This window comes from Cebidichthys violaceus, unplaced genomic scaffold, assembly GCF_023349555.1.
Source record: "Cebidichthys violaceus isolate CVI_PGR_0920_01 unplaced genomic scaffold, fCebVio1.0.p SCAF_17, whole genome shotgun sequence".
Classification (NCBI taxonomy): domain Eukaryota; kingdom Metazoa; phylum Chordata; class Actinopteri; order Perciformes; family Stichaeidae; genus Cebidichthys; species Cebidichthys violaceus.
Genome location: NW_027176340.1, coordinates 7,324,456 through 7,396,544, shown reverse-complemented (window position 1 = coordinate 7,396,544; position 72,089 = coordinate 7,324,456). Strand labels below are relative to the sequence as shown.

The 72,089-nt window shown below is 39.8% G+C and overlaps 3 protein-coding genes across 4 annotated transcripts in view; 1 reads left to right on the top strand and 2 right to left on the bottom strand.

Annotated features, from left to right (window-relative positions):
• tox2 (TOX high mobility group box family member 2) overlaps nucleotides 1–5,315 on the bottom strand; it is a 47,353-nt gene extending 42,038 nt beyond the window's left edge. Inside the window, exon 1 of the mRNA XM_068712723.1 lies at nucleotides 4,730–5,315. Coding sequence (XP_068568824.1) covers nucleotides 4,730–4,822 — 93 coding nt within the window. The 5' untranslated portion in view covers nucleotides 4,823–5,315. The remainder of the gene's footprint in view (nucleotides 1–4,729) is intronic.
• A 35,338-nt stretch (nucleotides 5,316–40,653) lies between these two features.
• Nucleotides 40,654–55,390, top strand: st7l (suppression of tumorigenicity 7 like). 2 transcript variants are annotated; one of them, XM_068712425.1, is made up of 15 exons: nucleotides 40,654–40,822; nucleotides 41,319–41,401; nucleotides 42,021–42,180; nucleotides 42,266–42,320; nucleotides 42,499–42,614; nucleotides 42,857–42,935; nucleotides 43,116–43,204; nucleotides 43,572–43,672; nucleotides 43,841–43,955; nucleotides 44,090–44,162; nucleotides 44,262–44,364; nucleotides 50,242–50,392; nucleotides 50,859–50,951; nucleotides 51,139–51,278; nucleotides 53,113–55,390. In XM_068712425.1, exons 1-15 carry the CDS (start codon nucleotides 40,654–40,656, stop codon nucleotides 53,206–53,208), a joined length of 1,623 nt encoding a protein of 540 aa, XP_068568526.1. In that variant the 3' UTR covers nucleotides 53,209–55,390. The 2 variants fall into 2 exon arrangements, with proteins under 2 accessions (XP_068568526.1, XP_068568527.1); XM_068712426.1 differs by having other exon boundaries at nucleotides 40,668–40,822; nucleotides 50,242–50,398.
• A 7,018-nt stretch (nucleotides 55,391–62,408) lies between these two features.
• Nucleotides 62,409–71,837, bottom strand: LOC137873917 (protein Wnt-2b-A-like). The gene is made up of 5 exons (XM_068712424.1): nucleotides 71,271–71,837; nucleotides 68,385–68,605; nucleotides 67,245–67,522; nucleotides 66,412–66,676; nucleotides 62,409–63,766 (listed from the first exon to the last, which is right to left on the bottom strand). The coding sequence occupies exons 1-5, from the start codon at nucleotides 71,444–71,446 to the stop codon at nucleotides 63,537–63,539; spliced, it is 1,170 nt and encodes a 389-aa protein (XP_068568525.1). The 5' UTR covers nucleotides 71,447–71,837; the 3' UTR covers nucleotides 62,409–63,536.
• Between the last annotated feature and the right edge of the window lie 252 nt (nucleotides 71,838–72,089).

Genomic DNA, 72,089 nt, shown 5'->3' with positions numbered 1-72,089 from the left:
GAGACAGAAAGACTTGATTATGTGTAGTGCCAGGAAGTGGTTAGACCAAAAAAAAAGTAACTTACTGAAGGTTTTTGTTCTTTTTTAAATACAAAAAAATAATGTTCATTCCATGACTCCTTTATGTAATCTATTATTTGCTCTGAGTTAACTGCCTGGAACTGCATTAGAACAATAAACTCGCCACTTTAAGTATTCCCAGGTCCAGCAGCTGCAGACTGCGTTCTCCCCTCTGGTGTGCATTAGAGCCATGCATGGGTTAACATTTTTCCCAATGAGAACGGTTGGGATATTGCAACTCGGACTGGCCAGTCAGCAGAATGTTATGAATGGGCACAATGAAAAACCCCAAGTCCACGCTGTCGACCCAAGAATGCTTGGCTCCATGTAATTAACTTCTCTCTGTGTACAGAATGAGGTACTGCTGGAATAACTCATTTCTTTTTTTTTCTCTTTTTCTATTACAGTCATGTTTTGAAGAGAGAGCGAGAGAGAGAGAGAGAGAGAGAGAGAGAGAGAGAGAGAGAGAGAGAGAGAGAGAGAGAGAGAGAGAGAGAGAGAGAGAGAGAGAGAAAGAGAGAGAAAGAAGAAAAAAAACACTTTAACATGGAAAATATTTTTGCCTGTCCACACTTTGAAGTATCCCATGACTAATACAGTGATTTGGATAGTGGGGGAAAATGGAACGGAGCACTTGAAAAGGGGCGGTACGTGCTCTGCAAAAAAACTGGCCTCACTGCTCTTTGGGTGGACAAATGTCAGCTGCTTGTTGCACTTATATGAAGATGTACAATGAGGCATGACAAAGTATAACGTGGGAAAGCTTCTATCAATGATTAAATCAGGGTTTTCTTGTAAAACGCGTTACATACGTCCCGCCTGGAGGTGTATTAGCAATTAGATATGCACTGCACTCACACACATGCACGCACATACAGTCAAACGCGGTAATGCTTTTAATGAGATATCACTTCTGTGAGTACCGCACAAACTGTGCATCAATAAAGCGTATGCTCCGCACTGCGGTGAAAAACGACTCGGCAGCATATATAAATAACATACAGTAACTTGGAACAGACTGCAACTTTGTAAAGAATAACATCTGCGAACCATTGGATTATAAACCTACAGAATAACTACAGTATAATTACTTGAGAGCCTCTCTCTTGGGCACCGTGTTGTTAGAGGGAAGAGGGATGAGGAGAAAGTGGAACAGCTACAGTAATCTATCCAACTTCATTTCAACAGAGTGATTCTGCCCGGGGGTATGCACAAGTCATAATGCATTTGACAAATAGTCTCTCGCTAAAACAGGCATTTGCGAAGAAGTGGCCTTCAGCGCTGGTATACGCAGCTGAGTGTACACTGAACAAACAAGCCTCCCACTCAGTGAGGAAAGATACAGAGAGGCTTCAAAAAGATTAGGAGAAATCTTGGGCGAAAAGTAAAGATGACTCACGGTGATTGTGCAAGTGCAGGACAATGCGAGTTGGATGGAGTTGAGAAGAGCAACGGAGCCGTGGGGTTCATAGCAAAAATACAAATCAATGCTCCTCTCATGTGTTGTTCTTTGCGTTGTTCTGAAATGTGGATGCACAGGCTGTTTTATCGAGGAATTTACAATGAAACGGAGAAGAGCACAATGGCATTTTTGTCTGACATAATCCAATCATTCTTTTGTGTTTGAAAAAGGGAATAAAAGCCTTAAGTACATCAGACCTTTGATTCGTACGTTTATGATTGTTACATACTGTATTTTGCTGATGTCTAATGTGTAATTGCAGGCGAACCATTGTCTAAATTTAAAGGTCAAGTGCATTCACAGATTCGAGGTATTGACGTATCCTGTCAGGGTGATCCATAGACTGGCAGGCATCAATCCATCATCAGTCTGAATGTGGCTGATCACTTCGAACCAGTTTCAGCTTACACATTCTTTACGTTCCTCAATTATAAACCCTTTCAGGTAGACAACGGCATGAATACCTACACACACATACACACACAAACACACATAAAGTCAGTCTCACAAAGTCTGTTAGTCAGAAATAGATGTGTTTGAGTTTACACCACGACAGGAAGTGCTGGGCTTTTATATATATGGACTGTCCCACTTAGTAATAATGCTCACTTCCTGGTTAGTGTATCTTATACTGTTCAGTAATGCATAACCACATTAGTGAGTTTATATATATATATATATATATATATATATATATATATATATATATATATATATATATATATATATTTATATATATATATATATATATATTTATATATATATATATATAAACTATATATATAGGGTTGTTTCAAGTGTAAACTACAGTGAATCAACTGCTGCCAGGAGGCCTCGATTGGGAGGGTTTTAGCCTTTACATGCCCTGAAAAAGTGCTTCTTAATACAAAGATTAATAACTTAGAATCATTTCTTTCAAATTCCTGTGAAATATGCCAACAAAAACACACTGAAACCATGCATGCAGTAGCTATAACTAACTACATAATGACAGTGAAATACAAAAAAGATATCCTATTTTTTTATCATCTTTGCAAGCTTCCCTGAAATGAAACCGCCATAAACGTCACATAAAGCCCCTGCATCATTATTCAACAGTTATGTGTAGCGGCGGCGGTGGCGGCACAGCACAGATAACATGTCACTTTACATCTTAGTCGCAGCCGTTACTTTAGTAATGACAATGTTATACGACTCTGTCCTTGAAACCCAAACCTGCTTTGTACCGGCCCAACAACCCCTATGCTCGCTGAATCATGATAGCTAGTGCGGCTCATTGTGTTAACGCTACGACACCAGAAACATGGCCTTGGTCGGAGGGCCACGTCTCGTTGTGATCTTAAATATAGGTCCTCAGCAGCTACTGTGCGTATGCCTCTATGTGAACTAGACTTGGCAACACACACACAACCGTGAACATTGTAACATTATCACAAGGAAAGAACAATTACACAAAACCCTTATATGTGACAATATTTTGCTAGAGCTCGCTTTATTAATAATTTAAGGTGTGATTTAAGCTTAAAGTCAGACTAAGGGTTTATGTCAGAGTGAAACAGTTGAAGTTGATGTTACAGTAGGTTAGGGGGTTGAGGAATGACTGTAGTCTCATGTATTGTAATTCAAACCTCTATGCAAGCGAGTGCGGGTGTGAGAGAGTGTGTGTCTGCGTGTGTTGTTCGTGTATACATACAGGTGACTGTGTGTATGAACAGGGGAGATTAACAATTCAAACATTGCACTGTGCTATAATGTTTCACTTTGTCATCAGCAAATGTGAACTGCCTGCTGGCTTCCTTCCAGGTGCTAAGGCAAGCAAACCTATTTGAATGGCTGTGGGTATATTGCCTTCTTCTGGCTCTGCCAAATGTTTGAACAAGTTTTACCCAGACCAAATGAAAACAAAAAAAAACTGGCATTGTTGCTTGTGACTTGTAATCTTGGACTATTTGGCAGTTTTGTAAATTTATAATTTACCTAAATGCAAAATCTTTACAAAGCATCAGCACGCCTGTACATAACATGGAACGAGTGGAGCAGTGGAAAAGTGATCTCCTTACAGGAGGCCCCATGACATTTAACAGAAATATCAAGAACATAATTCAGGAAACTTGACAATGTTTAGCTCTCCAAAAACGACTGGTGCTAATATATTTTATGGTGCTTTCCTTCAAAAGGAAGCTTGTCGATGACAATTCATTTACAGCTATTCCCACTTCAATGTACCAATAAAAGTGTCTGACGTTCTAGTAATACTGGATACGATTCCGTGCGTAAAAACGCACGGTGATAGAAAGACAAAGGCTGATCATTTCCAATATTTCATCCTTTAGAATTACAAACAACAACGGCTGATTTCTTTGTATATTGCTAATGAATAATTAATTCCAAAAAGTTATTATCTAGGTACTGACGATATTGGATGTATGCGCAAAAAGATGTTAACCAAAGCCTGCGCAACATGCGAGTCCATATTCTTCATGGAAACACTTTTACCGATCAATGAGAAAAAATAGGAATGAAATGAAATGAAAATACAGGCTGGTCAGTTACAAGCTGCAACTATGTACACATTGGAGCATCACAAATAGCCCCGATCGATAACATGCTGTCACTGTCACATTTAGACACAATCTTGATAGCTGTTTATTGGACTAATTGCGCATTGACCCATGTGGGAACCTGCGTGGAGCAGATAAGATAGCGAGTTTCCGCACTTAGGTCGGCAAGGTTTAAATTATACAGGGAATGGTTTTTCTGGTTTACATGTATTCAGAGGGGGAAAAAAGCCACATATTCAGTTTGTGAGCATTCAGCTCCAGTGCGCTGGAGAGAGTGGTGCGCTCCAACTCAGCTCACAGGACAATGTACCCGTAGTTTATCCAGATTAACACATTAGCAATTTCTAATTAAAAGGAAGCGCGAGTTTAGAACAGGTGTCAGGTGTGCTTTTCTGCTCTGTTCGAAGCAATCTGCACATCAGAAATAAAACAAAGTTCAGTGATAACGCAGGTTGTGAGCTCATTTCGATCTAATCCATCCAAAGGGAACTGAACGAGCAGCACTCGCCACTAATGGTCTTCCTACACATTCTATACATGGACAACACATGCGTAAGCAATGTTGCTGTGCGCGCGTGCATCATTACACCGAGTGCTGGGCATCGGACTGACTATAATAAGCTCGTAAAGTAGACACAATCGTTACCTTGTTGGAGTGGTAATAGTCCAAACCGGAGTCAGTCGGTAACGTACATGAACCCACGCTTGAAGGGGGAGCTGGATAAAATCTGACGTCCATCTCAGAGTCCGCAAGACTGACGGCATGAAAGCTTAGCTCCAAAAAACCTGAGCGACTTCTCTCTCTCTCTCTCTCTCTCTCTCTCTCTCTCTCTCTCTCTCTCTCTCTCTCTCTTGCACTCTGTTTCTCGCTCTCTCTTGTGCGCGCGCTCACTCTCCTATTCTCGTGTATTAAACCGAACAAAAAGTAGTAGACGAAGAGGATCGAGTCTCTCTAGTAGTTCACTCTTCACATTCGTGCTACACTTTCTTCAGCACTGTCTGGGCATTCAGCGCGGTGATGCTCTGATATACCATCCCAATAAAGTTCACCGGGAGAGAGGGAGAAAGAGAGGGGGGCTGTCCGCTTTCAGTAATCACAAGCAAACAAAAACTCAAACGGTCACTGAAGTTGTTTGACAGCCGAGCCGAGCTGCAGGTAAAGATGCAGAATGGATCTTATCGATGGGTTCTCCCTAACAAACAAACAAAAACGCCCCGTGGTCCGTTCCTGGTTTCCAGGCGCGCTGTAGCTTTGTCATGTGGGAGCGCTCAGTTACATCCATGCGTTCCCGTCCGCAGAGAGACTGCTAGACTGCGACCTCTACCGGTCAGAGTCGGAACAGGCGGAGAGGAGGGTCAGCGGGACTGGGAGGATTGGGAGGGGGGGGGGCTTGTAGTGGAGAATGAGTCCTCTCAAACTGTCCCCTCTCGCTTTTTGTGTGTTCTTATTGGCCACCGTAGTTCCCCTCCACGCTTGGCAAACTGGAGAAGTTTCAGTTGGTTGCAATCTATCACCTCACCTTTAAATGCAACTAAATCCTACACACTGGCCCTTTAAGTAAAAGTATGAAAGTATATGCAAAATGCATTTAAAGTCAAAAGTAAAAGCACTTAATGCAGAAACATACCCCTGTGTGTGTGTGTGTGTGTGTGTGTGTGTGTGTGTGTGTGTATTATGCTACTGTGCTATGTTTTTATTCTATTAATATATGGAATATTATCACTGACTTTACTATCGAGGTTGAGCTAGATTATTTACTATTTAGTGCTGTAAATCTCAACACGCCATCACTTTTTATTAACTGATAATATGTTTTCAACGTAAAATCTTAGTTGCAAAGAATCATATGTAGTCATTAGATAAACATATTTCTCTTTGAATAGTCATGTGTTCATGAGTTCAAGTAAAAAGTGGCCCAAAATGGAAATAGTCAAGTAAAACCACCTCCGAATTGTACTACAGTACTTAAGAAAATGTACTCAGTTACATTACATGACTGGTCTACTACAGCATGGTACTTCATGTTACATTTATATGAAATAAATCCTACAACTCAAGAACCAAAAGCTTCCAATGATAAAAAAATACAATCAAAAGTATGTCAGGCTGAATTTTAAAGATATGTGTATGAATGTAAAAATTTAAAACATTTCCATCAGATGTAATGTTGTAAATATCAGATCACTAATATATCATGTTGTTATACAATGTGGATAAAACACTTTTGTAACTATAAGCTATTCAAGGAGGAAAAAAGGTTCCAAGCTGCTAGAAGCCTCATTTGCTTTGTACGATTGGGGTCTTCCTATAATCTAGACAAGAAAATCTGACATTTTCCTTTTGTTTCTTTATAATGTCACTGAGTGGACTGTCAAGGATGTCCATTAAAAGAGCTACACGTTGGATGTTAGGAGGGCCACAGCTGAGAGCCAGTGAGGAATAACTCTACACTTTTAGAGAAGCAAAGGCCAAATAGATGTGTAGTTTGTGTATTTTTAAATATAGTCTTTAACAGGAATGAAATATGACTTCCTGTTGGTGATAATCATAAAGCAACACAATAGGGGTTTAATCATAAATGCATGAATTTGTGTTTTGCTTTCCCTTTCTAAACCTGTAAAACACGTCAACACCACTTGTTATGATGTGTAATTCTGCCATAATTTAGGCCATGAACTTCATGCTAAACTGTCAGTTTAAATTCAATGCCTGCAGCTATTTCGGTAATTGACTTCTTTTCACTTTATTTCGTTTTGATGCCTGTCTTCTATCCGGCAGGCGGTTTGAATACACACTGAGAATAGACCAACTTCTCATGGACGCTGAGATAATATATATTGCTATCGTGCTCCAGCTTTGACCCTTGCATACACACAGCTGGACAAACATAAAACATACGCACGCAGTGGTCGACACAACAGGATGTAAACACAGAACAATGTCCAAGTGGAGCTTCAAATAGGTGCGGAGAGGCAAAATAACACCACTCACAGCCAAATGTGTATCACACTTCTCACAAGAATGGGGTGGAGTGGTGTTATGTGCTCACTCATACATGTTGGGAAGTATCATTAATGTGTTTCTGCTTGCCAATGTGTGTATTTGTCTCTCTGTGCTTTTGGTACATGTGTGGGAGGTTGTTTTTTTTTGGTGTGTGTGTTTGTGTTAACCAAGCTGCCATTGTCATCCCGGTGGGTGACTTGTTGGCCCCCTTAGGACTGTGCCTATGTCTGTGTAGATATTACGCAGCATGGTGGCTCTGGCCCTGGGGTGTGAGCCTGTTTTAATACCAGGCACAGATGGGTCGCACCGTGGGCTCGCTGTGGAGGTCTGCCTTCAGCTGCCAGCTCAGGCTGTCCTGAATCCAAGCTCATAAGGTTAACTGTCACAAAGATGCCGATTTCTCCTCACTCTGTACCTCTGTGTCGCTGTCTGTCTGATTCTTCTCTGACCGTCTCTCACTTTCTCTCCTACTGTCACTTGTTCACTCGTCCTCTCGGTCACTGCAGAATATACAGTACACAGGGGTGTCTGGCACGGGCCGACTCATGGCCTCATGGGAAAGGAATGTGTGTAGTGTTTTGTGTTGCAGCGCTGCGTAACACAGAGTGTTGGCCAGACAGAAAGGGAATTATGCCACAGAGAATGTTTGATTTTTCTTCTTTTTTTTGAAGCGGGGGTGGGTGGAAGAAATTTGATTAATGAAAAGAAAAAAGAAAGAGGTGAGACACAGGTTGGAATTAGTTGCGGGGTGGAGGGACTCAGACTGGTGTAACATGTAAATAAAGGGTAGATGACACAGGGAGAGAAAAGTCACACACACTTTAAAGATGTGACATACTCAAGAACAATTTCTTTCCAACGTGGGATGCAAATCACATCGTCTAGTCTACCATCTTGAAATGCACGCATCCACTCAGAGCAATTAGCAAGAACAAACACTTTTTATTGCCTCGGTAAGAGCTCCTGTTCCACCAGGAAATGAGAAGAAAATATTAAACAATATTTTCCATTAAGTGTTACGACCTGGCTGGTACTTAGATGATGTCAGCAGTACTGGTTTTATAACTTCTTCTCAGCTTAAGTGATCTTACTTTTCAAAAATTGATTACTAATTTTCGTTTTGGATGAAAGATAACTTCGAGACGCGGTTACTCTCGGTCCTCGAAATATTTCAGTTCTTAAAGCAAAGGAACTCAGTAATGTTCCGTAATGCTTTGTGCTTTTACAGAATTGGCTTCGGGGAGGAAAATGTCAGTTTTATTCAAATTGGTGTACAATTTAACTTTAAAACAAAATATTTACGAAGAGTGGCACAAGGCAAAGATAAATACATTTCTTCCATTTCTACTCTGCCACTTAGATTTCTCCTCTTGCACATAAGTGAGCTGTTAATTCTTCTTCCACTTGGAAATGTGCACTTATCACCACAGATGAGCAATAAACAACACCAGAGAAATAATTCCTCCCTTTGTCTCAAGACGCAGTCTGTCTGGGTATTTTGCTAATTTTCTGCCTTTGCTTGTTTGTTTTATATCACTGTATATCATTTAAAAGTGCTTTTATCACACTATGAGATATTTCCCACTTCTTTTGTCTCAGATGTTTTTAAAGCAAATGTTAAACAACACATATTTCAAAGAGGAGAGCACCAATTGCTGTGATTGTTATGTGGACTGATATAAAAGTCTTTATTATGAAATGCACAAGAAGCTTAGCGAACGTAACTTGCTTCAATATGCAACGCTATATAAACAAGATCATACCATGTTACATTATATATTTAATATTTAAAGCTTCACAATAGCATTCTAAAGATTCATAGTAATGTGAATGGCAGACATTCACAGCGATAGATCCCTTTTACTAAATGTGTGACCCTGGCATTAGTCTCCATCTGCAATCTGGGAGGTATTGAGGTAAAGCTGTTTCATTGGTCAAAATATCCGGAAGGTACTCTAAATATGTATAGTATCACCTTCCTGTCACATTTTAAAACAGTGTTTTTCTAGTGAATTGACCCTTCAAGAAGTCCTTCTCCTCGAATGCAGACTGGCCAATCATAGTGTAGCATCTGCAGCTCTGACGAGGCTTCGATAACTATCCGGCTGTGCTCCACAGACTCGCATGCAGTCGTTTCATCTACACCAAGCTACTGAAGGTAAACTGAATGTGTACACATGCTGCTTTTGCTTTTTAATGATTGTAACAGTGAATAAAGACCTGCCCAGCTTTACAGGAACAGTGTTGTTGTTGTTACCTTATTTCATTGTCTTTTATCTTGATCACCAGGTGATGTGGTCTTTCACTTTTACACTGTGATATGTAGTTTCTTTCTTCATCTTTTTTAAACTGCTTTCCCCGCTGAATCAGTTTAACATCCTGGATATATCCTGCAAACACATGTGGTCTACAGACCACATGAGAACCTCACGATGGCATTAGAGAATAAGTCAAGGGATCACCAAAGTTTTGGATGTATCCTCTGGGAACCATGCATATCTGTACAGGTTTTCACATCCTGTAGTTGTTGCGATAATTCTGCCTGGACCAATGTGGAGGACAGACTAGCTGACAGAGTTACATTGCCGTACCACAGCATTTGCATGACAAAAAACAATAGCCACCTGATTTCCCCTGATTGGAATTATAAAGTTTTATTTTTGTCACAGAAGGCAAATACTTGGAAAAAAATAAACCGTTCAGTCATACTGTGTTGTAATACACAAGTCGGTCACATAACTGGTTAAAGAGGTAGAACTTGGTTGCTCATCCTTTTTTGAAACCTTATAGAAACAAGTTTGGATTAAAAACCTTTTATTTTTTAGCAGATAGTGAACCTAATCAAAAAATGACTTCTCAAAGAATAGTGTCAAGTAAATAACACATTTGGTCAGGAATTTGATGTCTCTGACCAGGCTGTTCTATTACAGTGCTTGTAACTATACCTAAAATGAATGCATTGTAATTCGTAAATAATAATAATCAATTTTGATGTAATTAACACAATCATGAACAAGGAAGTATAAAGGCCACAATAACCTGCACAACACGAGTGGGAGAGGTGGTGGATGGGTCGAACAAAAAGCAGTTTTTCCCTAATGAAGTGAACGGTAGTAGTAGAATGACATGAGCATGGGAGTTTGCTAAAACATCTTTAACTGTGTTGCTTGCATGTGAAACGGCTCTAAATGATTAATAATTCAAAGAATGGGAAGTGGAAAAAGAGAGGTGTCAACAAATAACGTCCACACTGTGTATTTAGAGGTCCTACTGTACACTAATTCAGTATTTCTTAAGTGGCATCCTCCAGCTCCGCACGAGAGAATACACATTAGCCTATTTTCTCATCTGTAACAAATATGCAGAGTTATGCAAGTGTTATTTAATGTCACTATAATAAGACCTTCAGTTCCCCACTACTTATGGGAAGTGAAGCTGTCAAGGTGCAGTTTCGTCAGACACAGCAGGACTTTGGTTGTTGGTCATTTTGTGTAAAATATTAATGCTTATTCTTTTGTAAAACAGGTCAAAGCTTTCAGATTCAGAATTAACTGTCAGAAGTTTTGGAGGTCAAGGAGTTTCTTAATTAACATCATAGCAGTACAAGGTTATTTTTCACATGTATGCTCTTTTCCTTTTAGACTAAATTGGTAGTCCTAAATGTTGCTACCTTTCCCTCTGATTTAATTTAGCACTGATGTAAATGTTGTAACAGCATTGCCTCGGTCTACTGGTAGCAATTCCATATAAGGTTGTCCTGAAAGAAGCAAACAGCAAAGTGATGGTAAACAGGAAATAGTTCAATAGGTCCATTAAGCAGAGAGATGATTCATTAATGACCCAAATTTACACAGGAAACACACAGTTTTTCGCAGAATTGCAAAGAAGCAGCAAATATGTGAACAAAAGTAAAAGCCCATGAAAACAGATCATGTTGGAAACACTCACCTTTGCTTTGATTTGTGTAATTTGTGTTCTGTGGACCACTTTGTGACAGAGCAGCTTGTAAAACCGCTTGGTGAATTACTTTGCTTTTGACTTTGGTTCTCATACAACAAATTTCCCTTTATGCCAATTTAAACTGAATCAAACTGGTACTCGGGTGCTTAATTTTTCCCTTTCAAATTTCCACTCGTCTCCAGCTGCCTAAATATGTTGAATGAAAAGCCATTCAGCTCAGTTTGGCTGTTTCTCCTTCAATCATGCATCAAATGAGTTCTATTATTTTGTTTCAAAACTACCGTGACCATAAACAGAAGACAAATAAATTAATTAAAATAGGACTCTGAGGAAGTCTGCAGACAAACAATGGGCATGATGACAAGACAGGGTTTGGTGGAATGCAATTCTGAGTTAACAACACATAATGGCTTCAGACGCGACATCCAGACCCTCTAGACGCAGCGAGTGGCTTCACATTGCCTAAAACTATCCCACTGACCAATGCCTTACAAAAGACCCCATTCTTGTCTGGGGATATTTTGGTCCCGCTGACCTGCAGTACATTTTTATTTGCTCGCCTGTGAGATCATATTTCTGTATGTTCTTTCAGAGAGCACAACTGTATGCAAGCAAAGACGTACTGTACATGAAAACCTGAATCTAACTTCACTGGGAAACATTTCCTAGCAGAGCATCAACTGAATTAAAATGTGCAAATAAACTAAACTATGTGTGACAGTTCCAGAATGACAACAATTATATACCGAAAAATACTTTGCAGAATTTGCACTTCTCTTCCACCAAAGCACAGTTCAGTTTCGTATCAAAGTGAGTGTGAATACATTTTGTGTGAGGCCGTGGCAGACTCGCCACAAAGGGCTGTTCAATGGTGAACCTTTGCTAACCTTTTCTAGCCACTGACCTTCAATAATGAGACTATGTTGTCTCTTGTTTCTTTGGACAATCGGCCATTGAAACAACTGCCATTCATGGAGTCCGCTCCACCCTCTGCGTGACCCTTTTCCACACTAGTAATTAGCTGCTGTTGCATTTCCACCAGATACAAACCAACCAATCACAATACTTGCTATTCATATTCGGATATGACATTTTATTGAATTATATATTATTTGCTGTACCATTTCCATGTGAGCAATTGGTGGTTTCGGTGCATCAGAAACACAAATTATCCAAATCAATCAAATTATCTTTGGAAGTTTTGACTTTTTATTACAGTTGTGAGGGGGAAAAATGTAAAACAATTTATTTCTGATTGATGCAAAACAATTAAAAATAGTTTATTTTTATTTAGCCTTCAGATTTGTTCCTCGAAAATGTAATTTCAACTCATATTTGCACAGCCCCATCATCCCCTCATCCTCCCATTCCACTCCTGAATAAACCCTCCTCTTCATCATCCTCTCATTCCCCGACCTTCTACTTATGTAGCACATGAGAAATGAGAGGGGGATGGTAGGGAAGATGAATGAAATGAGGAGTGTGGAATGAAAAGGGGGGGGGGGGGGGGGGGAGAGAGCAAGATTGGGAAAAATGCCCTTTGACTGGATTTAAAAGTCTGTGGCATTTCATTTTCAGAGAGAGGGGAGCTTCATCTCCTTCAGATCCTTTAAGGGCCAACCTAATTGATTAATGTTTCCATCTCATTGAGAAGAGGAGGGGGACCATTTGAAGCTTAACTGGAGCCTTTCACATTCCCAAGTCTTAAAACAGAACCACCACAGAGAGAGATGATGACAGAATGAAAGACCGAGTGATGAAACAAAAGTCTAAAATTCTCGTAGATGAGTGAAATATGCTGAAGGTCGAAATTGTTTCAATAATATACTGAACATAGAGAAATGGGGACGTGTCTTACCCACTACTATAAGATCTCCCTGTCATGAAATAATGTACATGGTTTTAGCAATGAGGTATTCGGTTTTCAAAGAGGCTGTTTAGGTTTCTGCACCTGTCACAGGGAGCCAGCAGCAGGCACTTTATGTGATTGGGAAATCTAATGCAAGAAAATGCATCGCCTTTCCATGGAAAGTGAAGTCTGAGGGAGGAAAAAAAAACATGCTTGACATTAAATCTGTGGTCGAAAAGGGAAAATATATATTTATTTCTGGGAAATTTAGTGCTTTGAACAGGTGGCGCTTTCCCCGATAACACAAGTATTTTATTTTTCAATTCATGACACGTGATACGTAAGGTCTTACACTAATTTCCAGCGTTGCATGCCCTAGACTTCAGCTCACAAGCACACAAAGCTGATCATGGCGGAATGGAAGTAACAGGAATTAATGAGAGGAGAAACTCACAACGTTATTGCTGTGCATGCTCAGGTGCGAGCTAATCAGCCTGGCGTGATTAGAAATCTCAAAAATCACTTACTGAAAACGCACCATGATTACTTGCCCTTTGCATGTTGTTGACAGCAACATGGAAATATTTATGTATCGAAGAGACTGTGGGCATTTCCAATTGCACAACAAAACCAGTGGAGAGAAGCCAAAACAGTGCTGACCTTTACCCAACATGGTATACTAAATATGAAAGGTCAGCTTGCATGGTGGGGGAGGGTGGCACCAAAGTCTAGCACATAGCAGCAACAGACAAAATACTGTAATATCTATCAGGCAGATCTCCATGCTGCCTTCAGAGGTCATTTGAATGTGAGGGGTGTCGAGGCAAGAGGGAAGAAAAGATACATGGTTCAATCTCTCCTCTGTATCCTCGTGCTGCTCTTGAATTTGAGACACGCTGCTCTGCAGTATATTGGCTGTTTTTATAAACCTTATTAATCTTGCAGCTCTTAAAGCTGGTGTTAAAATCTGCTCCACTTCTTGAGTCAAAAATATTGTAATTTAAAATCATTTTTGGTTATTTCTTAACTAAAAACTGTGAAACTCCTAAATAACAGCCATGCAAATTATTTCTTTTCATCATAATTAAGGCTCTGTTTTATAATCCAAATGTCTTCCGAAACTGGAGACAATTTAGATGCCAATCACTCTGCTTACTGCAGAAAGCGTTCACGAACAAAACAAAAATAATGACCTCCCATGCATTTAGTTGTGCTCTCAGAATGAATTACTGTTCAAGTAAGTTGCAGCTTTCTCAATATTTGACTTTAATGTTAATACCATATCTTTGAGGGAAAACCTTCCTTTTTGGCTATAGTCTCATATTCAGCATGTTCTAATATAACAAAGGGGAGACATGCATTTATGTCCTCTGGAAAAAAAATTGCCTCCCAGTTGGATCGAGTTGAACATTTGTATGTTTGAAAAGAGAGAAACAGTTTTGTATACTCACGTGCTGTGACCATTCAAATACAAAGTTTCCATACACCATATACATCTCACATCAGCCATTACAGTCATATAATAGACAGCTGGCAAATGTTGCACCAGATAATATTCAAAAAAAGTATGTATATGTACTAGTGCTGGCCAACAATACAATTTTTTAATCGCAATTAATTGCATGATTTTCTGCGATTAATCGCATTGTTATGCGCAAAGTTCAATAACAAATTCAAAAGTAGTGTATTGCGCACTTATATTTTAAAAGTACTGCTATATGAACAAAAGTGCAATAACATTTGGTTTGCAAACACTTTAAACAAATAAGGTGCTTTTTAACAGCAGTATTCCCTTTACACAGTAGCAGTTATATTTCTTGCACTATCTGTGCTAAGTGTGCTGACTTTATTTGAAACGTTCCACTGCTGTGCAACATGAATAAAATGTTCCACGCACATTTCAGAAAAATGTCTGTCTTCAGAGCATGTGATTGCAGCTCCCACTGTTCATCAATAGAATGCACTGTAACTCCGAGGTGATTATGTTTGCCCAGCGATGTCCAGTAGTGAGAGCAACAGCTGGTGCACGTTGTAACACCATCGCTTTTGTAGTCCTCTCCTTTTCATACAACTCCTGTATTCTTCTTGTGATGGTGCGTCTTGAGGGAGTCTCATATGTTTTGTCATTCGTTGCGATCCTAAAGGTGAACGCACCTAAAATAATTGTTAATTCATTATTGCGTTAACGTGACAATAACTTGTTAAGTTGCCCAGCACTAATATGTACATATATACTTACTTATATTTGTCAAATGAATAATCTGTGATGAACATAGTGTCTTGGCTGTTTTTTTTAAGAACAACAGTGTTCATACCTGGCATCCATTATTTACATCCAGCTGGGGGGTTTTCATTGGTCCAGTTCATGTGATGCATGATAACCATCTTCACCAGATACCTTGTAAATACACCGTAGTCATATGACAAGGATTATCTGACCAAGCCAATAAACAACTGATTGGATCATATGGGATAGTGAATAAAAAAGGAGGAATTCCTAATAGCTTACGACCATGTAAACGCATGCATCCACGCGCGCATGCATGCATGCACACACCTCCCACAAGTGTCTACAAGAAATGGTTCATGGGTTATGAAAGGGCCAGGGCTAAAATGTAGGTGCCTTTTTGTCACAGGCGATTGTCCCTGCCACACCCACTTTTTTGCAAAAAAACACCTCGAGACCCACACAATTGACCTCTATGCCTAAGTATAGAGGGAGAAAAATGTGGCCGCCAAAGGATGGGGACATTATTGTGGACTGACCGAGTGTGCTGTAGAGCTGCTTGGCACAGCTAAAAATACACTAGTTGTGTCCTCTAAATTTAAGCAAAATATATTGTTTTTGTTGACATGTGGACATTTTGAAATGGAACTGGCCTTGGTTCCCATTCTAACATAATTTGAATTGCTGACTGAGGTGGATCCTGAGCTTCTGAGTTGGTACACAATAACTTTGATTATTGTTTCATAGTTTCCACCACAACAAATGGTAGCATACAGGAAGCAAAGAGCTCAGAGACTTCCTGCCTTACAGTATGTCTTGCCCACACTCAGGACTTTGTTAAATATGGGATTTTGCATTGCTTTCGAGAAAAGATTGATAGACATTTGAAAGAGGAGCTACAGTAGTGCACATAGTATATGGACCGTATGGTTTTTGTTTTGATGGTGAACAAATCCCACACTAAACAAACTCCATCATTATCAAAAACAATCACTCACTACTATAGATCTACCAATATCACTGAATATCAAAGCACTAAAATATAATTTGAAATTAAGCATACACTGCTGTTCAAAAGGGCTTGGAAAGTTGCTTTCATAAGCGGACTGGCCATCTGGAGAGCCCGGAGTTTTCTCGGTGGCTAGCCGACCTGTGGGGCAGGCAGAGAGCCAAACAAGGCTGATACAAAAAGATTTTAAAAGCCTGGTCTGACAGCTAGAGTGGCAGGGGAGGGAGGCTGAAATATGAGGAGAAAAAGATCAAAAGAGACTTAAAGTGTAAAGACAGATCCAATTAAAAACCACAAAGTGGTTTATTTATATGGTAGCCTAGAACAAGTAGTGCAAAACGTGTATGGAGATACAATAATAATTACAAACAATCATGTAAATTAAATATCACCTATAATGCTTAGCTATGTTTTACTGTATGTCCATATTGTGAGGGTCAGGGTGTCTGCGCAGCAGCATTTGTCATTGTTAAAATGTTCTCTATTACCTTCACAATAATAGAGAGTTATTTTAGGTATTGATAGGTACATTTATAAACGTACGTTCACAAGAATCTATTTAAATTCATAAGCATCTTTATCCTGAACATGTTTGATTTAATTTTAGTATAAGAATATAATTATGGATAATATAATTAATAGTCAAATTAAGTTTTAAAGTAGCGTTAGTTGCTTTTTTGGCCACTTGGGGGCAGAAGAAGTCATTAACATGAGAAACAATCACCCCTGACATATTCATTAAGTTGCTATGGCTGTTACTCTCCAGTTGCCTCAATTAAATTTTATTGCATGTTTTCTTTTTCATTAAAAGTTCTTCTCAAGCTGGATACATTCCAAAACAAACTGTCAGCAACAATTTGCTTTGTGAGTCTAACTTTTGCTATTTTACCGGCGAGCTCACTAAATGTCGACCATCTCGGCAATTACGGCAGAATGGGAAGAACAAGAAAACCTCTCCTTATTCTGACACGGGAGTGTTCACCCATTATTCTATAATGGTCACCCTTCTGCTGGTCTTATAGCCACATCACTTAATTAGCCTAGACTAGCTACTTCTGCCTTATTATGTAGTTGGAGCATGTTTAAGCAAACAAATAGTGTATTGCTCATTTTTAATTAGCTGAATCAATTGTATGAGTACTAATATTGGGTTTTAGATACATGTTGCCACAGTTGACACTTCTGTAGTTCTTTCACCGAGTGGGAAATATCTTTGCTGTCACAAATCCCAGACAACTGGAATTACAATAGGAGGCTGATGCGATGATGTTTTCTTGGCTTGAACAGTGTGACCGTGGCATTACTCCCTTCATCCCTTCACATACTCTTTTCTCTGTCTTTTTGTCTATTAACTCACATTACCATCTAAAGGTCTTCCAGGTTGACTTTATCTCAACCTCATTCCTCTCAATTACCAACAGGAGGCAATCCCTAATTATCTTAATTAATCTTTACAAGTCCAATTAACTGTGCCTGTTCCCCCACCAACACCAAACTCTATCTAGAATCAGAGCGGGCTGTGTTTCTCACTGATGTGTCTGGGTCCATAGTTCAGGCTCTGATGGAGTCCTGGCAAAACTACTTTACTATCTGTAAAGAAGTCCTTCCCTCCGAAATGAATTCAGTTTATAAATCACAATAGGGAGAGGTAAACAGTCCCTTCGGCAGTACGCTTAGGTCTATGAATCTGAGTGAATGGCTTTGGGTTATGTAATGCTGGGGTAACAACAACTCATCCAAAAGCATTCAGGATGACAGGTTTATCTCGACTATATTTACTCCCAGGGAGGGTGGTGTTTTTTGGAGACCAAATTTTTACAAATTATTTGGCAAAATCTTACAGACAGTTTAATCCGTCCCTGTAGTTCTGTGAACGACAAACAATTGTCATGCTCTACCGTCAACAAAGGACTTTTCATTCCCTGTGTGGTGACTTGGAAAACATTAATTTTGAATGTCTGGAATAAAGAATATCTTCATTGCTTTTCTCTCTGCATTTCACTCGTGACAGGCAACATTTGCAACTAACACTACACTGCATTACATTAATTGTGGTTGAAAAAAAGCAGATCTGTGGAGACACAATCCACTTTAGAAAAACTAATCTCATGCACGATAATCAAGAATATTTTGTCACAGACTCTTAAGCAATTTCCATCAGCACAAAAGATGTACCTTGGTTTTTTGATAAGTGGAAAAGAGGAGAGGATCCACAGATTTATACCATCTTGTAAAGTTACATAAGCCACTCTCGGCTCATGACATACTTAAATAAGCAAAGGTTATGTAACAGCTCTATAACTGCACTTTGCCATTGAGTAACAAAGCAAATTAAGTAGGTGCACAGGAATTTACAAGTGTAGCAAAACATTGAACCAGATTCCTGCTTTTGTTCTCTGTGTGCATTAAGCCGTGTTTTCACATAAAAAATAAAGGTACAGCTGTAAAGTATTTCCTTCACTGGTGGTGACTCACAGGAAGTTAAAGGGAAAAGTGAAAAAAATAAGTCAGAGCTGTACAAACACCGAGCACACACATGCGCGCAGCAACGCTGTGTGCTAGTGTATGAGAGAGAAACACAGACAGATGTGGCTGCCTGTGTTGTGTACCCATCTATTAAAAGAGAAAGGGGTGTGGCTGTGAGAGCTGGAAGAAGTTATTTATCACTATTCTGTGTGACCGTGCCCTCTTATGAATTCAGAATAGCTGCTGTTATGAGTAAAGCCTTTCATGGAGTCATTAATATTTGACAGAAAACATGGCTTTTTTATCAGACGAACATTTGCACCATTTCTTTTCTCTTCTCTTCTCTTGATGTGAGCCCCGTGTCACAGTGCATTACAGGCTTTTGCTTTTATCTCGCTTGGTTCTGTTTCTGAATCAGCCACACACCTCCATGCATCCCATTCCTCCCCTCTGAGATCATGAATTCAAATGTATACTTGTGTAAAAAGACAAAGCATTTAGTCCACCTCTTTGATCTTAAATTCCATCCGCCTCGGTCACCCTCCTCCGCAATCATAAATGTTTCCTTTACTGTACCTCTATTATCACAACATTTACCGCCACACCTCTACTACTTCAAACATCTGCATCATTATCATTAATTCAAGTCCATCATTGTGTTTATTCCCGCTCATACTCGATGGACATGGAAGGGGTATTGAAAACAGATGCAATCAAGTGAATAACAGCGTTACAGGATGGCGTTTCCTTGTGTTGTTAGAAGATGTAAACAACCTGTCCTGTTTACGGTGGTGTGTTCATGCTCCCTATAAAAGTAATTTGGACGAACACAGGACCTACATGAAGGGATGTTGGGCATTTTCATCAAATATGAGCCACTCTTACACATCGTAGACACTTTTTCACACACACTGTAAACACAGCATTGGAAATATTCAGAACTGATTCAGGGTAACATTTTGGACACAGTCTGCCTTTGTATTACATCAGTAAACTGTATTATTGATACTATACAGATTGTATTAAATGGGCTTTTATAATAGCTTCATGTTCATCACCAGTTTAGTTCCAACAGGCTACATATCTAAGCGCAACGCGTAATGGTGTTATCATTAATCCACAAAGACACGTTAACAGTAAAGTACCTGACATATCTGTTATGTTTTTGTGTAAATTGAATAACATGTTTCTGTGTAATTATAAAACATGCACATGGCACTGGTTTGGAATGCACATTAAGTGAAATATTCTGCAGGAAAGTGTGTATACAGTACACAGTATATGTGCATCTATTTAGGTATAGATCGTAGGAAATAGATCGTGAGAGATTGTGACACCACAATCTGTGCAGGAAATGATCATCTTTGCAGTGATTAACCAATCCATAAAGCTGTGATGTTTTAATTATGGTTAGGATGTTAAATTATACAGTCACAGATCTTGGTATAGGGAGAGTAAGTAGTCTTAGGACTTGACATTATAAGACAAAATTACAATGTCCAACCAATGTCAACATTTAAAAAGGTCACATTTTCTGTTAGATTTATTATTTTTGCGTTGGCAGCAGATTGATGAGTCAACTCTATTCTGCCACCAGCAGTTAGTTTCAGTTGAAAATGTTGTTGCTATTAGCAACCAGCACTGACACTGTCCGTGGCAGTTTAACTGACATTGTTACATCGACCCTTTTGTCCAGGCATTTACTATCATCATTATCTGTGTAACCATTAATCTGTTTAGTGTCTGATCGTTTAATGTAGTTTTCAGTTTACTGCCAGCCAAGCTCGCCACTATACAAGCTGTCTGAGGCTAATGTGTTGCATAAGTAACTGTTAAGTCACTGTTGAGATAAGTGTTATGCTGTTATGACTGTTATAAATGATGTTACTTATGGAGACATAATGTTCATCTTTCACTGGTTTGTGTCGTCGAAGTCAGCAATAAAAATAAAATAAAAAATGCTTTCAACACCAAAAGCTTTCTCTGACACGTCCACCTGTTTCATGTAAAATAAAGCGTAAACGTATTTTTATTCTTCAACTGACAGTTCGACTACTTTCAGTGCTTGAACTTCAATTGACGGCATCAAGTGGTTTGCAGATATTTAGGAATAACAACATTTTTTCTGCCAATGGGATCGTCATACCCATTGTATTGATAAAAGATGATGAATGGTGCACTGAATTTAAATTTAATGTGGAAAAAAAGAATAATGGCAAGCCAGACTTAATGTTTGCTAACTTAACAAATAAATATCCGTATTTTAAAATTAAGCTAAAAAAACATGAATAGTATGACCGCCTCTATATCCTGAACACCTCCTGAAACCGTATTCTATATAACCAGCTTGGTGAATAAAGCAGCATCAAATATTTATTACAAATAGCTGTATTAATCATAAATATTCATTGGCATAGGACGGTTATGCTCTGTATTGACAGAGCAGTCATAACATTCTCCAATTATTCGACAGAGCAGCCAGTGTACCGGAGAGAAGCCTGTCCTTACCACATCTTATTCATCTTATACATCTCACTGTTGGTTCTGATCTAATATTCTCTGTTTGCATCTCAGCTCTGGTGCCCTTTCCACAAATCAGGTGTTTAGTTTATATCCCAGTGGTAAACAAAATGGGAAAAAGTTCACAATGAAGCAATTTATTTGAATGTCGGCTTTCTCCATTTGTATCGCATATCCAATAGTTTGTGCCATTGCAGTTTCTCATTCAGGTCTAAGAATATATTTATTTTGTTTGTCTTGTAATGGTGCATTAGGAAGAATACGAGCTCAGATTTTACCATCATTGACATGTAGCAGAATAATAAAGCAATTCTGAACAAGACAAATGGAACGTACAAGATAACTGATTGAAAATCAGGGGGTTCTTTTAATGATAGAATAAGATCTCTAGTCATTTATCTCATACTACAAATGATACAACAAAAATGAAACATTTGTTATCCAGCCATCGCTTTTGTTTATCAGCTAATTCATCTTGCACTGTTATATATATAAATCATTTCTGTCATCCGTGAGAAACAAAATATACTCTCACTGCTGTGCCAACAACAAACAAACAATGTCTCATGCTCACATCAGCAACAGGCTCACTGAAACAGCCTTCAGTCTACTATTTCCATCTATAATGTGCACAGGTGCAGCTTAATTCAATTGGAAGACGTTGCTGTGGTTATACACAAATACATCCCTGTGTTACCAGTAAAGCCGTTGTCATGGAGATGATAAGGCTTATATAAGCTCAAATGTATTTTTTGTTCAAAACGAGGGTATTGTCTTGACTGTGCTCATTTCATTAGGATTTGTTTATACCCACACATATAACCAAAATTGATTCGACTGTCACTGTCTTTTTTCTTCTTCTTTTTTTCAGACAGGCAGAGAATAAAGCAATACACTTTGAGAAGCATTTATTTCTTTTGGATGGCTAGTAAGGCATGAAGGATCTGCTCTCAGGCAGACATTTTATGCCATCTGCAAAGGTTGATAACAGGCATTTTGCATTTCCCCTCAGTATCACTTTCATCAGTATCACTGTCACAAGCAGAACTACAGCCTTGATGTTAAAAACTCAGATGTCTGGTTTCACGAAAAACAATGAGATCCTTACCTTTCAGCCAACTCTGCTCCGACAATGGAAAATGCTCTTGCTGGGTGGGGGGTTGTCATTCACTTTACCTTTAACCTCCTTCCTGCCTCTCGATCCAGCACCCACCAGCTTTCAGCAGAGGATTAAACAGCTATTGACAGAAGGGTGACGTGATTGACAAGTTAAGGTTTCCTTCCTTGTCAGAAGGGCCTCTGTGTCTGTCTGACCCATGTCTTCCCAGAACTCACATTTCACATTCCTACGTGACTTGAACAACTTCTGAATTTCTCTGCTGTGAAATGCGAGGGAAATTTCTGTAGGCCCGCTTTTCACACAGTTTGTCTAAAATGACTCCTGTACACCGACGTTGGGGGAATAAAAATTCTTGAATAAACTAGTATTTGAGTGTTATGTAAAGCTCTTACTTTGCCTGTTTGCGTGCCGCGAACAGGGTTTCTCTCACGGTGCCTGTGTCCAGTGTTCATCAGTGCAGCAACACCTACAGTCTGCAGCAGACGCTCGTCTCAGATGAGGGAATTTTCAGCCTCGGTGAAACATGTGGGAGTAGGTAGTTACTGTATATTCATTTTAAGCCTTTGACTGTATATTTCAACTGAAAGAGGGGCAGTTGGCAGTAGGTATCGCCTCTCGTGCTAAAACAACTTCAAACGGATAATGACAAAAAAGTTGTGAATAACCTGTTTGGTTATGATTTTGTCTGGAGAGCCCCTACACTCACAGGTACAGCACTCATGCTTTATACACACAGCACAGTTGCACGATGATAAGCATTGTGTTTCTTAACATTTTGACAGCTAAAGTAGAGAGAAAACAGAATGCTGGAGGAGGGAGGTCAGAAAATGAACTGACGTTCCTCCTAATGTTCTTGTCAGATGATACAATATGTATGGCAGGTAAGTTAGCTCTATATCAATAAGGAGGGACAGAGAGTAATAGCATGAGGCGTAAAGCTGGGAGGACTTGTCTCTCTGTCTCTCTCAGTCATCTGGACCAACCTGTCCGCAGTCAGAGCCCCGCAGAAGATTTGCTGCCGGTTGGGGAATTCGTGGCTGAACGATGCGTCAGGGCTTGTCATATAAAATGTGAGTGCTTTCCCCTGAGTAATTTAATCACAGACTTTTATGGAGGCATACAGCCAGCATACTGAGAGACAGAGTAAAAGGATTGTAATTGGACTTCTTTCATTCAAAGTAATATATGGAACATGTGGTGTAATTACAGCGCCCAGTAATGGTCCGTGGACGACTGAAAAGCTAACGCACAATGATTGGTTTAATGTGTGCTCATCAGGGGGAATTTGCACCATATTGACTTGAGAATTTTCTTCGGTGGTATTTTGTTTAGGCTTGTCAGACGTTATCGTGCGGCTTTCACAACCTCCCAACGACTCATTGCCACCATCCAAGATGATAGAATGATGGAAAACTTTGTCTTCTCAATAAATGAAACTTAGCAGAAATGGTCTATAATGTGCAAAATGAGTAATTTGCGTAGGCGATATCTAAGGTCAACTCTACCATCATTAACAAGCTCTTCAATAGTCTGTAAACCCTCTCCTGCAACTGTGCTGTTTGAATAGAAATTGCTGTCCACTTTATGGCTGCATATTATATTGTTGCTGGAAAGGAAGAATTCATACCCTAACTGAAAGAGGTGCAAGAAATGTCATCAATGTTCACTGCATGTTGTGTTGCTCCATATTACGGAGAGAGATAATTACAGTTTGTCAATCTTTAGAAATCTCACAAATAATAAAACTATTGTTTTTCTCATGATATAGTGAAATATTAGTGTATACAAAAAGTAAATCTCTCTTTTTCAAATTCCTACATTTACTGAAATAAATAAAAAATTAAAATATAAAGTTATGTTCTTTTTTATTAATTTGTCTTGTTACTGATTGAAGTGCTAATTACTGTGTTTACTATGCATACAAACAATCAATATTTCACTGTGTGTGGTTTACCTCCTAAACCACCGTAACACCTCACTCCTTGTTCCTGACAAATCGTACATCAAACAGTAAGTGCATTTGCGCTGACAGAGAAATAATTCTTTTCTGGAAACCAGGCAGTTCCTGGATGGCTTGGGAGTTGTCATGCTGCATGCTACATGTTTACGGTACCTTGGGCCTTTCAATTCACATCAACCGACTCATTTTTCTGTTTCTCAGCTAAACCAATCAGGTGAATCTGCTGTTCCACACAGCCTCTATGCAGCGTGTGTGTGGGGGCATGTTTTACCAGTGTTGTGGGGACATAAATCTGTTTACACAGTCACCCTGTGGGGACTCGCCTTCCTTATGGCAACAAAATCCACGTTCCCATAACATAAATTATTACATTTTAGTTTGAAGACTTGGTTTAAGGTTAGGGTTAAGATAAGTCTCCAGGAAAGGAATGTAAGTCAATGTAATGTCCACAAAAGTCATGAAAACACAACTGTATATGTGTGTGCCAGCAAAAGCATCGTTGAAACCATAAAGCATACAGCGTATTTTATGTAACAGTTATAGAAAACTCAAAATGACTGATGAGTGGTGATTCTTATTTCATCTCCTCCACATGGACTTGTCTAAGATATTTTTATTTGTGTCATGTGACCTCATCTAGATAAGCTCCAGACCTCTGCTCCATATATACAAGGAAGAGGAATGCATTTTGCCTAACAATTAGCAGTGTAATGTAACCTGATGACGGCGCCACCCAAACGTTCCAAACATTAGGCCTAGTCACACTTTCCATCATCTCGCTCATCATGAAACATTACTGAAATGAGATCCAGGTTGGTCGAAAAAAAGAGAGAGAGTGTCTGTGTGTGTGTGTGTGTGTGTGTGTGTGTGTGTGTGTGTGTGTGTGTGTGTGTGTGTGAGAGAGAGAGAGATAAAGAGAGAAAGAGAGAGAGAGAGAGAGAGAGAGAGAGAGAGAGAGAGGAAGAGAAGAAGACAACAGCGTTTCACAATCTTCAGATAAACTCAATGTGACAAGATGGTTACTTTCTCCCTCTGCTGTGACAGTTAATTCTGGACTAGGAAAAATGTCTAAAATGTTTAGCTGTGCTTGAGTGGAGTTAATTACAGAGCCCAAGGCAACTCAGACTAGGGCTGCTAATGGCCTTGACTTACAGATAAAGCTACGTTTACCAAGACTTTTTTTTTTTAGCTACTGATCTAATTTACTTGAAATCAAACATTTTGGTTGGAGCAATTAGATTGTCACTGTTTAGAATAGCATTAAGATTACATAGCAGCCGGGCTTTTGTTTCACCTGCCATCAACCTGATTAATGTTTGTTGCCATTTTTAGCATTTTGTAACACTGTAGTGTGTTGAGCACATGTGTTATGCGAATGGCTTGGACAGTTGCTTGAGAAACATAACCGCATACGTGCAAAAATATCTTCAACACTAGTTTGACATTCATGCTCCAAACCGTCACCACCTGACATTTAGACCGTCTGACTGCCTATAAAACTCCCTCTCTCTCTCTCTCTCTCTCTCTCTCTCTCTCTCTCTCTCTCTCTCTCTCTCTGTGTCTCACTCTTTGTGTCTCTCTCTCTCTCTGTGTCTCACTCTTTGTGTGTCTTTCTCTCTCTCTCCTTGTCTCTTTCCTTCCTTTGAGGTCATGAACCACAGTGTTAGTGTTTTCAAGCCGCCCTTACATGTCTTTGTGGTTGCATCACTTCCTCCTTGCAGGTCCCTTCGGCGCTGCTGCATTGACATGTGAAAGTCTATGAAACAGCAATCAAGACATCAGTAGCACAGGGCCAGCGCCAAGTGAACCCAGTCTCAGAGATCGGGACCCAGAGATGGCCCGTGAAATGAGTTGGAGTTGGAAAATCACCGGGGGGATATTCCACGCTCCGCTGCCAATTTCACTATCATAATCATCCTCAGCTTGTAGAATGATATTATAGGGCCAACTATTTTCGCTGACACTCTAACTGTGCATAGATTTTTGTGGTGCAGAAGATAAGAGAGCGGATAAGAAATATTGTGGGGGCTGAATTGTAGAAAAAAAAATATGAAAGGAAAAGTGATGAATTTTTGTTAATCTGATCTTAACTGTTCGTGTTTAAATTTGTAAATTAGTTTTATGAGATTGAAGCTTGGTCTTCATGTATTAATTGCATTTATAGATGCTGACACTGGGCAAAACCGTTTCAGTGGAAAAGTGCGAAGCAAATGTTTGACCATCATCATCAGTGTCTATAAATCTAAGAGGTCATATTAATCTCAATTGTTGTCCATCAGGTGATTGCTAAGTATTAAAGACAATCTCAACATGTTTCTCAATCTTACACACTACTACTAAAATACATAAAAGATCTGAATGCAGCCGTATTCTCTTTAGACAATAGGCTACATAAAACATACAGAATGTATCTGCAACAACAATCAAACAGACTAATACCACTGGTTGTATTGAATCAATAAATACACATTCAGGTTTATGGACACGTATATATATATATATATACCTAAGGGAACTGACAAGAAACATATGAACATGTGGCACATCTAAGGCCACCTGACAATAAATACTTTTTATGAGTCATGGTTGCGTTGTTAAAATAGAAAGTGGTTAGTTGTGCTATAACAGTATTCTTCAGTATTCAGGTCTGAGGTTTATTGTAAACCACAACTGGGTAAAGTATAAGTTATGATTTCCAACATTTCATAATGTTTTTGATTGACTGACCCCTTGGATGGTTTCCTTAGAATTGCAACCAGCTACACAACTGATATATGGGGAAAACCCTAAAACGTCATCAAGCAGGGCCTCATGTTTCTGGCCCTGATATAAGAAACTAGACAGGACTATGTTTGCTGATCATCAGACACATAGATGTGAATATTAATGTGAAAGTGCTATGAAAATGGTAATCAAAAGCCATGCTTTCTTATTTCAGCTGTCTCTGTAATGGACATGTATAATGACTAATAGTACATTTACTGTATACTGTATCTGCTCAGGTTTAAATGTTGTAAAATGTCTCGTTTGTTTTGACCACATGTATATAAAGGGCAAATTCACATACATTGATGAGTTTTTCAACTGACCATAACTTAAACTGTCCTCTGTATTTACAGACGCTACTGATATGAATATGCCTTAAAACAGACTCAAAAACTCAGTGGTGATGTGTCTAATTTTAGTCCCTGTATTACAATATCAGATGTGTCAATCAATTTGACAGTGACGGCAGGTTCCAAACATGAGTTTTGAGTTTTTGTGGTTGGGTGACCTATTTGTTTACATTTGTATTATAGATTAGACCTTTAATAAGCACATCAACCTATTTTTAAATCACCAGGATCTCTTTTCAGTTTCACTGTAGATCAGTGGCAGGCCGTGCATTTTATACCTGGGCCTTCTGTGCTGTCCTACTAGACTTGAGCCATCTCCTAATAAGGTCATTATGACGCCACAGCTATGGTTATTTGTTTTTAGGGGTGTAACAATACACGTATTCGTATTAAACCGTTCGGTACGAGGCTTATGAACCGAACAATACGTTTGAATAATACTAGTGCATTTGGAAAATGCAAAAGCTTAAATTGTGAGAAATATAATGTTTTCAGTGGACTGTGCTCATGTAACAGACACCAGGCTTTGTGACCTCTGAACCCGAAACAATAAAAAAAAACAGCTGAGGCACCATGTGTGTCTTCAGGGGGCTAAGCTAACTAGCTTAGCGGGGAAACAACAGCCCGAATGTATTCAATTGTCCGGACAATAACCCCGCGCATGACGGGATGCTTCGTAATTAACGGACAATGCATATAGTCCAAATCAATGTAATTAACACAATGACAAGAAAAACTCACAAGAACCAGTCACATATATTTTATATGACAACAAAGCAACAAATACATCCAGCAACACTGCAGCACTAGAGCACGAGCCATTCATATTATTCATAAAAACAACACGATAGACAAATGAACACTGTAGAAACGCTACTGCAGATGTAAAGACTCAAAATCAGTTAACTTACCACAGCTGCTCTTCACTTAAAAAGTTCACTCAGGTCTCTCCAAAAGTTTTCAAAAGCACGTAACTTGTACGTGTCCTGTTGTGTAGCTCCCTTGGTTAGCGTAGCGTAGCTCCAAACACCAAGAGCTCAGTTGCAAATGAAACACATTCTTAGCCATAGAATGTGCAACGCTTCTCCAACGCTGTCAGCCAGAAATACCATTTGTACAAATCCTTTTCCATGCTGGGTCTGGGCTGCTAGCTGTGGGCTTGACCGACCCTTTGATATGATGTCCAGCTTTTCTGGAAATGTCCTTCTCCAGAAATCTGTTTAAAAACGGTCATAACTGTGATGTCATAACTTCTTACATGTTTCAACTTGAACTCTTACTAAACACTTTCTGTTTGACAAAAGTCACACTGGCCCACTGACCAATCACGGCATACGTTAATGCTGACGTACTTAGCAGGCTACTTAGACAGTTCTGACACGTCAAAGAATACGCTCAACATGTCAAACTAAAGATCTGATTGGTTGAAGACGATGACAATCACCAATATCGTCCCCATATACTATAATCTGCAAGGTCTACCTAGAGGACCTCGGGCCTCTCTCCTTACCTGGAGACATAGAGGCTGAATCTGATTGGATAAAAGTTCTTCTTAAAACAAGCTGCGTTGGAAGCAGCGCTGCAGGCTGGAAGCAGAGCAACTGAGGAAGACAGGAGCTGTGCAATGAGAAAATAAGCTAATGGGAAAAAATTATAATACTTGTAGTGTATTTGTGAACAATTATTAAATTATAAAATAGCTATAACTTTGTGATTCTGTTTAGGCCAGCAGAGAAGGCTTAGCTGGCCCTGATGGCCCACCACTACCGTAGATTCAAAAGAACTTTAACAGTTAAGGGTTTACCTTAAATAGACCCACGCAATTCCTCAAATGGCCACTTGAGGCTAGCTCCAAAAGCGAGTCAAATTCCCATAGACCCCCGCTGAGGGCCTACAAATCGGTCTAGGGTCCAAAAGGTTAAATGTCCAGAAAAAAACATGTTTACAGTATACAGTTATAGCTAATTTCCCCGTTCCTGACAAATGTACGGGTGTGAATTTGATATAACTCACCCGTAGAGTATACTCATCATGTAGAGTAATACGATTTTTCTATACATCACGTGTTTTACTGTGATGTGTAAACCAGGTTCAGAAGTACTTGAACCCGGTTTATTTGGACCTTGAATCAGACCTTCTTTCTGTGTCTCATCTTGATTTGTTGAGTCTGAAAGATGAATATGCTTTCCTAAATTGGCCTTAAATGTATGGCGTAGTGTGCAGATCCTTTGTACTCTGTTTCGTACTGGTCCAAGTACTCAAGAAAACAGTTTCATACAAATTTAAAGTGTATCGTGACACTTGATATCTTTCCTTAAAAGTTTTTACTATTGACTTGAAAAGGAGAGAGGGAAGTCTAGATCAATATACGTCTATTATAGACTACAGCAGGAGACCTTTGAAAATCTATGTATATCAGGGAATAAGCTCCTGCCTCAGTGTGTGTCTGCGTGTTTGGCCTTTCTTACTGTAAATCTCCGGGACATTGCACAGATTTCTCAGGCAGCCAATGCCAGTCATCTTCATTCATTTGCAATGTACATCTGCCTTTGGTATGAATATGGCTGTCAGTCCCATAAAGACCATTACAATAGAACACGCTCATTAGTATTGTGTTGTACTGTGCTTCGGCATCAAGCGCCTACCACCCTTGACTAATTTTCTGTTTGTATCGAGAAACAAACGCTCTCCAAATCCCCTCGTGGGCTTCGGAGTGGCTTTACTGCACATCAAACTATGCTAATTACCTTTTGCATGATTAATTGGACCAATTAGAATTAGTAGAGGAAGAAAATGATTCTTGGCAAGGTGCGAAACATTAATTAGTCATAAAAAACGTTTATTAGTGTTCAAATTTAATCTCACAGAACACAATGGGATTAAGAGGAAAAGACAGTTAATATGTGGCGTGTTCAATCACTCTCGGCTGCAGATGGAATAATGAGTGTCAGTGCTTGCATTGTGCTCCATCACACACACACACACACACACACACACACACACACACACACACACACACACACACACACACACACACACACACAGCCTCAATCCCATACCACAGTTACTGTACTGTTAGAAAGCACCCATCTTCATCCATCATACAAAGTGGCAGTTGTAACACAAACATTCCAGCTCTGATTGATGAGTCAAGACCATACAAAGGACTTATACACAGTAATCCCGTACAAGATTTATGGCCTGAAGGCGATGCATTACAAATTTGCGATAACAAAATCAACAACAATAGCAGCAGCAGCAGCTAATGGTGATTTAGCTGTGGCAGCATTTATAATGGTACGAAATGGCACCGGTAATAACAATGTTGCATTACACTAGTTTACACGCTGTGTTTGTAGCATGGCAAATGACAGCTGCAGGGCATTTGTTTATGATGGTGAAAAACAAGTAGGTAGGCTACAGTATGGTGAGGAGCGTCTGGGTGTTTTCACAGTTTTTAACATTCATGAAATTAAATAAAACAGGGAGTGGCTTTACACTGAACTAAACCTTGGTCTTTTATAATAGATAAATGTAATCTGCACACACACACACATACAAATGGTTGGTGTGTGGCAATCAGTGCACCATGTGACATGGTTGCAGATTAAATGTATTAGAAAAGTAGACTTTTTTTTTCTCCAAGTTGTTTAACAAAGTCAGCTCACAGCCTGTTGTTTAAGTCCTCTCTTTCTCTTCAGGGGAATCACCCAAACATGCAATGAAAAACTGAGTTAGAGGTGAAATATGAAACTTAAAGAAATCACACTTCAATGTCTTTCCACATTATAGACACACTCAAACAAGGCAACGGCTTCGGTGATGAGAATGTTTGCTGGCTTTTAACTGAAATAAGTTTATCATCAGAATACATGTGTGTGTGTGTGTGTGTGTGTGTGTGTGGTTTTGTCACTTTTCTACTGTATCACAAAACAAAATGTTGCCACATCGATGAGGTTCCTGTTATGCATTTATTGTATATGTGACAAAAACTTGGTGTTAACACTTATTTTAAGTGTGAAGCTTCCATGTTGACTGTGACACTTTAAATGCTTCAGTTAAAGATGGGGGAGTGTGTCTGTAAAATATCATACAGGAATGGAGTGAAATCAACTAAAATTGTATATACTAAATAATATATATATATATATATATATATATATATATATAATGAATACATACATTTTAGTAATGTCAAGTTAAGTCATCTTATAAAGTAAGAAATTGAATGAATCAAAGAGTTTCCCTCAACATCAGAAACATGATTACCTTAGATCACATTTGCATTTTCATAGATTTTTTGATTTTCAATGAGGGAGAAGGAGCTAGTAGATGTAACTTAAAGAAAGTCAAAACTGAAAGTTCTCTGTGGAAAAACAGACATAAATTATTATTCATAGCAGAGTATTTTATACGTCTTGAAACATGTCTGGAGGGGATCTTTGAATCAAGTTTGTTCCCTCTGATGTTAATCAGAATGAAGGTTAGCATTCACTTCAGCCCTCACATTACTACATCAACAAATTAAGATATGAATATTTGAGGTGAGAGTTTGAATATAGAGCAAATCAAAATAAGTTCAATCAACGGTTGTTGATTGAACTTGTTTTCTCAAGTTCAGTTAACTGAACTTAGTTTGTTTTGCATCATCACAACTCATGAAGTGACTTTGAACACGTTGCAATGTTTTACATTGTTGTGATCCTTCACTAGTCACATTTTCTTGGCAATGTAGAAGTTGTCATACAGCCTTCATTTGCTCTTTCTTGAATGAATTAGTTCATGTGTAAAAACGTTAAACCAACTACAGTACATTTATTTTCTGAACAGACATTATATTTTAGACCATTCAAAAGTCCTGTGGGTTAATTGCTGTTTCAACTTGTTTTTTAACCAATATGACAGATATGTAGAAGTAATATCGCAATATAAAAATACTCTGCATTAACAAGTCTGTATTATCAGCAGAATGTATACTTGAAGCATCAAAAGTAAAATAATTAATTAATAAATAAATGTCTACTGGGACTGATTATTTTTGACATTATTAGATTGTACTGATGTGTAAGCAACATTATACTGTTAGCTATACTGTTAGGTGTTGTAACTATATATAGAGTCAGCTAGTTTAGTCCAGTGGTTACCAACCTGGGGATCGAGCTCTTCCATGAGATGATTAATGGGACAGCAAAGAAGAATAAATAAAATATATATTGTCTTTATTTGTGTGTAATATTTAATGATTTGACCTCTTTGGGCCTCAAAATTTAAACTTCAAATGTTATTAAAATGAAAAGTGGAAAGTTTGGCGGGGAACGTCAGCAACCCTAATTTCTTTGTAAAAGATCACAAGCCAAAAGGATCTGACAATATATTGAAATTCAGAAACTTATTATATGTTTTCAGAGGTAAAATCTTGGTAACTAAACCTGTCAAATAAATTTAGTGGAGTGAAAAGTACAATTTTGCCTCGTTAATTTAGTAGAGTGGAAGTATAACGCAGAATGAACTCAAGTTAAGTACAAGTACCTAAAAATTGTACTTAAACACACTACTTAAGTAAATGTAATTAGTTACTTTCCACCACTGTGACCACAGCAGAATGAATTTGAATGGTCAAATGTTATTCTGTACGAAGAAGTCCCTGGTACAGCTTTCGAGCAAATCAGTTCTAAAATCTCATTCCTTTTTCTGTTTCATGTGACTTATATGAAAATCTTTTGAGCAGAAGTGATATAGTAGAGCAATAATGTCCAGCACTAATTTAATACCTTATTACCATAAGCCTGGTGCAATGCATGCATAATAAATTGTTGTATCTTTTACACGGCTCAGGCATATGGTTGGGAGACCGGATTCTCTTCAAACTGCACCAAATTTGCATGATAGGATGTGAGAGTTGGATGGATTTGGGGATTATATGAAACACAGCTTCCATTTCCAGTTCATTGTACTAAGGAGAGGTATCACATTTACGCAGATGGCTAGAAACTTGGAAATGCACAGCTTCTGTGAAACACAAAATGTGCACAGGATGAAAAAGAAAATTACTTCAAAGACAGAATCTATAGGTTTTTTTTTCCTCCCTCCAAATGAAAACGTGTGTGTTTCTTTTTAGCGTTGAGTATTTTTTAAATGGGCTGCAGCTTTCTGCAGATGGAGCTGATCAGTGTTAGTAGTCTTTAAGCCGCATGGTCACAGTCTCACTATGTGTTTCATGGGAGAATCTAGAGACCCTGCCAGGACAATCACGATGTCTATTATAGTTAGATCTAGAGTATTACGGCACGATTGACTGGCATCACCCTTTTATTTTACATTCATTTTACATACATTTTACCTACATTATATTGTTTTTCCAGGCTACATTACATAATGTGTTTTACTTCAATGCTGTCAATCATCTGATTTGACAAGGACTGCAGTATTTAAAGCACTGATCTTCTTACAGTATAAAAGCTTTCTACTTTGTCATCATAGCATGTGCATTCACAGTACTTTGCTGTGGAATATTTTTTATCACACCAAGCAAAGGGGGGAAAAAGTGAACGCAATTAACTTGCAGACACTTCAGATAGATTTTGTCGCTGGGCTTGAGGAACATGATCTTTACTTTGCCCCAGATTTTAGTTTCATATAAAAAGAAGAAAAAAAAGGGCTCCCACGAATATGAAAGGTAACCACTCTCCCACATGCTGTCAGTTTGAATCTGGTTGTTCCTGACACCTGACTTAGTATTCCACCACAAATACCAGTGGCCAGGTAACGTTGATTTGTAGTGACGTCAGGGACAGGGGATTAGCCGTGTTAATCAGCAGTGTTTTGTCCAAGTGACACTAACGTGTCTTCTTTCGCTGTAAAAGGTCAGAAACACAGCAGTGAAACGAGCTGTGGTTTAATTTGTTGTTTTGTTTTCCGTCAGTTTCCAACAGCCATCACTTATACTGTCCGCTGTGCTGACAAGAGTAGTTTCTTTTAATGTAGTGACTACACATATATGTATAGATGTTTTCTGAAATATATTATTTGACTATATTTCAGGTTTGACTAAAGGTCATTCCCTTCATCCCTCAATCTTTTTTTTTTTCTGTCATTAATTGGCACTTAAAGGCCGTCAGTCCAATATAATACAACATTTTCTTCATGAAAACAATGTCGTCAGTGTAAACCAGTTTTGGCTGGTAACTTATTTATTTAAATTATTAGATTAATTTCATGAAAGACTTTTTTTTTTTTTAACCAGCGGCCTGCTTTAGGTTACTTTGTGTGTTTTGAAAACGTTTTTATTTTTGTTTATTTAACAATTTTAAAACCTAAGACCTGAGCTTCTTTCAGCTGTTGTTTTTTGTCAAAGCAACTCACAAGTTTCCTGCAGATAATGAAATGGTGCATCATGAGAGAGCCCAAGGCACTTATGGCTAGATATTTATTCTACAGACAGGGGTACATAAACCAGCTCTATATTTGTATCTTTAGACAAACCTGTAGCTTGTGATGACTCCTGATCAACACATCTGGTTCCATAGAAACAAACTTGTGATAGTTTCATTTCACGTCTCTTCTACTTACCACATGCACTTGGGGTCGAGGTTGGTATTTTTACATCTGTCTAAAATAACGGTAAAGGCCACTCATACCTACTATCCAAATCATCAAATTTAAAATTCCACAAAAAATTATTTAGGTCTACGTAGAAATATATTAAAACCACTGAGCAGCCAGGAACCATTTGTGTAAATCATCACATCTAAATATTCAAAACTTGCTTCCAAATTCAAGGCTGTTTTCTCCTACTTTTTCCATTGAGACTCAACATGAAGCGGAGTGTGTTTCTTTCTTTGTCTGTGTCAGTGTGTTTCATGTTTTATAATTGTGTACTTCAAGGCCGATCTAAAGCACAAAGCCCTCTAAAATTAGCTTGCCTATGAGTCATCTTTGAAACCATCCCATAAAGGTTACATGATTCTCAACAGCAGTAACTGCAATCAAGGCCTGTTGACTGTGATGGAGGACTCAAACCACAGAGACCGAAGTGCTGTTGTGTTCTTTCACGTATGCTCTCAGTCAGACCTCATCAGGTTCTGTGAATACAATCAGGTATCTTCAAGGAAATGTTGATGCTTTAAAGTGAAGGTTTGTGAGTCAGTTAATTTTTGGATCCATCATCTGTTATTGTTGTGATGTGTAGAAGATCTCAGGAAACCATGCTGGCGACATGAATGGCAATGCGTCTGTCTGTTGATCATCGGTTCAGGCTGTAATATATCCAAAACTGTGGAAGGGATTGATAGGAAAATGTGAACAAACATTTGTGGTTCCTAGATGATGACTCATACTAAGTTACCTTGACTTTTCCCTCACTAAAAATGGTACTGTAAAATGCTAACACACTTAACTAAGATGGCGAACCCCTGCCAGGCTAGCTAGGCTAGTATTAGCATTTAGCTCAAGGCGCCTCTGTGCCTAAGTACAGCCTCACAGAGCCTTCAGCAGGGCTGTAGACCAGTGCGCAAAATACGCAGGGTCGATTGACACTTGAGACCCCCTGAAAGCCTCAACAGCAAACTTGTTTAAGGTCCTTTTAGACTAAAAGCTCAGATAATGTGTACTCTGCATAGATTTAAGTGTGCAGATATCTCTTCTATCAGTTCAAATTTTTGGATACTTCGAGCACCTTAGCTAAGATCAAGCCAGGGGGAGAGCTAATTATTCTGCATTTTCAAAAGAATATATTTTAAAAAATGGTCTGTCAGTAAAATAGCTTATAATGTACAGCAGTATTAATTTCTCAAATTGCCAAACATTAATTCAAGGACATGAATAGTATGTTTCAGAAAGGATTTTCTGCCATAACTGACGCAGAGCAGCCAGCAGGTATTTCACACACTGCTGTAGATTCTTTTTTAAGCATATAGCTGAGTGAGTTTGGGTGACTTGACCGCAACAGTCACAGTAGGAATAAGACAATGCATGACTTACTGTACAGTAATTCACCATGCTTGTCTGTTTGTGAGTGTTTCGCTATTAACACAGTGACTGGACGACTCAACAGCTCATTTGAGGATGTCATTTGATTTGTGTATTGCTGTTTGGGCTATACTTTGGTTTATATAAGGATTCTGATTTTAACAGTCACCCGTAGACAACATATGCGTCCTCAATAGTGACATGGAAAATAACTGTCCTGCTGGGAAAGACTAGAAAGAAAGGCAACATACCTCGACTGGGCAATGACGTCAGACGTCCTCTCACAGTTCAAACACAAGCCTTATTAACATTAAACAGGCAGGATATTTGCAGCTATAATTTTAAGTGCACAAAGACTTTCATTGCTCTTGTTTGCAGTTACACACCACTTAACACCTTTCTGAAAGCACTGTAACACCTTTCAAGCTCCTGCAACTATTGACGCACTGGTGTTCGCTTACAATACCTGCGGTTTTTATCTATGCACCTCGCCTTAAATTTTATTGTTTCTAAAAATGATGTTCTTGCAGCAGATGGGGGTTGGAAAAATGACCCTGACTGCATGAAGGTAATTCATATGTATTATTCATCTCTGCCTCTTCCATTTATACCTTACAGTTGGCCAGAGTTGTATACGATGAAGTAGCCTCCATACACACTGGATGAGAGGCTGCTTGCTGCACTCTTAAGCTGTTATTACATGTTTTGCGTTCTCATGGTACTAGTGCGTGCACTGATAATGAGGATGTTTCCGCTTTATGTTTTCGGTTTTATTTGACATTCAAGGCTGTTCATTAGATTTATCAGAAGCGTCATATTCCTTTCTATTAAAATCAGTCATAATGTTGGGGAATGTATAGTGTGCATGATATGCATCTCCTTTGCTGCTGTTTTACTGATGGGTATCCTCTCTGCAGGAGCATAATGTGGTGAAAATTAGTCATTATTGTAGTTATGAAACAGCAGCAGAGCATGTCCACTCGTCCTCATAGATTTACAGAGAAAAAGGTTGAAATGTTGCTACATGGTCTCTGAGCCTGTCGTGGAGGAAGTCATTTTTCTGCGGCACCATTGCTTTCAGATGTGGTCAAACGGCATGGTCTCCTGATGCAAAAAAAAGAACACACACTTCTGAAAATGAAGTGTTTTGAGAGAAATGACTCTTGGGGGGAGAGTCCCTTCATGGAGACAAGTAATACAAACTCACAAAGAGAAAGCAGTGTGGGAGACAAGAAGCAGTTTCATAAAGTTTAAAGTTTTCCATCAGAAGGGACCACCAAATACAGAGCTGACAAACGACCAGTCACATAGTATGTACACATGCACTATAGTGCTCAGAGCAAACTTTATTACTCATTAAATTTGCATTGCATCTAAATCTCTGCTCAGGTTGTACTAAAATGTTTCACTGACATCAAGCAGAATTAATTAGAATGTTTATACGAAGTAATGAAATTATATCATTACTCCAAGCCTGAAATGATAAAATATTGATGAGTGTTTTGTATATTTTTAGTCTTATACATCCTCATTTGTTGTAACAGCTGGCTTATTGAACAATACGATCAAGAGAGCGCCGGGTATTTTCAAGCTTTAAAGAGCAGCCTCTTAAGTAATAATGAGAGTGAGAAATGCAGTGCATTTAAGTGAAAACCCTGATTAATTATGTATGATTAGAGGACTCTTAAAAGCTTTGGGGAGAGAAAAGAAAGAAACTACATAAACAGAACACGAAGTCCAGAATGGCTGGATGGATGCGAGACGTGAAATTGTAAATGAACCTTAAGTATACAGGTGACTGCAGAATGATGAGAGATATTGCTTCTGCGTGGCTGGACACTGGCTGACCGATTGTGTTCAGGTCATGTCACACTTACTGTCCATTGCTTGCAATTTTTATGAAAATCATGTGTTTTATATTTGCAATTTAGCTAACTACTAAAATACTTACTAAATGTAGGTAAAGTTAACTTTTGCCCCATGTGCTGAATAAAAAGAAATTCAATTCTTTAATCAAGATGTGTGATTATGATGGATACAGAAATTCTACAAATGTCCTTGCATTCATCTAAGTCTTATGTGACTGCGGTCTACATGTAACTGATATAAGGTGTGCAGTGTAAATACAAGAGAAGATAACACTGTTTACCAGGTATATTCCAGGAAGCTACATGTATGTTTTATCAAAGAGTGAGTCACTGAGCAGAGGTCATTTGGAAATATCATTTCAGCTTAGAATACATTCAGACATTCAGGTCGTGCTGTACACCCCCGATAACTTCTACAGACCTCTGTTGTTCCTCTTTTAGTCTTCCTTTCTTTTCCCCACTCTTCCTCCCTGTCAGTAGCATCATGCATGTTTTCACCTCTAAAGTGATTGTACCTGATTTATATGACAGGCCTTTAACCCCGCGTGTGCTTGTCCATCAGCATCAGGCAGAAAACACCCAAGGGCATGTGTGAGCAGGACCAAATCTGGCTCTCTGTCATGCAGTGGCTGTAACCTCCAACTAAAATGCACTCCAACAAATCACATTTATTCCTGCACTGTTGGGATGTGAGTCAATTGTAAAAGGTGAGAAGTGCTTGGTGGTATATATCCAACAATATACTCACCTTTTAGCAACAATGTTACTGAATTGTTTATTTTTGGTAAAGTACATCTATGGTTATGTAAATCATAGGAATAGAGAGTAGCCTACTCTGTATGTACAATGATTTGGCAGTTTGAATGAGGCCATAGCATTTGGATCTTTAGATAAGGCCTGCAACATTTGTTTGGTTATGAAAGGAGGAGCTTAGAATGAAAGAGTACTCACAGGGCTGAAAACATGAATTTCTAAAATATTGTAATGAATTCAGAGATTACGAGGAAGTAAACAAAACTGAACGTTGTCTCCACCTGCAGTCAGTAGATGGCATCAGAAGGGAATGCATTAATGTTGTAATAGCCCCACTTACTGGTCATGAATAATAGCACAGGCTAAAATGAGCTTGTGAAGGGTTTCCATCAGTAGGCCTGAGCTGATATAGTGACTGGATTACTTGATCAACAGAAACCAAATCACCAACAAATTGAATAATCAATGAATTATTAGCTGATCACTTATCGAACAAAGATGCCAAACATCATTGGCTCCAGTTTCTAAAATAAAAGGTTTTGGCCATTTTCTCTGTTTGATATCATTATATATCTTTTTTCCAAATAAATGCCAAATTGCTTTACCAAAATAATAATACAAAATCTTGATAATTGTTTCCTAAAGCCCTGATATTAAAAGGAGGGTGGAAGAAGTATTCCTTGCTATTACTCACTAATTACTTAAAAGGACAATTCACCCCAAAAATGAATATACATGGGCTTGTCATGCTCAAAACGCCAAAATACATACAAAAACAATGCAAAAAATACTAAAACACTACAGCAATGTCTCTTTCCACCACAAACCAAGTAGCATATAGTCCTATTATATTGGAGAGAAGGCAGACATCTCTAGTGCCAATACCTCCAAAACATAGATAACTCACACCAAAAAAAGCTAGATTGACAAATAGCCTTCCTGGTAAAATGAAAGATGTTTTTTTATGTAGGGGTGAACTGCACCCCTATATTAAAGTGAAGCAATAACCAAATGTAACGCATGCTACCAACATTTTAAACAATTAAAAGTAGCAGCAAAATATATTTACCGGATCAAAAGTGAAAGTACTCATTATGCACAAACATAAATATAGGAAGCACTTTAATGTTATAGCTTTTGGAGGTGGAGCTAATTACATACCACTTTATTCTGTTGGGTAATTTAATTTATAAAAATACATCAGAATTTCAAGGTGTTGGTTTGGTTTTTAAAATTCAAATATTCATAGTCACCAGTAACTATGATGTCATGGACCAATTGAGTTGAGTGAAAAGCACTGCACAGTATTTTAGAGTTTATTATAATGCATAACAAGTATCCTATTAGCACAAAAAAAGATATACGTCCTACTCACTCAAGTACAGTGGGTTACTTACTTGTATTAGTAAACTGATAAAGAGTCAGATGAAATAACACACTTCGTTAATTAAATATTCTAGAGTGGGCCCCTTTGCAACTAATGTCTATATTTTTGGACATATTTTGTCACTTAGACTCAAAAGCCAGACATAAGCTTTGATTTATCTCAAACTCAACTCCAATACATTTGTATGAAACCAATTATTTCTGTTTGGATGATGAGTAAACAACACTATTCGTGGACAAAATTATTATTCTATTTTTTTTTCTTCTGTCGTCCCCCGGAAACGGATCTTTGTAGAAATTTCAAAATAGAAGTCATCTTCCTTCGTGATCACGTGACTCCTCTGTTTACAGGCATCCGGAGAAACATGGAGGACACCGCTGGCAGTAATCCCCAATCTCTCGGATTTACAGAGAAATTAAAGTCTTGGCTCTCTTGGTCATGGACCTACGTGTGCTTCATTTGGTTCGGCATGGTGCTGATCATGATATACGTCCTGTGGAGCCCGCTGAAACTGCAGGAATCTCTTACCTCAGGTGAATTAATGCAACTGCTAGCTAGCTATTGTTAGCCTTCGGGTATCTGGCTTTAGCTGACAGCAAGCGCGAGCTGTTGGTTTGACAGTTCGGTGTCGGACTCATTCAAGCACAAATAATGGCGACTCTCTGGTTACATTTAAATCGAGCTTTTACATATCGATTGCGTCTTGGTTGTATTATTTTCTAACAGCAGGCTGTATTGCATATATTCATAATTCGGTAGGTTATTGTTGTATTACCAAGTAGGCTTCTTCGCTCATCGTATAGTCAAGATACTGTATGTGGCTACATGTCACCTGCTATTCCAGACCCACTTCTAATGTTTGTTTTTATTCTGTTGGCCCTGGCATGCATTTCAGTGCATGGTCACAACAGTGGACACTAACCTCTCTCAGTTCTGGTTCTACTATGACACTATCCTGACTGTCCCCTCTTCTTCTTCTTCTTCTTCTTCTTCTTCTTCTTCTTCTTCTTCTTCTTCTTCTTCTTTCAGCCTCAGTGTTTTTGAATACACTGACCCCAAAATTCTATGTGGCTCTCACTGGAACCTCTTCTCTCATCTCTGGACTCATCCTTGTGAGTTATCGTCTCAGTTATTTCTCACACCATCTATTACATGTTAAATAGTCACCTCTTTGCAAAATGATATTTGCTCTTAGGCCTCTTAGCAGACACAATTTGCAGTCACCTCGTCCTGAATTTGAAATTCGTATTCGGGAAGATTACACATGTGTGGGTGGAAACCTACTTTTAGAGAAGTGTCACTATTAAATTCAAGGCTGTAATGAAAAATAATTCTACTAAACCCATTGCAGTGGTTCATATGGGAGGGTGCAAAGCCATTTAAAGGGAGTTAAAATACTATGAAGCAGATAAAAAGTTGAATTAATTTGAATTACTTTGGAGCAATAAACAAACACGAGTGCTTTAATGTTGGCACGGTTGTGTTTATTCGGGTTAGCAAGACTTATGCAGAGCGGAAAAAAAATGACATGTGTTGTACAAGATGGACAGATTTTTGACGAAAAACAAAATGATCAGCCTGTCTTTCTCTTCCTCAGGGGGCATGACATGAAAAATAAAACACTATTCTAGTGATATGATAGCAATTGCCACTCAGATATAACTCAGTAATTTTGGTCCAATCATATACTTTTTGTAAAACATGTCGTCACCGTGTGTGTTCTCTCCGCAGATATTTGAGTGGTGGTATTTTCGTAAATATGGGACCTCGTTCATTGAACAAGTGTCAGTGAGCCACCTGCGTCCTCTTCTGGGTGGAGTGGAGAGCAGCTCCTCTACTGGTCTGTTTGCATCAGTCAATGGAGAGGCAGAGCCTAGGCCCAGTGTTTCAGGTAGATATGTATATAACACAAACTATACCAGCAATACTACTCATAATACCACAAGTACTAACAACAATATCATCCTTTTCGGCAGAGTGTAAGGTCTGGAGGAACCCTTTGAATCTGTTCAGAGGAGCAGAATACAACAGGTATGTGTGACTCAAGTATTTATGTAGCCGAGTAGAATGCATCTAATAGTACTTTAAAATGGATGGTTCATAATGTCTGTTTATAAATACTTTGTGACTTTGGTGAAGAGGAATTTGGTTTAATTTCATTTGATTCCTTGTGGAACATGAAACTGTAGCAACATATCTTAAACTACAGGTACACCTGGGTGACAGGGAAGGAACCCTTAACATACTACGATATGAACCTGTCTGCTCAAGACCATCAGACCTTCTTCACAGGAGACACTCCGCAGATAAGACCAGAAGATGCTGGTGAGTTTGAATCAAATACAGACAAAATCTAGTAAAAATAAAATACAGATGTGATATTTCTTTGTTGTTTTGAACCGTACAAGCAGAAGACTGCCAGCATATTCCATTGGAAGAGATTTCTTTGACACTTTATAAATGTTCTCATGGAACTGCTTTTTGTTTTTTGTTGTGGTTTTTTTGTTGACTGCAATTCAATATGTCGTATGGTTGCATCTGTAATAAGTCAAATCATGTCTCAACAGTGATGCAGAAAGCCTGGAGGGAGAGAAATCCTCAAGCCAGGATCAGAGCAGCTTACCAGGCCATAGAAATGAACCAAGAGTGAGTCCTGCTCTTCCACAGTTACATATTCTTTCCTTAAATACTGTGTCTATAAACACAATACTGTAACTTCTAAAACTGTTGTTGCTGAATAGCACATATACATTCTTTTAGTCATATTATGGCGTTTTTATGGGCGCTTTCAAGTGTTTCATGTGCATGCAAACATCCCATCTGCAGGTGTGCTGCAGCGTATGTGCTTTTAGCAGAGGAAGAAGCCACGACCATCACAGAAGCTGAGCGCCTCTTCAAAAAAGCTCTAAGTATCGGTAAGAATGGATTTGAATCAGCATTAAGTACCCACAATGACTGAACCGTGAGGCACAGTAGCAGGAAGATAGCTAACCTGTTGAGGAATAACTACACCCAATGCACTGCCACACCCGGTGGCACATTGAGCAACTCCACTTATCGTGTTATAAATGGAATAGACCACATCTGTTCACTCCTCCCTGTGATTGTGAGTGTGTGTGTATATTCCATCAATATGTCATTGCTTTTCCTCTGCACACGTTTGAAGTGGTATCATACATAATAAAACAACTCAATCCATGTTTATAATGTTTTTAACGTCTATGGATTGTTCAGCGTTTTTGTGCATCAAACGTCTCATATTTTCTTTTTTGCCATCCACAGCTGGAAAAGATATCAACTTACTGGTGTACATTAAACGCAGACTGGCAATGTGTGCACGCAAGCTGGGTCGGATTAAAGAAGCAGTGAAAATGATGAGAGATGTGAGTTTCTGTCAAAAAAATGCTTTCTGCTAAAGTGTGCTATTTGTGGAATTACGCATGCAGCTGAGTACCGGAGGCAACATATTTACTGTATTTAAAAACAATGGCTGTACAGTAGTACTACTGACGACTTGTTTTGTTAATGTATGGTGCTTTTTCTCTTTACAGTTAATGAAGGAGTTCCCACTTTTGGGAATGTTAAATATACATGAAAACCTCTTAGAGGCACTTCTAGAGCTTCAGGCATATGCCGATGTCCAAGCGGTCCTCGCCAAATATGACGGTAACACTGAACGCATTAATAATAATTTTATGTCATCATATTGTTTTCGGACGGAACTGAGCTCAGTGCCATTGAATCGATCCTGAAAATGTATGACGCTTGTCACATGACCCCAATTTCTTCTTCCATTATAGACATCAGCTTGCCAAAATCAGCCACTATATGCTACACATCTGCACTGTTGAAAGCACGGGCTGTATCAGATAAGTATGTGTCCATATCGGTTCAGATAGTTTTTAATAGATCTTTTGAGCCTTGCATACAATTCAACATGAGCATCTCTTAAACACGTTTCATTTGTCTCAGGTTCTCTCCAGAGGCCGCGTCACGGCGAGGGCTGAGCACAGCAGAGATGAATGCTGTGGAGGCCATACACAGAGCTGTTGAGTTCAATCCACACGTGCCAAAGGTCAGTTATTAGACTCATAATAATAACCCATTGATCACTTAATGCTGTGATTTGTTCCCGCTCCTGTTCCACAATTACCAAAGACTTATCTTTGAGTTAAGTCTCTGTTCGGGCCGCATGTTTCCAGTTTTATTTCCACAGTAAAATGTGTGCGTTAAAGTATGTTTTCCATCATCCAGCTGCTATGCTGCAAGTGGTTTGGGTAGATTTTTTGAATCCCATTAGTTCTATATTTAGTCCGATCACACAGGTCTCACATGTCTGCCATGCGTCACGGTCACATGCAGAACAAACGGGCAAAACAGGCAGACAGGTAAACAATCAGTCAGACAATTATAGGTGAGGTATGTCTGCAGTAACAGGTGGTGTGACCTCATAGAGCTCAAATAGAGCAGGCGCTTCCATCCAGACATGATATATGGTGTCTCAACAGCAGGTGTCAGTGGCGGTCTTAATACTTAGCTCCTAATTCATTTGATCACACCTGACATGTTACCTTAAGTACTTACAGCTCTTATGTATATTTGTCTATTATGTCTCTATTTCAGTAGTTTGGGTGATTATTGTATTCAGTATTTATCAATTCAATACAATTAAATGGGACAATATAGAAAACATTCACCCTCATCATCAACTACTGTTACAAGATATCGTATTTTTGGGTTTATACATGCATTATGTGTTTTTACTAATAGTGTAGTTTGAACTTCACACTTGGGTGCCAAGAAAAACTGTAAACATACAACAGACTGGTCCCAGTGCAGAGCAGCTCTCTATAGACCTGAACCAGGGAGAACATGGGACTACAACTGGATATCTCTCTGGCCTTTCCCATCAGTTCCCACAGGATTAGATGTCACACACACACACACACACACACACACACACACACACACACACACACACACACACACACACACAGTCATACACAACTAGTTGCAGCAGAGGTTTGTCTCAGATTAGCCTTTGTAGTGTGGTGTTGTTTCATCTCACGGACTGAGAGACAGAAAGAGAATCAGTGTGTGTGTGTGTGTGTGTGTGTGTGTGTGTGTGTGTGAGGGGGCGTTGGTGCAGGGGTGTCAGCCAGCACTTTGATCCAGCCTTTGATTTTTTTAAAGTGAGGGCACTCATTTTCAACGTCTTTCCAACTGCTCCCTCCCCACTGTGCCCAGAGGCAGCCATCCTCTCTCCTCTCATCACGTACCCTCATCCTGTTTCTTATCCTCTCATGTTCCCTCATCCCCTGTTGGAGCCAAACAGAGAGTCTGATGTTGGCCACCACTGTCAACTTTAGGGCGTTTGTAACACACCTTTCACAGAAGGGTTATTGGGAGGCTCATCTTTCAGCGTTTGACTGGCATCTGGTACTTACTCAGGCCTCATAACAGAGTTGTGTTACGTTTTTTGACCCGCTGTATGTGAAAATGTAACAGTGGGGAAGGAAGGGAGGGGAGGGGGGGGGTTGTTGCTTTGTGTTGTCTGGCATGATGAGTGCACCTGTGACCTGTGCACCTGTGGCCTTCTGTTAAGAAGGATCTGTAAAGGGCTTTATCCAGAAATTCCATGATGCCTAATACTGTACTCTTACTTAAGAAAGTCATCATCCAAGAAAATAACGCCATCACGTACATGTAGGGCTTCAACTAATGAACGCCTTCATCAGTGATCAATCCATTAGTCTATTCAGTACAGTAACATAACAAAAGTGATGAATCTTACTCTACGCTGCTTCATTTCTAATGTGACTTTTCTAAGAAATGTATTTTCCTTGTAGCTGATAATAAATAAAGCTAACACTTTCTATGACGCCCATGTCTGCAATGCATTATATAAATACTTATAATGCGTTATAATCGGCTTATAGTACTGTAATAAATGTATAAGCGCTCGTAAATATTCATTATGCTTCATAACAACAATTATAACACATTATAAAGCATTTTAAATGACTTATACGGTCAAGTTTCATAATACCTTACGATTGCTGGTCACAAGGATCATAGTGTAGTATAATTCCTATTCATTATACTATTTCATCATACATTATAATCATTGTTATTAAGCATTTTAATGTAATTAGAGCTCTAATCTAAGTGGTCATTGTTTGCTTTAAGTGAAGTAATTGTTTTTCTTGCTTATATTTTTTTTACTGTACTAAGACAATGATCATTTAGAGTAACTTATAATGCATTATAAAAGGTATTACTCTACTCTATTATGAAAATATATGTATTATAACTATGGGACTTGGAATAAATTCAGTGAGTGACCTGCAACGATACTTGACCGTACAAATCATTACGATATGGTTTGTAATTTGTTACGGTTTTTGCTATAAAATATTGTGATATTAATAAATATAATTACTAATATATATATCAGTGTAAGGCAGCAGGAAAGGTCAAAGGTGAATCTATAACAAAGTCTGTGTGTGTTTGTGTTGCTATAGAAAGGCCAAAAGAGATACCAGAGTTGCACTGAAAGTAAAATAAATAAAAAAAATAAAAATAAAAAAAATGAAGGAACAATGTTAGGTCAAGCATTCAGTGTATGTGTATGTGTGTGTGTGTGTGTGTGTGTGTGTGTGTGTGTGTGTGTGTGTGTGTGTGTGAGAGAGATTATATATGAATATCACACAAGGCTTCGTCACATGAGTCCATTCAAACTGCTCAAAAAGCTACACTAAACCCACACATGTAGTCTGTTTCAGTGCACACCGCCCTCTCGCCCCCTCCCCTCCTCATCTTCTTGTCTTTCTCTATTTGTCCTCCTCCTCCGCCACCCCTTTCTCCATTCCAATCAGCCTGTCTACCAGCCAGTGGTTAACAAACTGACAGTTTGCCGGATGCTTGGACAGCTGATCAAGTGTTCCTGCTGTCTGAATCTGTTCTACATTTACATTTAGCACCACTTTGGTCCGTACGCGTTCATTTTGAGGCAGTCTGGGTGACCCCATTCCATCTACCTTTGCTAGTTTACTCCACTTTGGAAGGCGGTTTGTCATCGCACCCCATTCTGGTTGGCATGTTCTCATAGATGGCCCGTCGAGACTCACAAAATGCAGACCTTTGCTAAGTTTACTTCTGAAATTGGCTTTTTTGGTTTGTAATTTGAGACGCAGCAGCAGTCGCGGGTTTGCTCTAAATTAAGATGGATGAGGTTTGATTCAGACAAGGCAAAGGGAGTCTGAAGGAATTGCCTCATCCTGGCCCACTTTGGAATAAATGCTGTGAGTTATCTGCCACTGTCCTCAGTAGAGGTTGGATTCTTAATCTGCAACACCTGTTTTTTGGGGGGTTTCTTCACTGTACAAGTGTATGTTTGTCTGACCCTTATAGAGCAACTACAAGGCTGATGTCATTGTTGCCTGTGTGTCCCATTGTGAGAAGCAAAGTGCTGCAGATTAGAATCAGAAGGCAGCTTATGAGTTATGCTCTGAGCTTATGACTGCCCAGGGATAAAAGGAGAACACATGAAACTCAATCCCTTCATCAAAGAGGCGACAGGGAGTGGAGAAGCGGACCGAGGAACGAGAGGGGGGGGGGGGGGTCGGCCAGCACAGAGGACTGAGGTGTCACCAGGTCTAATGGCGTGGCATGCAAGGAAGGACAGCTGAGCAGCCAGCCTCTCTAAATGGTTATTCTTAAACCACAGAGGACCCAGATCTACATGGCTGCTGTGTACTGCTCATTCATTATCAGCAGCAGAATAACATGGAGGTAGTAATGTGTGTAAAATATCCCGGATGACCCAAAAAAATAACAAATTGGCTCGCTATGAGATTGTCAAAATGAATCTGAAATTCAGGATTGGGCCCCAAATTTAGATCGCCTTCCCTACTCCTTATGCTTCGCGCGTGTCCTTAAGCGTTAGCGTAAAACGAAATGCGTGTTGTTTCATCAGTTGCCGTTCTCTGCAACAGAGAAGCGGTAGGTTTCCTCTTGAGCTGGCTGGCTGGCTGCCTCGACACCGATGCCGTGGGGAGTAGAGGATGGTGAAAGGTTTGTGCTCAGAAGAAAGGAGAGCGAAATGGTGAGGAGGATGAAGGCGGACAGTCAAATGTCTTGGCTGGAGCAGAGAGAGCTGATTTTAAGTCAGTCGGACAGCGTAAGTGAGAGGGTCAAACAAGCAGCTTCTGGTTGTCTCGAGCTGCCGAGCGTTGTAGCGGCTACAGAGGATGTTAGCAAGAGAAGAGGCTGGAAGACATGACAGTCTGCGGGAACGGTTCAATGAAGTGAGGCTCGGTGTTCACACCTGTTGGCTGGTTGCGTGCTTGATTGAGCTTTTAGTCCGAGTCGGGAGGTGGCGAGTGAGGAGCACACAACAGAGGGGTGAGGGTGGGGCCTGGCAAACCGTCTGCACAGAACACAATATACAGAAATGTTTCACGAATATTGGCCGCAGTTCAGTGAGGACATTGACATGGCTGACATTGCCAAAGACGGATGAACCAGGGGACACGATGGGACCCAGGCTCACGTCTTGCAAGCTAAAGGAGCACGAAAGAGACGGGGATGGGCCAGGTGGAGAAGGGTGAGAGTGGAGAAAGAGGGTAAGGCAGGGGGAGATGGGTGAAGCGGCAAGGTCTGGCTGGCTGGCTGGACGGATGGCTGGCTGGCTGAGCCTGTGACCATGGAGGGGATTAGACAGGATTAGCTGTGGGGTAACCTTCCCAAAGTGTCAGTCTGAGATCCAGAGCGCTGTGAAGCTGGCCGCCTGGGAATCCAGCCCAGGGGGCCCCAGCCCCGAACGCGGGTTTTTGTCTAACACGGACCCATGCCACACTGGGCACCACAGACCTAAAGTACATAGAGCAGCATGTCATCAAAGTCAGCGTACATCTATTAATGACTCATCTACGGACAGAGCTAGGCCTTAGTTACAAAGATATATGACACAATGCGCTCGTGTTGTTATTTCTAGATGCTTGTTTTCTGTTATTTCAGAAGGCATACCTGCTCTATAGGCCGTAACTCTGGGATGTGGGCCTTTGTCGGCACAGCAAACCGACTGACTCACTGGGACCAACTTACACAGTAGGGAAAGAGAGGAGGGGCGAGCGGGGGGGTGTTGCACATTCATGGAATGAATGTACTGTACTGTAACAATAACACACACTCGAGAGGTTTGGGAAGCGTCCCGTCCCCCCCACGCCTTGAACAATTGCAAAATAAGGCTGTCAACGAATACCTCACATGTAGAAAATATGTTTTCAGCCTGGGGGGAATTGCCCAATAGAATAGAATAAGTGAAGTGCTGACTGAGAAACAAGGAGACGATATGCGAATGAAACCATTAAAGCTGCATTAATTAGTTTTTTGACCACAAGGGGGCAAGAATTTACGTTAACAGTTGCTGACCTCGCACAAATAATGTAGCGCCCCATTCGAGTTGCCTCTTTCTCACCACCTGTTGAACGTAAGAATGCAGATATTCACTGGGACTTTAGTTGTAGTTTGGTTGCCTGAGAAAAAAAAAACTTTTGGGTTCCTTTTGCTTGCTAAATGTTAAAAAAAATGTCCAGCATTTTTCATTTATGCGATAAAAGACTGGAGGGTAACAACAAAATGTCTCCAAGTGAGTGCAAACGGTGGACGTTGCAATTACGTGGTATTCATCTCAGCCCACGGGTGTCTAGGTCAATTTAACATCTTCATATAGAACTATACTCAACCAAATATAATTTAAAGAATACAAATATTTCAGTGTGAATCCACTGAAGCTGGTGTTATAAGCTGAGAAATCACTGGACATTATCACAGTTATTCAGTGTACCTAAACAAGGCTTTACAGAGCTCAGGAGACCACAAAGCATTGAGGTACCGCAGTGTATACTTACCAGAAGTTGTGTATTTCTTCCTTTTCCCTCGTCTGTAGTACTTATTAGAGATGAAGAGCCTGATCCTTCCTCCAGAGCACATCTTGAAGAGGGGTGACAGCGAGGCAGTGGCATATGCTTTCTTCCACCTGCAGCACTGGAAGAGGGCAGAGGGAGCCTTAAACCTACTACACTGCACCTGGGAGGGCAGTATGTGTAACTATTACTGCTTCTATCCAATACCACCGCTTTGCATGTGATGTTTGTTTTATTTAATGTTAATGAGTTGTATTCATTTCAGTTTTCCAAATCCTACTTTTATTCTTCGATTCTATTGAGAGCGAGTGCGCCCCATTCTGTGTATGTTCAGAAGTCCCAATTAAACACTATTTCAATAGAGCTGAGCCGTCAGAGACCCACAGTGTCTTCTCCTGCTCTTCATTTTTACATTGTTGTGTCGTGAGTCATGCATGCACAGCCTGAGAGGAATGAGATCGTTCCTCAAGCGAAGCACAGGAAGAATGTTATATTTCATTAGCACGGTAGTATCTTGTCACTGTGTAATATTTAGCTGCTTTAGTGATTTATTGAAAATGATGCCGGCTGTTTAAGTCATACTTGTTGTGTTATTCATCTTCATTCAAGTTCCTCTTTGTGCCTTTGTCCACTTTAACAGCCTTCCGGATAATTCCCTACCCTCTGGAGAAGGGTCACCTGTTTTACCCTTACCCAGGATGCACAGAAACAGCAGATAGGGAACTGCTGCCCTGTAAGTATATACATATATATATATATATAGTCTACATGCAGTCCATTAATGTACCTAGTTGTGTAATCATCCTCTCATTATTTAACCCCCGCGTCTATTCAAAAACCTTTATTTTTTTGTTTATCTGCACTGCTTACGACTTTGCCTTACTCTCTTGTTCTGACCGTTCTCATTTTTTGCGCTCCAGCGTTCCACGAGGTGTCTGTGTACCCGAAGAAAGAGCTTCCCTTCTTCATCCTCTTCACAGCAGGCCTTTGCTCCTTCACTGCCATGCTGGCCATGCTCACACATCAGTTCCCTGAGCTCATGGGTGTCTTTGCCAAAGCAGTAAGTTCTTCAGCTATACACATCGCAATTTTCATCTCAAACGTTTCTGCCGTACAATTTAAAGATACAATTTAAAGATGCTGATTCAGATGGTCCACTATTTCATCATTACACAAGATTAACTTGTGTGTAAATTGGCTGACCGCTCACATCTTTGGTTAATCTCTGATTGGGTCTGTGCTTTAAATGCATGTTGTTTGTAACCTGAATCTTTTAAACCCCCGTTGGTAATTGCTGCCTTCCATCACTGTCGGTAACACTGGAGGCTCATGAGAGTCGTGGGCCTGTAAAGTCTGTGTTTCCCGCCAAAACAAGCTGTAGCCCAGCTTAAGCTATCAGTGACCACAGTTGGATAATGCAAGCTTATCGCCCTTTACAAACAAAAATTTTCAAACATAATTTCGAAAAGTTGAATGCACCTATGACTTCCTTTTACTGTTTATTTATGACAGAAGTGTTGCGCTATCTGTTTTTAGCTAGTTTGGCAAACTCCTTCCTTTGGCGAATCATTTGTTTATGGTCCCACTGTTTATTAGGGCCTGCCTTTACATAGACACGTAGTAAAAACAAGGCCGCAGAGAACATCTAGTGCTCTTCCTTTTGTTATGGGAAAGATTGAGGGCAGATAGGATTCTTACAGCAGCCCCGGCGAGCCTGGTTTGCGTAATGTTCAGATGGAGTGCGTGAAAACCAGTGAGGGAGGAACAGAAGAGGTCCTCGCTGCCTTCTGAGGAAAAACAGATTCCTCTGAATCTGCTGCTCTTGAACAGGCGATCCAAGACAGTGCTGGTGGTGGTGGTGGTGGCGGTCTGCCTTAATTTATGGACACCAGACATGTATAGCGTAGCAGTTAATTATGCGTCATATATTAAATGGGATTAGAGGCGTACGTGATTTGCACTTGTCTGGCCGGGCTGATACATCCACTTATGAGGCTATTAAAGTGTCAAGTGTATCAAGCACACCTCAAGTAGTTTCAGGGAGAAACCATATTGTAATATTTTAGAGGACATTTCACTGTTACTAGCAACCTTACATCACTGATTTATACACATACCTATTATACTGTACAACCTAGATCCTAATCTTAGATCTCAGTGCATATATTCCCTGCTGGTAATCATGAAAATGAGTGTTTGAGCTGTTCCCTCTAGGTTCTAAGTATGAGTCGTATTTGTCCGATTTGGTAGAGACAAAATCATGATTGCTCCTAATAAAAGTCAAGATAACATAAAGTGTATCCCCAAATCAGATAAGGAAATTGAATTGTCTGTGAGCAACGCTTTCCACAAACAACATTTGAAAAATGTTAATACTCTGAAAAGTATTGCTGCTTTGTTTTTGTCTTCCCTGTACTCTGGAAACGCTTCTGGGCGGCTCTGCTGCAACTCAAATACATAACTGCATCCTGGGTTTTTTTCTATTTTGAGCAAGATCAATACTCCTAATATCACACCGGTCTTGTTTCCAGAAAGAACACCAGGGGTCCTTGTAAACACATCAAACTTTACGGTGGATTGAACATTCGTTTGAATTTAACTTATTATTTTCCCCATGCACGTTAGTCTGCCAGTGTACCAGATGAGCTAGAGCACAGTGTCTGGATTTATGTGCTTTATCTTATTCTTCTTAATTATATATACTAGAAATGTTTATTTTTCCTTTTGAAACTTACTTTTTGTAAAAGTTTTACGTCAGGCTTTGAGTCAGTATGTACTGCATAAGTTACATAACATGTTGAAAATGAAAATTGTGAGCGTGCTATACTTAAACATTATCAGAGAACAAATGGGAAGAGCTTTTAAGGCTCATTCTGTTTCTCTCTCTCTTTCAGTTCTTCAGCACACTCTTTGCACCCCTGGGTTTCTTCGCAGACAAGATGGAAAGCTTCATGCCGTCCAGTTTTTGGCACCAGCTGACTCGAATCTGACCCCATCTCACACACACACACACACACACACACACACACACACACACACACACACACACACACACACACACACCAATACCACTCCAAACCCTCAGACAAAAAGTGTTTGCTCTCCTGTCTTCAGCATTACTGTCCACTTGCTGCATTGTTACTGATTATGTTGGCTGAGGTTGTATCAACATGGCGAAGCCACTCTTAAGATGCCCTCCCACACTGTTCCAGCGGCCACAGTTTTTCCAAGAGCACATTTAGTGAACACCATCTGCAACGATTCCACACGTTCGTTTGTCATTGTGTTAGCCCTCTGCAAAAATGTGGTTTTGGAGTTTCCCACAAAGCCTTGTTGAAGATTTTTGGTGCAAAAATGAAATAAGGGGTTAGAGGCACTCCCCTGTTCCATCACAATAATAAATAAATCACACGTAAGAAAGAAGCTAAAACGGCATGTTTTTAATACTAACTACTGTCAAGTCAGATGAGTTAGTTTTAACCAGTGTGTTACTGACAACAGTAAACAGACAGTATATACATGAAGGATGTCCCTTGTAGAATGTTTGCCAATATGATCCTATTCCTCTCCATTCCCCGCTCATTTATTTGTCTATATCACAAAAGATCCCATTGGATATTTGGGATGGGACCCTATGTGTCCCACGTCAACCCTCCATGCACCACAGACATCCAGCGGGGCGGATTTAAACGTCTGTAAGGCCTCCTAAAAACAGAGCTGTGATTTACAGCCTCGAAGTGCCTGCAGTGTATACAACGCCTCTGCAGCTCAGCAGTTGTTACCACGGGATGACACCTCAGCACTATATCACTGGGGCAACCGTCGCCCCAGCAACATTGAAATGTAAATGGGATCATCACTGGTCACAGTTCCGCACACTCGTTCCCGCTGATTGCGCGACAAAATGTTATGAGTCAGTGCGATAGTCTCAAACGCCGAACAGCAATGAAAGAAGCACACGGTACAGTAGAATCAACTGAGGCAACGTAAGGCTGCTGTAATACTTGAGATAACAGTATTTCTAAATACGTCAACATTTGCCGATGGGTGGCAAAATGAACAGGCATGCACAGACAAATTCTACAAAGTAAGTTATTATTTTAACTTTTTATGTACAAATATCACTTGCTCTGCCTCCGACTGCGTCTGTTCATTTTGTCAGAAACATGAGTTGATTCTTCTGTATCTGGTTTAATTCTGACTTTATTGAATTTACTAATTGATTTACTCATCTCTGTGTTATCAATTAAGATGCCAGCGTCCTTGTTGTAAAGTATAATGTAATAACCTGTCAGAAACAAATGGGCCTGGTTCAAAATTGTAAAAAGAAAAGAAAAAAAAAAAGCCTGTAATTGTTTTAAATAATCCTGTTATTGAAAAAAAGAAAACATTAATTGTTGTACCACTTGGTTCATGAATGATAAGAATGATACGAAACATTCCAAATTGTTTATTACATTAACAGGTCTATTACATTTTGAAGTACTTAAGGCGGACATGTTTACTTTATTGTGTCAAGTGATGTTACTTGATAGTTATTACATTATCGTTACAACATTATATTACAACAATATAGAGCCCATGCCCTGGGATGTACTGTAAGTGACAAATCTTTACTCTACACGTTATACAACATGTGACAATAAAGTGCCTTTTCGAACATCACAATAATTAAACCAATTTGATAATGGTTTAGCTATTGTGTAATTTGGCATTGACTGCACCTACAATATTGATGTCAAGTCGAGTGGCAACTCTGTTAAATTTTGATGGATTCAATTTGATAAATAGATGCCTTCAAATGTAATGTGTAACAGAATTGTTGATTAGCATTGTTAGATACAGCGGTTAAAGTAACGATGGCAAACGCACTTGTGTAAAAGTAGAAAAGGGAACGCTGGTGATGATTTATATGGTGATACAGTGTGTCGCAAAGTTGGATTATGATTTTAATAACCCTTATCCGCTCCAAACTACAAAGATTCTGTTTTGCATCTCTGGTCTGTAATCTGTCCGTTTTAAATTTGTGACACTTGAAATGTGAAATTTTACAGTGTACAACCGAAATATGAGAGTTCACGCTGAAGACAGGAGAATGTTTGAAAAAATTGTAACTACCCTTGGATGAGTTTGAAAGCAAAACTCAATAAATTTCTGTTTCAGTGCAATTTCCTTCTGTTTCTGTTTGGTTGTTGAGTTTGTTTGGTTTACTGTTTAAAAATGCTGAATTGGTGTTTTCTAAATGAATGTGTAGATGCTGATTACTTCAATTTCAGACAAGAAAAACGGTTGTACGCCATTTTTTTCTGTCTGATCAAATCGAAAACATTTGATAAACAGATAATCTCCAAAGCAACCTATTTTCAACATAAAGTGGGAGACCTATTTAAATTCTTTACTTTTTTATATGGTGGATGCAATCCCCCTTCATATTTTGAAATCACTTGTGTATTGACAGTGAGTTGGTATATCTTGTTCAAGGACAAACTCCTCGCTCTGCCACCCTGCTGCTGCTCCTGGACTATATAAAGTCAAGAGCCATCATTATGATTACACCACTCCACCACCATCAGCAGATGCTTTTATGTGGCAAGTTCTCAGCGAGCCATTGGTGCCATAATCATACTCCATACACTCGTGCTCAAGTGGCGAGCATGCGGTAATGAAAATCGCTGTCGAGGATTGTTGACGGGTGCTCAAGTGTCTCGCTCTCAGTGCCAGAGTGCAGTTTTTCGTGCTGCATGTCGAAACACGAGTTGTTCACTGACCTCCGGAGTGCATCAAAGTCAGGGTAGCAAGTAAAAAAAAAGAGAGAAAACAGAAGACATGTCAACAACAAATATGTAATGAAGACATAGTATATTGACGTTTCATTTTATCTTCTCTGTATGATAAGGTCAGAGAAGTCTGAGACATTTACAACATGTATGGCCATAGAAGGGTTAATAAGAAAAATGAAATACTAAAATGATAATTTGGAGCATATACTTGTGTGGAAAAGCCATGCAGGGGCTACATGATGTCCCATGGAGACACACAGACACTTCAAATCTCCAGTGGGAACTGTCCTGATCCACTAAATGAGAGTTTTTGTGTGCTACTGCCCTGCTGCCAGCCCACTAAGCTCACCAGCACGATTCATTCATGAACTCTTCTGTCCTGGACCTTTGCCCAGTGTGTCCCGTGACATAAAGTTTGAGTTGGACTGAAATCTCAAAAAAAAAAAAAAATCTGCCTCAAGTAAAACAAAAATGAAATGAGGTTTCATAGACTTATGAGTTATGACAACATGAGGTATTTCATATTGGGTTTAGTCTTTTTAGATTTCCTGATGACCACCCAGTGAGTTAATAATGAGCTAACAGGCAACATTAGACTACAATGAGCCACTGAGACTGCTGCCCTCTTCTCTTTCTCCCAAACTGTCCATCACATCTGACACAATAAAACTCAAAAAGAAGCGTGTACATATCCAACATCCAAGATGTTGAGAAAAGTGTCTTAAAAAGCAATAAGAAGAAGAAATGGAGTGGAATCAAGCTAGTTCATATAGGCCACGCATTATCTTTTTATATTATATTGTTTTTTTTCTGATATTATTTTTGGGTAATTTATTACATTTTATTTTGGTATTATTTTAATTGTCTGATTTTATTTACCTCACTACAGGCCTGATATACATATATATATATATATATATATATATATATATATATATATATATATAATATTATATATATATATATAATTATATATATAATTATATGATATTATATATATATAATATTATATATACATATATATTATATAATGTATATAATATTAAATAAAGTGTATTATTATTATTATTATTATGCAGTCAGGAGACATATTCCACCTGCCAGAGAACAAATCAAACGCACCCTGGTGTGATGGGACGGTCTGTTTGATCTGTCAGTCAGTGCCCTGCCCGCTGCTTTAATGTACTAGCCTGCTGCTAACATTGCTTGTTTGCAAACAACACTTCTGAATCCACTCGTTACTAATAATGTAGCGTTTCATTACGAAGCTGAACGTCACCTGCTCGCAGTCAAGTCCTCCTTAGTGGAGCAGTGAGCGAGACAGAATCCCCCGACCTTTCTGCTGACAGTCAGAACCCAACAACTCCTCTCATCGGTGATTACCCAGCTGTGGGACTCGAACGCAATTTGGAGCCGGAAGCAGTCTTCCTGTCAGCGATGGGAACATGGCATCTCTTCCCGAAGACGTCACGCTTCACTTCACCAAGGTAAGTGCTGCCGTTGCTCACGTGCACCCTGCAGATTTGCTAATGAGCAGTGCTGTTTTACTGTTTGTATGCTGCTGCTTTGTGGTTGTTGTTTTGCACAGTCAATTATGCTGCTTTTATTCTGTTGTGAAAATGCTCATGCTTCAATATTTTGAGTATTAATGTAAAGAGTAAAGTAGTAAAGAGGTTTTGTGGCATGTTTTGCCCCTTTGCTTCTGTTGTTTTGGCAATTGTTTTTTTCTATTTACTCCCTGCAGGGCCTATAGTGGAGCATAATGTTGTTTATTGGCTTTAGAAAGGTAAGCATACCTGTTTCCTTGCTACACTGAACAGCTGTAACGTTTAATCTTTGTACTGTTTTCTGTTGCTTATGAAATTTCATAAGGGGACATTGCTACGTCATTCTTTTTTTTTTTCTTAATCTGCAGGTGTGTTGTTGGTGGATTGACTTTAGTTCACAAAATAGAATATTCCATCATGGTCTGTGGTGCCAAGCAGGAAAGTGGCCACAAAGCCGCTGGTGTTTTGCGGCCTGTATGAAATGGATTTTACATAATGGCTGGTGTCAGGCTCTGTATCTAATGTGGCTCTCAGGGCAAAGTATTCATCGCCACTCCCCAGTCGCTTCTGTGCTGATCTTGACCTGGTGTATGGTTGTAGGGAGCGCAGCAGCGTCTATATCACTTCTGCACATCATCTGTATCCACAAGATAAATCCACTGCATGTGAGTTGAATGAATTTAGGGATTATGCATTTTGGTCATTAAACATGTGTGTCAATAGCCGTGTGCCGTGCTGAAGTATGTTTGAGAAAGACGCTGGACCCCAATATGCTCTTTTATTGTACGTCACTGGGGACATAAGCATGTAATTAACTGGAGTATTGCTGTAGTCATATAATTCACATTGTGTTGCCTTTTAGTTTGTGGGAATCTTTTCCTTTGTCAATGCTATAGAAACACACTGTATGAGAGATTTATAGCTGGATTCTCCCAGTACCAAATGAGTATGATGTCACTTGGCAAGGACAGTAAATATACACTAAAGCAGCTATCGTCAAGTCCAATTTCATGTCCACATGAAGCCTTTTAATTACTGCTGATAGGGTCATGAGGGGAACCCTCTCTTCCAAGAAAAACAATGAAACTTCTGGGCCATATTTTCAACACTTTCCCTAAATAGTCTAGAGAGCAACAATTTCACAATGTATACATATCAACATATTTCCCATATTGCTGTACATCATAGATATCCATCATATGATTAGAAGGAGTACAGTGTTTTGGACCAGTCGGACAAGTTCAAGGAGAATATTAAACATGTTTAGTATGAGACTGACATCGCGCTGAATCGTTCTCGACTCATTACAGTTTGTAAGCATGGATTACAACATTCTTCTCCTCTGGCTTCCCTGAATGTGAAACATCCGTGTGGACCACACTGTTAGTCTTTCCCCCGGGCCAATTTTAGCTCCAAAATGTTGTCAAATTGAGATGCCCATTTGATATCACTATGATGACAGAGAATGCCTGCGATGCCGCTCCTGTTATTTTTATAGAGTTCAACTGGATCACACGTTGTGGGGGACAAAGCGGCGCGGATACTACAACAGATTAAACATCAGCAAAGTATTGTTATTAAGTGTGTGTGTGTGTGTGTGTGTGTGTGTGTGTGTGTGTGTGTGTGTGTGTGTGTGTGTGTGTGTGTGTGTGTATGTACAGCTTAGCTAATTGCTCGACAAAAACTTAACTTTTCAAAGAAAGTGACTTCCTTGAAGAGAATGTTACATTTAAACTTTGGAGATGTTTAGTCATGTACTGTTGCTATCTGCGCCCGCCATCTGCCAGTCCAGTTATGTTTCTGGAAAATGTACCGGACTTTAAAACGCCGACGCTGTTGGTTGCATTATCTTGATCCTCTCCCTGCCATAACTGAATTCAGGGCTAAAACCCAGGAGACCGGAAGACCTCTAATAGGAGTGACAAAGGGGATCGACAAGGTTTAATTTAGAACCAGTGAGGTATTCTGGGACCTGCATTTCAAAGGTGAAAATACCTCCCTAGACAGTTCTACAAACTGGGACACTGTTGCACCCAACGCTGAATGAGGAAAAGAATGACTTGGGTGTAAAAATGTGGCATCCCCGGCATAAATTCATGTTATCAGTCACGGACACAAATCATTTTTTGTGTTGGCTGAAATGTAAAGTACATTACAGTACATCTAAAAAAAAAATTAAGATCTTTGAATGCGATGTTGGAGTTGTGAAAAGCCAAGTGACCTCAGGTACGGTAACTGTGACGTTCAACCTCAACCGATGCAGGAATAATAGTTACATTTCATAACGGACTTAAATTGTCAGTGTTGTGCTTTATCACGTTTGGTTGAACTGGGGAATGGAAATATGAACCTTTTTTGAGGGCCAGAGCAGCCCCCCCCCACCCCCCACCCCCTCACTGTACTATATATGTGAACGGCTCTCACCTTTCTAATCTTTAAGAAAAACACAGCCAACGAGCTCTTCATGTACATTCAAAGTAGGCTCCTTTTTGTTTGCAATTAACTTTTGACTTGCGAACGTTTGACACGGCGTGTCGTTTGGCTTCGTTCAAAGCACTTTGCTGCAGCCCCGCCCCCCCCCTTCATTACGTGGACTTCAAAAAATCTGTTGACCCTCAGCATCCACATCTTGTTGTCAGAGTCATTTAGATCTACAAGCCCCCTCTGAGGGTTGCGTCTCCAACGGCCGAGCATGATGTCTGGCTGCAGTACCAGATGTTGAAAAAGTCAAATTCAGGGTCCACAGCTACTTCGCTGCTCCTTCTGCAACGTCTTGGCCGAGTTTCATGAAATACTTCACTCCTCAAAACACCGGTTGGAGCCAGTGAATATGCGCACAAAGGACTGAAAGCACAGTTGCAAAAGATTGCCTTTTAAAAGTATTCTGTCACAATACGATGACAGAAGAAACATGCTGTGCTGGCCTTTGTGATGAAGACTAAGTGATGAGAAAAGCTGCACAACCTTAAGATACAACTCCGCACTGAGAAGCATACATGTATGATAACAAGGACCTCATACAAATATAAACTCTTTTAAACAGAAACTTGTGTTTTTAATATTTTCCTGTATAATTAGGATCATCAGCTTTACAGTACATATCTTGCTGTTCAGTTCTAGTTAAGATCTGCGACAATTTAGCAGCATATAAATGTTTTTTAATGTACAATCTCAGGCCTTTTAGTTTGAGGGAAGTAGCATTATACGTTGTTAGCAGCGTAAACTGTTGGAGGCACACAGCTGTGGTGTGGTTGTGTCTGTTAAAGCTGGCAGTATTGAAGGTCAACCACCATTGGTAACTGACAATACTGAACCTTCATCACACCAACAGAAAAACTTTTTCTTTATATATCACTAAAGTTTCAGTTCACCAACTGAGACCAAACAGCACACAGGGGTAAAAAAAACAAACACATTTGCTTGAGCGTAAAGCTCCTGGACAGTGATCCGAGTTAAAAATAATGAAATGTGCCTCAACATCAGTGATCCATAGCTTTAAAAGCTAACTTCGTACAGCACCCATGCAAGATGTAGTGGTGAAGGTTCTTTTTTTACATCAACAAAATGAAAAAGCTGCATCTGAGTAAAGTACTGTAAGATTTCGATAGCATTCTGGAATTTACTGCCATTAAAGTAGAGACATGAGTAGTGGATGAAAAAGAAAAAGAAACAATTATGGCCTAGAGAAACTAGAAGTAGGTAAATTAACAACAAAGGCTGCAGGCATGATGGCTAACCGGGTGTTCGGATCAGAAACCGCTGCTTTGGTAGCATGTTGTTTAAGGTACTTATTAGGTTGTAACGGTATGAGATTTTTACGGTTTCTTAGAAAATATCACAGCATCAAGGTATGGCGATATACGGTATTACATTATTATTATTATTAGTAGTAGTAGTAGTAGTAGTAGTAGTAGTACAATGGCTCTAAAAGGAATGAGAACTGAATTTCAATTTACAAAATCAAAAACCTGATTTAGAAAATAGTATGGAACTATAATATGTTATATGACTGAAGTTTACATGTTGGCAGAATGTTAAATGAAAACAAACATCAGCTGTAAGCTTTTTAAAGTAATGTCCTATGATTGTTAACAATTAGTGTGTATATACAAGATAATATTTAATACTGTAGGTGCGCAACAGCGCAGTCGGCCTCCTCCCGTCTGTAACTCAAACAAGCTCCCTTATTGTCAGTTTTTTTTCAATACCATACATCAGCAAATGTACATGGTATGACGACCGTCAATGTTAATACCGCGGTATACCCTGATGCAGGTATACCGTTACAACCCTAGTACTGGTGATATGAGACCCAGGAGGGGCAGTTTTATATGATAACCATGAGCTTTAGGACTCATCAGACACCAAATCACTGCACAGCAGTTTGGAATATTATTGCACTGGATTTGACAACTTTGGATTTCATCACGTCAAAAATATCGTCCTGCATGACTATCATCAGGTGAAGGTGTTAAGTAATCTACATAGACCGTGCACCTGCATGTACAGTTGTGGTCAAAAGTTTACATACACTTGTAAAGAACATAATGTCATGGCTCTCTTGAGTTTCCAGTTATTTCTACAACTCTGATTTTTCTCTGATAGAGTGATTGGAACAGATACTTCTTTGTCACAAAAAACATTCATGAAGTTTGGTTCTTTCAGCAGATTTTGTCACTTTTTCTGTTAACCCATAATAAAGTCATGAAAGAACCAAACTTCATGAATGTTTTTTGTGACAAAGAAGTATCTGTTCCAATCACTCTATCAGAGAAAAATCAGAGTTGTAGAAATAACGGGGAAACTCAAGAGAGCCATGACATTATGTTCTTTACAAGTGTATGTAAACTTTTGACCACAACTGTATGTGATTGGCCTACACAACGTTTTTACCAGACAATGCAAACATTTTTGACGGAGTAGTATAATTGAAATGTATGTGGGGGCTGTGTTGTTGTTGTTGTTGGGGTTTTTTTTTGGGGGGGGGGGGGTTATGCTGTTCTTTTGTCTCTCTGAACACGGTCTAAGCACAATTGCTTGAAGCTGTCAGAGTCGCACCAAAACACAACAAAATGAAAACGAAGACAAAGAGCCAGAGGTAGAAATTATAAAGTTCTCCATAAGGAAACACAGCCAGAATGTGTTCGACTAATTGCAGATAGAATATGTGGGATACTGTATGAAACATGTTTCAGACACCACTCCAAAGAAGTCCATTCGCCGCTTCATTGTTCCTGCTTATTCTGTCATTTCTTTCCCGGGAACCTGCTAAAATTCAGTTCTGCAGCAAGTATGCAGCCACTTTAACGTCCTTGCTTGTTCTTCTGTTTGCGGTTCCTTCCGGTTCACAGTGTGATTATTTGATCTTATTCGAGTAGGAACTTTTTCACAAGCTCCCTCCGACTGTTTGCTGGTTTGTTAGAGTTGCACTCATTAGCAGCAATTGTCTTTTTTTGTATTTGAAATGATTTGTTGCAGTACCATACAATGATATCATTTTAAATGATACAATGTCAGTGTTTTTACAATACCTCCAAAGATCTCTCCGTCTTTCTTTCCTTATGTCTCTCTCTCTTCAGGCTAAATATTACTGTAAATATGATCATCGGTATGAGCAGGATGTCATGTTCTCACACCGTATTAACACTCTATTAAACAAGCAGACATCACCTCAGAACTCTGCTTCAAACAAGGGTGCGTTTACAACAGAACAATACGATATAGTCAACCGTTTTGTATCAAAGATTCAATGTTTATCTTTTAAAAAAGCACTTGTTAAAGCAGCACACAATCAGTGACTGGGCCTAACTTCCAGTTTAGCATCAAAGTCTGTGTAGTCTCTGCTTCATGAAGTGTCAACAGGATCAAAAGCCAGAGAGGTATGACAGTTAAGAGATCCCGAATATATATATATACCCCATAATACAATGCAGTCATTAGTGAGCAGGTTGAGTCCGTCCGTAGGGACTTGTGATTGGTCAGGTCTCCTCGTTAGGTGATGTCCAGCCAATCGGGCCGCTTGTGGGGTTTGCAGGTGTGAACGTCCACCAAGTCCTCGCAGTGGCTGCACTCCACGGCGCAGCACCACTTGAACTTGCACTCGCACTTGGTGACACGTTTGACGCGCATGGTGTCGTAGCCCCGCCCACAGCACATGACCTCGCAGCCGTCTGTGCCTCTGGAGGACTTGTTGCACACTCGGCCTGCTGTGCCCAATGAGCCTGTGAAGAAAAATGTACACGTTTGCGTTGGAGAGTAAGTCATAGTTTTCTTCTGGCGCAGTGAAACATCTCATTTGGTTCACAGCCCAGTACGCAATACATGAAAATACATTTCTAGTCTGAAAAAAATGAATGCTACATTGGAAAATGAATGTTATTCATATAGTTAAATGTTTTCATATTAATAAAAGTTCTTTTATATATTATTATTTTTTAAACATTCAACAAGACAAACCATAATTACAGCCTTACCAACAATTAAGCTTTAGTACAGTTAAAAAAAATCTATATTTGTTATGTTATAGAAACAAAATTCTGGAAGAGCTGTAGTTGCATGCAAATTGTTTTGACATAATGTAATAGCAAACATTTGATCTTGCTATTTACATTTTTTTTTTTTGAGGTACAAGCTGCCTGTGGCCTATTTCAGCTGGCATTCTCTTCCCCTCCCGCTAGCTATTTTGCAAGAGCATCGTCTCTGCATTTTTGCGATTGTGATTGGTTTCAAAAGGTACAAACAAGCCAGAGCGTTTTCCCCCTATGCCAGAAAGATAATGTGTGGATCCAGATCTTTGTTTAGCGCCGACACAGCGCTGTGGACGTAAGTCAGGCTATACGAAACAAAATGTCCTCTAGCTATTTGCTAACTCTAAGTCTCTCTGGAGTATCTGAGCGTATCTGGGGGGAGGAGGGATGGGTGATTTCGCATTACACATAAATGTTTGATCCAGTGGTGTTACAAAAATAGTGATAAGTGCCGCTTTTTTAGGAATCAGAACTCTATTTTTGAAGTGTAAACGACATGCACCTTTTCTATTGCACATACAGTAACTCTATAGTCGCTGTTCTTCTTCAGTGGTTGTTTGTCCGAGTCACATATCAGCTCAACTTAATTCCTTTTTGGAAAACCTCCAGTGAGGACAAACTGTAGATGTCCAGAACTGCTAATCTTGGCAGTTGACCACCTCTGAACACCACAGTGAATATTTTGATGCTGAAAAGTGAAACAGTTCTTCCAAAGCGGAATTTCCACACTCCTCGGCAGGGTATTGGCTTACAGACACGCTGACAGAACAGTCTAGGAGAACAAACACAAAGATGTCCACGTACTCGGGTGTAAAATCTAAGCCTAAGATCAAATGCCATGTCTAATAACAGAGCGTCCCTGAAGTAAAGAAAAAAGGATAAGAGGAGCTATTCCCCTCAGGCTCTAGGGAGTGGAGCCTAATACTGACCAAAGGAAGGATTTGAAAAATAAGCCTGCATGTATCCTTAGGCTATGAATTCCTATACAATGGAGATTAGTGGTGAGGAGGGTCATAAGCTTCTTTTTAAGATCACCTTTTTAACAAGGAAAGACGGCCTTTCCTTTGAGCGAACACACCTCCATTACGCCTCAGTTGTCGAGCTGCAACCAAGCTAACAGCAGGGAGGAGCGGGAGAATCTGGTGGTACCGTCATGTCCCCTGCACATGTGCACTACGCTATCTTACCTAACCTATTAACAGTGAGCTAGTGAACTCCTTCACGCTCTATTGAAGGGGGCTGGGTTGGAGGAGAGAGACAGAGCTTAACAAGGTAAAGCAAACACTAGGAATTAAAGGGGATGTGAAAGGTCAAATCATTGAACGGTAAGCTGTGTAGGAATGCAAGCCTCCAGTGGACGAGTCGCTGATTCTCAGAGCGTTTCGAAGTGACAGGACCAACCACCTGTTTGACTTGTCTCTTAGCAATATACTCAGTTGTCTTTTAATTGGAGACGGATGTATTAAATGATTGAACACAAAAATGTGTCACTGAATCTGAGAATATAGATTGACGGTGTTTTGCTGACCTGAATAAAATATAGATATGTCTTAATTATGAATTATTCCACATACTGGGAATGACTCAATCCAGTCTTTGTGATCAGTTTGGAATCGGGATTTGGATCATCTCTTCCACGTACAATAGTTTTAAATTTCATAGCAAGGTCTGTACCTGGGACATTATGTCGGCTAAGAGAGATTGCCGTTGGCTTCATCAGATACACTTTGGTGCTTTAAGGGATGATGACCTATAATGTATTCTGAATTCTGGTGGGGAAACTCAAAAGTAGAGCCTGAGCAATAAAATAGCCAGGCCAGTGTATTTGGTGATATTGGATTATCCACAAATGTTGACCGAAAATGAAAAAAAAAAGAAAAAAAAAGGGAATTTAGAAACAGTGACGTAGTTTGTCCACCAGAGAGCACTGACAAGTTTATTTCTTGACTTTAAAGTGTCTCAGTACACATCTTGGTCACAATTCTTACAAGTCAAAGTCAATGGTTCTTAATCCAACATTGTTTGTTAATGTTATGTTTTTATGTAAATACATATTTACTGGATTTCTAAGCTCACAAATATCTCAAAACTTAAGCATGGCTAAATACCAAAAGGGTTTGGGAAAACGTTGCGTAATTTGAGTTGAGTGACCCATTTTAAAAATGAATAAGAGCACTGAGCTCAGAGTACTGTATCATTTTGTAAATTTACAGCCACAATTGTTCTACAGTCTTTATTTCCCTCTTTTTATTCATGTGCATTTCAATATATATATATATATATATATATATAATTTTCACTTTTTAAAGAAAAACCTAATTCTTCATTTATTCACTGACCTGCTGAGCGGTCCGTGAGACAGTAATCTGGTGAGTTCTCGACGTACACCAACTCATTCTTGGTGCTTCCCTTGAAGTCCTTGTCAGCCACCATGAAGCCCGTCCCGTCCTGGTTCATGGTCACCTCGATGGCTGTGTTGTACTTCTTGCGAAGGTAGTCTCCCGTTCGCCTGAAGTCAGACATCGCCAGCCAGCAGGTCCTCAGAGAACAGGAGCCACTGACCCCGTGACACTTGCACTCCAGCTTCATAAAGCGCTTCACTGCCTAGAGCAGAGGTCAAAGGTGACAGGGTGTTAAGCCTATGATGTTGCCCACGGCATGATGTAGGTGTGATCAGCTCTGCTTCCCTCTGACTGGAGTTTGCTTTAAGTTATCTTCCTCCAGAGACCTTTTGAAACAAACTGGCTTGTTTGTGTTGAACCTGAAACTAAGTCTAATCTACCGCTGAAAACAAATTCATAGTGTGTGCTGTTGGGGGGGGTTTCACTCACTTTGTTCCCTGATGTGAAGTGTATGTATGTGTGTGTGTGTATATATATATATATATATATATATATATACACACATTACATGCAGAATGCATTATGCAGAATAATATATTATATTACTGGAATCCCTTAAATGTTGCAGCTGGTGATGGTGGAGCTCATTTTAATTACTTTATATACTGCTGGTTAGTATAATCCCTAATAATATATCATAATTAATGTTTAAGTCGTGTACTCTGAATGTTTTAAGGAGCCAGAGTGCATCAAAAAAGCCTCAAAATATAGCTTGTTTATAAAAAATATATTCCCACATAATGAATCCCAATTTAACCCCTGCTGCTCACCATCCGTCCACACCGGTTGTTGTGCAGGTTCATCAGTGCTCGAGCGTCTTTCACCATCCTCTCTCGAGCGTCGACGAACGCCTTGGCAAATTTGATGCCGTAGTTGATGTTGTCGCTGCATCCACCCCAGTCGAAAATGCCCCTGTCGTCGCTCGCTCGCCCTCGCTTGTGGCCATCACAGTTGCAGATCTTTAGCTCTCCCTGACTGCAGGCCCTGGTAATGGCGTAGACCACTCCTGCCGAAGAGATCGCGTACACGAACGCTGCCTCACGGCTGCCTGGGTGCACGGGAAAGAGAGGTGTTGTAATTAAATCGTTCAGAAACTAATGTTATTTTTCTATGGAATGTGTTTGCAAATTTTCTTCCTGACACTTTTCATTTGACAGTGTTGTAAACGTTAACGGAAAGCGGCCGCAACTAGTTTTGTTGCTTTCTTTGTTCAGATTCAAGATGTTCTTTTAGTGCCCAAGTTCATTGTGTTGCTGCTCAGTAAAGCAGCCTTTCTCCAGTATATTCCTGACAGCAGGAGCACAAAAATCATTCCATTTATGGTGGATGGTCCAGACAGTGGTAGAAGCATGCTGGCTATAACACCACAGTCCACCTCACTCTCCTTTCACCTTTTTTATTTTGCACAGATGGCAGCTTTCTCAGTCACTGGGCTGTGTTTTCATTTCAGACAAGAGGAGATTTTGGGGGTTATTTGGTCTGGCTTTCCCACCCACCTCCTGCTCTCATTCCTGCTCACGCAATGAAGCAGAACACAGGCGATATGTCAGGGAGTAAAGCTTTGTCTGGCTGCCAGAGACATCTACCCAAATATTTACATCTCCTATTACTGTTTATACATCACCAGTGTGGATCTCTCGATCTGCTACTTGTTTTCGGAGAACATCCACTTTCCCAATCTTCCCTCATTCCAGAGAAGGTGAAAAAAAAATCCACCACTTTCTCTTTCTGTCTGTATTCTAGGACCGAGTTGATTTAATAAGACACCTATTAATTATCTGCTTATCTGGTAACAGCAGAGGCATTTACAAGGATGATTAACTCGAGTGTCTCTGACATAAACAACCGCTGTCACGCACGCACAAGGAACCACACAGATAGAAAGCCCCGTCACACATGTGCAGACTCACTTCGCAGCATCACCCTGCCAAACACAGTGTGGTCCCGGTCCAGCGTGCTGCAGTTCCAGCGGTGGTGTCTGAACTGGTGCTGGCACTCTTTGATCCACTCTTTGGCTCCCTCGCCGAGGGACTGCATCAGGTCCGGGTGCCGCTGGCACAGCTGCCGCTGCTTGTTCACCAGGCCGGGAATGTTGTCGCAGATCACCCGAGCACCCAGCGCTCCGATGTACCTGCGAGGCGCAGTGTTGATCGTGATAGGTTAAAGGGGCACTCCTCCAATTTTACACCTAGTGTTTATTCGTCCTGTGGGCCTACACATCTTAGCCTGTGCAAAGTGGATCACTGTAGTGTGGCTCCGGAGGAGCTGTGTCAAGTCTGAGAAAGTAACCCACGATGATGTCATCAGGGTTATCTCAGCGTTCACGCAGTGTGGGTAGAATGGGATTTGGTAGTGTTTGGGCCTTGTTGCAAGATTGTTACCCCCGTTGCTAACTTTTTGTTCATGCAAATAAATATCCTAAATCAGCTACTTTTGCTGCGCTATACATTTGTAATGGTTCATAACAAGTAAATACAGATACAAACAAACAAACAAACAAACATTTGCAATTGTTGAATAAGTTGTCTTGATTTTATTTTATTTAAGTATTGCTGTCAGCGATGGCGATTTTGCAGTCATTTTGTCACTGGTTTGTTGACCTTTTTGTAGTTCTTTTGACTACCTGTGAGTCATAAATTCCTGATACTCCAACTTTGTGGTTGGGAGGGACTAGTTCCTCGTCCTGACCAAGAAATGGTCAGGACCAAAAACACTACACTTTTTGTAGTGTTGTTTTTTTTTTTGTAGTAAACAAACAAGATACTATGTGTTCGAGAAATGCATTGATGATTGTAGGAGGATTTTGTTATTTTTGGACTGAGCCGGGCTGGCTGTTTCCGGTCTTTATGCTAAGCTATGCCAGTCGGCTTCTGTTTATAGCTTCATATTTAGCGTACAGACGAGAGAGACATATCTTCATCTTCAGTCGCTCGGCAAGAAAGCAAATAAAGTTATGTCCTCAAAATGTCGAACTTTAAATTGAGATTACCTGATTGGCCTCCTGCTAGCATGCCTACATTTCTTCACATCCATACCCCTTTGTCTTGTCGAGACTCAGATATTCAGGACGTAGAAGAGATTATTAAATTCCTCACGTTCAGTGAAAAGCATCTCTTTCCCTGTGACGGGTCTTTGCTTCCTGCTCCATTCAGACATAATCCCATACTTTGTAGCAACTCTTAAAAGGGCGGGTCACATGCTGGTGGTATTGTGACACTGGGGGGGGGGCCTCTCTTATCAACAGAGGACAGTCATCTACAGTGCAAGTGACCGCTCAGGCCTTTCCCTCCCAGCCAGCCAGATCAACCATATGCAGGCGCAGCCCTCCCACCCCCTTCCCTAAGCCTGAACGCTCCACTCTCCATCCGGATATCATTATAGGCCCTAATCACAGCCACATTTGTGTCGCCTGGCCACCGAGACAGAAACGGACGTAGCAGGCATTTTCCACTCCCGTTATGGCTGTCCCGGTCCCGTTACAACTGCGACTATCTGCCTGAGCAGTAAAGCAGAGCAGAAGCACTACTTGTGTTTATTGTGCGTTGTACATGCCGGCTGTGCCAAAAGACCCCTGACCGTCTCCAAGAGGACACACACATAGAAAGGGAGAGGGAAGTGGGTCCTGTGCAGCAAAGGCACATGGGGCTCATCTAAATTATCGCAATGGTTAAAAATAGGCCCTAACAATACCAACCAGGATTAAATAAGTATTAATCATCTCGACACAAAGCTTCCAAGACTCTCCTGCTCTGTGTCTCTCTCAGTTTCTCTGGAATTTGTCAGTAATTTAATCGCATTTCTTTCTTTTTTTTCATAATGCATTTGCATAAGGGATTATTGCACAATGGAAAATAGGATAACGTATGCTTTTAGCTCTCTTGGGAAATTACTATCCACGTTGTTATTTACAAAGGGTGCATTTTTTAATCTAAATCCAACTTGTAAAACAGAGGCTAATTGTTATGGGGGTGCAGGGCTGCACATGAAGGAAGAAAACGTAGAATTAGAGCTGCTTCTCTGTGGTTGGTTAAATATAAAGTGGGCAACACATCAAATACAATTGCTGTAAGTGTGGCCGACACATGAGACCAACTACTTCAGGTGGGTGGGATGAGGGGGTGCTTATCCTCCATGTTTTAGTTTTTTTCACCTCTGAGCATTTAAAACCTCAAGAGAATTATCATCAAGGGGCATTTATTCATGCACCAGTGCCAGCACCTGCCACTTGCTTCGGGCAAGATGGATGGATAGGGGAGATCCCCCCCCCCCCCCCCCCCCCAACACCATTAATCTTAATAAACACATGACACACATTGCTGTGCCCAACATTTCACTTTGCATTGATGTTTAAAAAAAATAAAATAAAATAAAACAAGAACAAATTCCCATGTAGAGGTGACCTAAAATGAATGTGTCCCATTTCTACCTTTTATTGGATATGTTTAACTAAATTGTTGAAGGTTCTTTTGGCAAAAAAAAAAGTGCCTTTATCAAGATGAAAGTTTTAGATCATGTTTGTCAAAGAAAATTACGATTGTACTATTTTTTCTGCGTTTTTAACAGGATAGTTTTCCATCTTTGTACCTGACAGAGGAAAACATTCGTGAAAATGGCAAACTTGAGAGTAAAAACTAAACATTTTGTTTTAGTTATGTTTGCATCAAAACCCTTTTCTATAAACTTTTCTATAACTTAACTTAGAGTTTTATAGATGTTTATCTAATTAACAAATACATCGTGCTTGTGATTAACACGGATCTAAATGTCAGCAGACGCACTGTAAAGATCTCACTCACCACCACGATGAATCCACCCTCGGTGTGAAAATCAGCAGGAGCAAAATAAAAATGAAGTAAATTTTGATGGGTTTGGAGTGATGTTGGGTTTTTCTCCCATTTCTGCTCCCCATAGTCCTGCTGCTGTGCGCTACGCTCCGAGACTTCATCAGACAAAACATGTTTCTTCCTTTCATGTGTTGGCAAAAGCTGCACAATCAGGTGTGAAAGTCCTTGACGCTTGTCTGCCGTCCATCATCTGGAAACAAAAACAGCCTCACGTGGAAGGAAAGTGCTTTAAGACTCCATAGGTCAACATTTTAATAAAGCCATGCAGATTTTCCGTCTGTATCCATAATCTTCAGTAACGTCGGTGATTGTGAGCAGAATAAGTCCCCGCGCTCCGTCTCAGATGTCTCCAACAGTCTTGTATCAGCAATAAATTCAACTTTTCTCCTCAGTTTGCTGCGCACTGAATTTAATACCATTTAAAGCTGCGTTGGAAAAAAAAAAAAATCCGATGCTGTAACACGGTGGCGAGGTCGCTTAAATCAGATGCGCGTCAAGTGGAAGAACCGTTTCCGTGGATCATTACGCGCACCTTTCCTGCTGCAGCCAGGAATGAAGATGCGCACCGTAACGCGCAGCGCTCCGCTCCAGTGCGTCAGCTGTCTGTGACCCCCCCCACCCCCCCTTCCCCCCCCTCCCTCCACCCTTTGTCTGAAAATGACAAATAGCGGTATGTAGACCAACAGACAGCAGGGCAGGAGATGTATATATTTAGTTTGATGGAAAGTAATCCTGCACGGGATATCTACGGAGCAACGCATCCAACTTGTT

Excerpts from the sequence above, each read along its gene's own strand:
- st7l (XM_068712425.1), top strand. The coding sequence starts at position 40,654 with ATGGAGGACACCGCTGGCAGTAATCCCCAATCTCTCGGATTTACAGAG. Across the intron at positions 42,321-42,498 it reads AGAGGAGCAGAATACAACAG|GTACACCTGGGTGACAGGGA; the intron begins GTATGTGTGACT and ends CTTAAACTACAG. Across the intron at positions 44,163-44,261 it reads GCACGGGCTGTATCAGATAA|GTTCTCTCCAGAGGCCGCGT; the intron begins GTATGTGTCCAT and ends CATTTGTCTCAG.
- LOC137873917 (XM_068712424.1), bottom strand. The coding sequence starts at position 71,446 with ATGAAAGGAAGAAACATGTTTTGTCTGATGAAGTCTCGGAGCGTAGCG. Across the intron at positions 67,523-68,384 it reads TGGCAGGGTGATGCTGCGAA|GCAGCCGTGAGGCAGCGTTC; the intron begins GTGAGTCTGCAC and ends CCGTGCACCCAG. Across the intron at positions 63,767-66,411 it reads TCTCACGGACCGCTCAGCAG|GCTCATTGGGCACAGCAGGC; the intron begins GTCAGTGAATAA and ends TTTTCTTCACAG.